Raw genomic sequence first — 60948 nt, forward strand, 5'->3', positions numbered from 1 at the left:
AAAGGTATACAAGTGATATTAAGGCACTAGACTAATTTCTTTGCCTGCTTTTAATATATTATAATCTATTTTTTTTTATTATTTTATTTCTATATTATTTTCTTTTAGAAAAGTTAATTTAAAATTTTTAAAATTTAATTATGATCAAATATTTTTCTAATTCTTTATAATAAACTCTAAAATTTGTATATATATTATTTTTAAAAATCTAAAAACTTTATTCCAATAATTACTAAATATTTCTAATTAAAATTTTGAAAATAGATTTTATTTTCTCTAAAATAATAATATCAAATTACATTTATTTTAAAAAACTTTAAAAAATTATGTAGCCACAAAATAAATTTAAATAAACTAAAACTTTTAAATATAAAATAAATCACTAAAAAAGACATGATTTTCTTTTTCATGCTTCTTCTACCTTCTAATTAGCATGCATAAGTTTATGGTAAGTAACAAATAAACTAAGCAACTATCTTAGAGATTGGCCTTAATAACCAATTAATATACAATTCAAGAAAGAAAAAATTATATAAATAGTAGACTAATAAGGATAATTGCTTCCAAGCCTTAATAAGTCTTTTATTAATTTATTAATTTTCAAAGATTTAATAATTTAAAAAATATTTTAAATATTAATCATATGAATTTATATTTATTTTCTTAATTATATTAAAACATAATTTTTAATAAATCCACTACTTAAAATACATTGGTTTTGTTTTTAAATTTCTACCATAAATTTAAAGATATTTGTAGTTAAAAGTATTTGATGCTTAAATTTTTTTTTTGTAGCTTACTATTAATTTAAAATTTCAAAAAAATATATTAATTTTTTTTTATAAAGATAGATATTAGAAAAATTAAATTATTCTATTATTATAAAAAAATTTATAGAAAAATAATTCTAAGTTGTATTTATTATTTTAGTTGAGAAAGAAATTTGGAACTTGCTTAAAGTATTGGTTCTAAAAGATAATAAAAACCTATACATTTGCATTTGCTATCAAAGGCTGAATGCCACTACAACAAAAAAATAAATAAATAAATAAATAAAATCTACTATTTATTAAAGAAATATTAGATATAGTAGAAAGATATAAGATGTTGATTTTTTCAAATGGCTAATTAGAATATTATCAAATCAGCAAAAGACCAAAAAAAGACAAACTTTATAATAAACTAGGATATTTTTGTATGAAAAGTGATGACATTTGGACTGACCAATATTTTATCATGTAAATTAGTAGGGCATTAAAAAAGTCCTTAAGAAATATATTAGTAATTTTTTGAAGTTTTTTATTTTTAAAAATAAATTTATGCTTATAAATTATTTTTTTAACTACTTATTTTAGTTTTGATTGTGATTCCTTAAATATTGAAACTTTAGGAATCAACTTCAATTTATGAAGCTATTCTTTAAAAGGTTTTTAGAACACATTCTTAGATCATGTTATGACTAAAAAATAAAATGCATGATTCTTCAAATATCAACATTATTTAAGATATATTTAGATTCTAAAAAAATATTAATATTATAATTTTTAAGAGCCGTAATTAATTTAATCACATGCACATTAATTTATATGCTCATATAATAGAACAAATCACGAAAATCATTTGTAAGATAGAAAAATTTAAATAGAGATATAAGTATGAAGTTACTTGATTGAAGATCAAATAAATTTAAAATAAAATATTGATTTTCATTACACTATATTAGAATTTAAAATTATAATATATATATTGATTAAATATTTATTAAAAAATATTAATTCCAAATTTATGAAAATATAATTAAATAATTTTATAAGTCTTATGATTTTTAGATTCAATATTAAAAAATCATATGATTATTGAATTTCTTTTTTAAAAATAAATATTAATTATTATATTAGAAATTCATTTTTATATAGATCATAAAATAATAACATATATGATAAAGAAACCTTAAGTCTTAAATTATATTATTACATGATATTTATTATTTCAAAAATAAAATTTTATAGTGGTTTATGAATTTGAACATATACATGTTATAGATGATGAATTGTTCAAATTACCAAATAGAGATCTGACTATTAGAATATCATTTTTACAAAGATGACTTTAAATAACACATCATATCTTTTAAGCTTAATTACATAATTTTAGTTATTTTTTTAAAATAAAGATAGCACAACTTCTAATTATATTTAGCTGATTTTTCTAATCCATAACAATTTTCTAATATCAAATTAACTTTCTAACACTTCTAACCTTTCTTAAATAGCAAAAAATGATTCTTAACAAACTATGTATTGTATTCTAGAGAGGCACACAAAAACCATGAAAGATGGCCCATTAAGTCCTTAAGTAAAATTAAACAAAGATAGAATCTTTGTTTTTAAGCAAAAAAATACTATTTGGCAATACATCTTTGACATAAAGGATTCTATACTATACTTTAACGTCAAGTTTTGTTGGCACTTCATATTACAAATACATATAATATTTTTTGGAGAATCTCTACAATCAAGGTTAATAAGCTCCACGACAAATGCAAGCATATTATAAAGTATGATAATATTGAACAATACATAAGTTTTTTATAGCCATAGGCATAGCCTTCTTAGAAAACTCTACTCAACAATGTAGATATTGAGTCCAAAAGTTAAGGTCATCTAAGTCTGCAACTAAATCTTTTGTATCATATACTGAGCTTTATAGGATTGACTCTCATTGTGAGTTCTCAATTATACTCCAAAATTCAAATTTTTACTATTTTCCTATTTTATGATAATTGAGCATGTTAGATTAAGATTTATATAAGTAAAATTTATTTTTATAGAATTTTTAGGATTGCAATATTTGATGGTATAAATTATAGCCTAATTCCTTGAGTTAGGTTAATTAGAACCAAAGTGATAAGAGTTCGAAAATTAGAATAGCAACTTAGTTATTTTTAATAATTTAGAGGTTGTTAGTCACTACTATGAAGGTTGATTAAAAGCCTATGATTTCACCTATAATCATTTCACATGATTTAGAATGAGTTAGAATTATAATTTTCTAAAAGATTTAGTAAAGTTTAGAAATGACAATTTTGAAATTTCTTCCAATTCAACAAATTTAAGCAACATAGTAGTTCTTGTAATTAATAGAAGCCTTGTTAATGCAATAGTGGCACTAGATTCACCCTATAGAGTGAAGAAAACAAGATCGGCACCCTCTCCTTCAAAATACAAGTGGAGCGATGAAATTCTCATTTTGAAGGATTTTACAAGAATTGCCAAGATCCTTGTAGGTACAAATTTGCATAAAAATTACAATTGAACATGGATTGAGACATATGAGTAGTCGATTTTAACATAAAAGGTGTTTTGAACACAATGGTGAAATTAGATTTACAAAAAGGTGTTTTTTTGACCACTTACAAGAGCCATCAGCCTTAGTAACGAAATTGGCTCTTGGATGAATGAAGGCTATAGATCTACATAAGGCATCTTAGAAATCAAGGATAAAGATGTGACTGCCCTTCCACAACCCACCACTCAATTTTATAAGAGTGGCTTGGTTCTCTAAGCCCTCTTTCTCTCCTCTTTTGATGAAGGACAAAGCCGTGCTGAGTTTTGGTCCTAAATCCTAATCTTAATTTTTTTTTTGATTTTTAATCTCATTATGAACTTGTGGTTGCATATGCATAGATCTTGAGTAGTGAATGATGGTCATTGAATTTTAAGACATAGATCATTGTGGTAGATAGCTCCTTCAGCCTCCAAAAATACTCCAAGGATTTAAGAGCCTCAGATTTCCCTCAATTAGTCATTTAATTTTTTGAATTTTGATGTGAATTTTTTTTTTGATTGTAGCTTTTGGTATTAGCTTTCAAATAAGATAAGAAAATCTTGATTTGGAGTAAGGGAGAAATTTTGGTAGAATTTTGAGTGCATAGGGGTCGACTGCCTTAGCAATTTAGATCACTCATCTTTGTAAAGATATTTTTCAATACTTCCTAATTGGATTATTGTGAAATTTTGGGAGTAAGTATATCTTCAAGATGAGATTTTAATGTCATAAATTTCACTAAATTCAAGAAAAACTGAGCTTCTAATGGCATAAATTTTATTAAATTTGAAGACAAATTGAATTTTTGGTTAATTTTCAAGTGAAAGGAGGTTGCCTGCCATGGCAGTCTTAGTAACTCAACTTTGAAGGAGTATTTATCGTGGCTTAAGTATTGAATTGAATTTAAATTTAATGAAGTAGAAGCCTCTTCAAGTTAACTTTTCAACAAATCAAAAATCATTCAATTTGGAGTTCACTACAAATTTTGGCAAATTTCGGAATAGAAAGGAGTTGCTGCCCTCAATTCTTAGGAGTTATAAAGGTACCTTTGCTTTTATCTCTCTTTAGTCCCACTTTTACTTTTATTTTTACAATAATTCGTAATTTTCATATTTCAACTTCTAGATTTTAATTTTTTAATTTTTTAACTTTTAATCTTCTTTTTTCTTTTACTTTTAACTTTTATTTTTAACTTTTAACTTTTAAATTTAAATTTAAAATTTTTTACTTTTTACTTTTATTTTTAATTCAACCTTCAAGATTTTTTTACTTTTATTATAGATTAATGGTACTAATTTGATTAAGTACTTTCACCATCTTTTAATTAATAATGATAATTTATAAGTTTTAATTAATAATTATTTATTTATTTTAATTAATTATATATTTTTAATCACATAAAAATTAATAATTAAAGATTATATAAATAATCTTGAACAATCCGTTGAGATTTAAGTGGGGATCATGTATATAATCTTGAAGATCTTAGTAATCTCATTAAATCTTTTTTTTTAATTTATATTGCTAATCATTGCTTGGAAGGCTTAAAGTTAATTAAATTTTTAATACTAAGATTTAAATCAACTTAGCAATTACACAATTGGGAGTTCTTCTACTTCTTAAACTTGTTGTATAGCATCAGTTTAATTGAGTGGTGAAATTTGGACTGACACTCATCCATAAACCAACTAATAAGGATTATAAGATGCTAAAGATGTTTATCTATTAAAGTTGTAACACATTGCAATCCATAGCAACATCAAGTCTCATTTACAATAGTTGACATGAAGTAACTTATATTTTTATAAACCATATTTAACAATCGAAACAATCCATTTAACCATGTCATTTGCATCAAGATGATTTCTAAAGGTGGTGTAATGATCTATCAAAGCTTTAGTATACAAAGCTTCAAAAGTCCTAGAAAACTACTTCCTTTGATCCATTAAGACTTCAACACACCCTCCAAAATGTGCCAACATATAATCAAAAAAAGCTAAAACTATCAATTTTGAAGAATTTTGTGGCAAAGAGATAAGTTTAATCTACTTGCTAAAATGTTCTACCATCATTGATATATATTTTATTCTAAATGAGGTAACAAAAGGTAATCTAATAAAGTCCAAAAATCAACACCAAGTCAAATCTATGATAGATAAAGGCCTCATTTAGGATGATAAAGTGTTAAAACTTGACATGACTTGATCACATGCTGCACATTGAGAAACATATGTAGCAACATGTTAACACATATGAAACTACGAATATTGATTGTATAATATTGAATATATCCTATGCACCTTGAAATGTCTAAGTTCATCATATATTTGTTGTATAAAAGAAGTTCTTTGATATGGCCTTAGAACTATGTACTTAGCTCTATTATATTATATATAAAATAATAAATTATTTTTTCAAAGAATCTTATTAATTGATCATTAATCTTATTTCTTTTTATAGCAAAGATAGCTAAAAAAAATGTTCTTTGTTGAAGCTTATTCAAGATTGTAAGGTTCTTCCACACATTGCTAATTACTTATGTTCTATTGGATTCCTTATTTAAGCTTTGATTAGGCATCACAATTACAAAATATGACATCAAAGTTAAGTATGTAGCTACATATCATCTAAAAATTTCTTTTTTATTGCAATTTCCATACCATTGAGCTCTGAATAAGTCTTCCTTTAAAAGACTTGGATTATAAAAAAATCCTTCTGCATCTAAATTGGTAATGCTTATTCAATGCACTATCTCAAAGTTATATTTTTGAAGCAACAAAGTCCATTTAGCAAGCTTGTGAATAAGTTTTTCTGATTCCATGAGATACTTGAAGGATTGATGGTCAATCACTAATATAATCACTAATATAAATTGTTATCCATACAAATACCATCCAAAGTAAGCAATGGCCCAAATTCTTATCAAAGCTTCTCCTTTATAAGATTAATAGTTAGATTTTATATTTTTATTGTATCTAAAAATAAATACAATGATATATTTCTTTTTATATTATTCTTCTATATCAAGATTACTCCCAATTCTAATACATTTTAATTTTAGTATAATTTCAAAGATCTAATAGCATTTAGATATCAAAATACTATTATTGAATCCAAATTTTGCTTCAAAGTGACAACTACATGCAACTCCTTATGATTTTAAGTCCATAGATAATCTTTATACATGAGAATAATTAAAGGCTTGACAATCAAGCTAAAGTTCTTGACAAACCTTTGATAGTAATATGCCAAATCAAAAAAACTTAAAGTTTTGAAACATTGATTGATATTTGGGATTTATTTGCAAAGCATCTATCTTTTTGTTGCATGCCAAGACTTCTTTGAATAATCATGTGGCCTAAGTATAAAAATTATTTATAGAAGAATTTATACTTTTTATGATACAAATCTATTTTTCAGTATTACAATTTTTTTTTTCTTTTAGTCTTTAAAAGACTATTTCAATGCCTATTTCAAAGATCTTTATGTTTTAGTACCAACAACATGTGGTTCTAACTTCAATAGCCAATCATCAAACTTTATAGTCTTATTTTTTTACTAATAAAGCACCATTGCATGCCAAGACGGCATTTAACTATTAATTTATAAAAAAAATAATTTCTATGCTTTTAAGATCCTCACTTGTAGCTAAATGGGAGATTTTATTATTAAAATCCATATGTAAGTTTTCAATGTTAATAGGACATAGAATATCTTATAAAAAAAAATCCTTTAGAGGATCTCTTGATCATTTCATTTTTTTGAATCTTTCATCAAAGCAACAAAGACACATTGAGCTTATAATTCTTTAATTGCATATCTTTTTAAGTAATAAAAGTAACTTAGATTCCTCAATCCTAATGAGTTTGGACTCCATTATCCTTGATTATTATTCTTTGACCTAGAAGCAAAAAAATTGTTATTATAATCTTCACCAAAGTTTAATGGGCTTAGAAATTAGCATCTCAAACCATACTAAGTTTATATGCCTAAAATGCAAGTAATCTTGGATATATTATAAAAATAAGAAATGCACTACAAGATGCCTCTACTTTATTGATTAAGATGAAAAAGAGCTCATTAATTTTAATTATAATTAAAAAAAACTTAACTATCATCCAAGATATCATCAATATTATTTCTAAGATGTTATTTGACTTTAGAAAGCATTATTGTAAGTACAAAAGACAAAGCCAAGTTAGTCCAAATTCAACAAGGACAATGAACATAAGTTCCAAAATCATAACATCTACAAAGATTGAAAGAACAAGGAGAGGATAAATATATTAATTAGATTTTTAAATATTTATTTGAATAATATCAAATAATAGCATATTTTCAAAAATATACCCAAGTATTGTGGTTTGATGTGTAAACCATCATTGTATAAATCACATTAAATTTGTAAATAAACTAGATTGACAATCATTTAAACCTTGACTTATTCTAATATATGAATGACCTTGATAAGACTATCTAGAAATTAATAAATCTATATAGCTAATCTCCTAAAATATTTATAGATAATAAGAATTTATATGAATGTACTGAATATTATTAAGCTTAACCTCCAATATTACCAACAAATCAATATCAATACCTACAAAGAATTTTACAAGGATAATACCTTCATATGAAAGATGGCAATAAATAGGGTGAGGAAAGGTATGTGACAATAAATGATTTAGTATTTTTAAAAAACCTAATGAAGATATAATCTTTTAGCATTGATAAGATAATTTGATACATATTTTTTATAAAAGTATCCAAGTAAAATTATATTATTTTTATAAAATTCAAGTAAGATATAAATAATATCTTCTATGAACTTTTAAAGATTGTAAACTATGTAGTTCTATAAAATTGGACATAAAATACTAATTCCTCTTCAAATAGAATCAATCCATAAGGCAAGTCTATTACCAATGCATTACAACCAAATAGGATTTTAGCTAACATAATCATAGCAGTTGCTACAAATATGATAGAAATAAATTTATTTCTTCCATCATATGAAGAGAATTTCAATCTAATTCACTTTTTTTAGTCTCTTTATTTAAATCTATACTTTAAAAATGAAATATTTTTTAATCAAATAAATTATCATTATTGATAGCACTAGTTATTACATACTTTAGAAACAAGTGTGAGTAAAGTGGTCTAAGTTTACTATAAAAAATAAATTACAATGATTACAAGATAGCCAATAGCTTATTCTATGTTTCCTATTGAAGTGATAATTATTAAAAGAAAAGGATTTGAATTTGGAGTACTAATATCTAATTTTTAGATAAGTTTTTTATTCAAAAAGTAATTTTGGTACAAAAATCTATCATAATTTATAAAAGTGTGGAATGAATAGTATTACCATTAATACGTCTAAAAAAATATATTATTATTATTAACTAATTACATAATTATTGGATGTAATTTTTGGCATTTTTGAGTAAGTCTAGTTGTAGTGTCTAATAAATATGTTATCATTATAGCCAATAGGACTTCAAATAAAGGATCCATATTTATTTCTTTTAAATTATATTTATTAAATATGAAAATGGTTTTATCTACAAGCTTTGCTTTTAACTTAATAAAATCTTCTTTTGTTGAAATCTCCATGATTGCTTGAACTACCTTTAAAAATGACATATGTACCTTATCTTACAACATCTTACTGGCCGGCTAGAAAATCCTTGTTGATTTAAATTCTAAAGCAAATACATCAACATTTATGAAAACATGCATATTTAATATTTTTTAAACCAAAGTATATATCGTGACTTTGATATTAGTTTTTCTATCTTATATTGAAGTTGAAATAAAAGACCTTATTACAAAATTAATAACTATAAGATTGAATGATAATGGGAATTGAATATGACCATTAAGATCGTTGTAATTCTTTCATGGCTATATAAGATTTTTAGTGGCTCACTTGTAGGGTCATATTTTTTGCCATTATTTGAACATGTTTGATAACCACAACTAGTATTTATCTTAATAAATCAAATATGTAAATATTTGGAATAGAAAAATTTATTCTTGGCCTAAAATTAACATAAAATCAAGTAAATTTTCCTAATAAAGTCATATTATTGAATTTCATTTTTTACTTTGGAAATTTTAAATTCTAAATTTTTTTTCTTTATTCAAAGCAAGCTGCTTGTTTGGATATAAAATGAAGTAATTATCTTCACTATGGTTGAATTTATCACAATAAATATATTTTAATTACTTCTTTTTACATTTATATCTTATCTTAGCCATTTTTGTTTTTTAATTAGGATTCTCTATATATTAGGCCTTTTTCTTTTTAAGATATTTAAAATTATTTTTGGTACAACTAGATTTATCATACTTTCCAACTTAAATGTTAGTATATATTATACTAACAAAGGACCATGTCACACTTCTCAACTTCAGTTAATACTTGTATCAACATTGATTTGTTATCATAATTGAGGATAATTCTTGATTTGACTAATTCTAGTATATGTTTGTCAATCTTAGATAAGAAAATCTTTATAAGTTGGATCTCAACAAATACATCCTCTAATTCTATTACAAATCAAGTTAAACAAGTATACATAGTATATAGAATATCTTCTTTTTCATGTCAAATGTCTTAAATATGTTATATTTGATTATGCCTAAAATCTCCATAATCACTCTTAAAATATTTAATAAATACTTTAAATGGTTCGAAAGATGGTGGCTTTTTCATTATAAATAAAGTTACCTTCATAGCTTAAATCATTTATAATAAGATCAGTAGAATATTGCATGAAGTCACTTCTATTATTTTTTCTATGGTATCTTTTAAAGTTGTCTCAACTTCTAATTTTGATGGATCTTTTTTCTTCATCATAGGAATTCAATTAATAATTTTACCTTCTTAAAGACCTGAAATAAGTTCTATTCACGCCTTCCAATAATACTCTATTTTTTATAATTGAAGAAAGTACTCCTCATTCTATCTCCCATATATTTGGAGTGTCACATCTTTTAAATATTGTAGTAATAGCTTAAAGACATACTATTCATTAAAATTAAAAGACCTTTGTTATTTTTTTATCATCTGTATTTAAAATCTAAGCTTCTAATATGACAAGAAAATACCTTCAATTCATCTCAAGAATCAATTTCTTGCCATGTTGCAAGGATTGTCTTCTATCTTGTAAAATATTTCTACATTCAAGACTCAAAGCCTCTTGGCGGTATCCAATATTAAAATAGGCTAAAAGCCTTGTTACTATCCACTACTTATTTAAAGTTTTGGATGTAGTTATTATTCAAGTAATCTAGTGAATAAAATTTATAATATTAGCTCCTAATATGTACCATAAAAAGACTAATTATAACTATTTAAAGCCTTAAGGACCTACTATACTTGCAATCACTACCAATCTTTGTAATTCACTAGTAATCACCTTGTTAATACTATAAAAATAAGAAGCCAATTAATGAAAGAAGTTTTTTAGCCATCAAATTGATGTTATTTTTATAATATGGCTATTAATATAGACTAATATAATACAAAATAGAGAAATACCAAAAAACCTCCAATATAAATACTTGCAATTATGAGTAGGTATCAAAGACAAAACCAAAAATCCATAATAGAACTTCATCTAAAACAATACAAAAGTAAAAATCACAAGTGAATCAAGTAGCTAGCATTTGTTTGTGATTGAAGATCATAAATTATAAATAAATCAAAGTAGTCAATACTTTTTTGCATTTGATGGTTGTAAATCATAAAATCAATGATAATAAAAGAAGATTATAATAAAAATAATTAAAAAATAAAAAAAATTGAAATTCACTTGAAAAATACATAGCATTAAATAAATGCCACTCAAGTATCTTAAACAATCTCCAATTCAAAAATCTAAAAGATCATTGGCTTCTTTGGAAAAATTTCACATAAAAATAATTCAAAAATTGTCAAACTTAGATTCTATATACTTTCAAAGTAAACTTCCAAATTTTGATACTTAAAAATTATAAATAATTTATTTTTTTGTATGTGTAAATGTGTATGTGGAAAAGCTCTTATAATCACATTTTCTTATGATTATGCTTGCTTCTATTATCATATAAATTCTATAACCATTCAATTATCTATCACAACTTTGGATCCTAACACCACACTAAACTCTCATCAGTATACATTGCAAGTTTTCTTAAGGTTCTACAAATTTTGGTGCTACTAAATATTGCTTGACATCAACTAATGCCACTAATTTTTATATTCTATTAATCTTTTGTACTTTATTTTCCACAAAAAAATCTTTTATAAAGCTTGGCAATAATAGCAATTAGAGAAGAGGCAAACAAAGGTATTACTATCTTTTTTAATATTTTAATTTTTCTACAACTTTAATTCACCTTCTAAATAAATATCTTAGCAAACTACTCCCTAGTTCAATCAGATCCATATAACATAATAAATATTGATGTACTTCTAATTCACATCAATTACAATGGTCACAATCTTATAATCAATATATGCAAATCAACCTATTATTGTCTCAAATTGTCCATGGAATCTTGTAATCTCAACTACTATGTCAATTTAGTGCTAAAGTTGTCATTTTTATATGTTTGTTTTTACATTGTAATCCATCTACTCTACCACTTTCATTACAATGACATTATAATGTGGTGAAAGCAACAATGACTTATGTCAATGCCAAGTTATTATAAAAGTTGGCAAGCTCACATCTATTGTACGAGCATATCACATTGCAATCATATCACAATTAGTAACATAGCACCATTCAACTTCCAATGTTGTAATCCAACATCAAAAAAGTACCACAATTTGGCACTGCAATCCTTAAAAGCTACAAAAATAACTAACTGCAACATATGTAGCTATTGTATTTCAATGTAATATTGTCTAATACCTAGTACTGTTGTTGAAATATAAAAGATAATATAATATCTCAAATAATACTATTATAATTTAATTATAATACCAAATTCCAATACTAATACAAAAATAATACATCATAAGAGAGATTTTTTTTTTTTTATTTATATTTAAATTACTTTGTTTTAATTTGCTATAGTACAAGTTAAAGAAAAAAATATTCTTGCTAAGTAAAAGATGAAAAATCTAAACACCACTAAATCAAGATGACTCTCACATCACAAATGGTAGAATTCAAGAATACAAGTATATATAAAAAAATCCTAAAAACTTTATTAAAAGGCTGATTACCATAGTTTAGCAAAATCTTATGAAAAATACTTATTGTCTTTTAAAACCACTTATAAGTTTTAATTTGATAAAAATTCCAAGTTAAAGACAAGATCTCAAAGAAGATATGTAAATAAGTAAGAAATGAATTAAAAAAAAAATGACAAATTAAAAATAAGAAATTAAATATATTTAATAAGAAACTAAAATAGCTATTTTTGAAAGCTAAAAAACTAGATATTCTTGAAATTAGACTAGAATCAAGAAAAGAATTGACAAAAGTGAAAAATGTTTCATTTTTGTCTTTATATATACTATCTATCTAAGAACTACATGGCAATATTTTGTAAGATTTTTAATTTGTATTGACTTAGCTAGACATATGTCTTATCTTGCAAAGTAAATTTTTTATATATACATCATATCATTAGCTTATACTCAAGCTTTCAATATATGTTTCATATATCTAACTTGTTAGCCAAATTTTTAACCTACTAATCATTAGTAGACATGTTTAAAGGTGAAACCATGTCTATAAAGCTTCTAAAAAGCTACTCCACAAAACTTTGGATAGTATTATAATAATAAAAAAAAATATTATTATAAATAATCTTATATAAGATTATTTATAATAATACAAACTTATTATAAGACATTGTCAAATTAACTTATTTTTTTCTTGCTTCTATTTATTTATATTACTTAGGTAATTATAAATATATCTCTAATATTATTCTCTTTTCCTTCTAGAGATGAATTCTACAAGGATCACTAATCACATATTCAAGAAGTCCAAAATGTGACAAAATATATTTATCACATATTATGATTATTATTTCTTTTGAAGGTAATTGATAGGTCCTCTTAGCCACCAATAATGTCTCATTTTAGGGTGGAAAGACCACTCCCTTATTTAATCATTATTAAAGCATTTATAACTTCCTTCAAGCAAAATATCTATAATACCATCAAGAATTATTCCTACTTCTAATAAAATCATCAAACATTGAAAGTCTCTTCTAAGATTGTGATATCAAATGCAATGTATTTTTCCATCAATTTGAAGAAAAACATGTTATTCTTGAAAGCCTTCATTTTAATTACATCATCTTGAAGACTATGATAATCAAAATGTCTTGTTTGATAAGTTAGCAAATAATGGCTCTTCAATTGAATCTATGGACTATTGATGCTCCATCTTCTTTATACCACAAATATACAAAAACTAAAAATAAAGATAGAAAAATAGATGCAAGCTTTTCTAAATTGTACTTCTTTTATATCAAAAATTTATTCTCTTTCATCTTCATTTTCATAGATGTCATCAATAAAAAGTATCAACCTTCATTATTGAATGTGTAAGATTCTTTGATGGCTCCCATGTATATTTACTATTATCATATTTGAACCAATAGACAAGTTATTCTAATCTATTTTGACGCCACCTTGAATTTAAGACTTCTTCTACCTCAAATTCTTTATTATTATCCACTTCTATAGAAAGAAGTGTCATTTATCTTTTTCTCTAGATATTCATTATTTTATATGGCTCAAGAAGAAATATATGAAATGTATGATGGATCTTTATAGACTTTGATAGATGTAATCAATAGGCAACAAGATTGATTTGTTCACAAATAAGAAATGGTTTTAGCTTAGAATAATCTAACTTGTTATAAAGGTGGTTAGACTTGATATTGCAATAAAGTAATCATACTTCATTGCTAATATCAAATTGAGGCTCTTCCTTACAATAGGCATCTACATTGGTCTTTTTTCATTCTTAAACTTCTTTTAATTATGCCTTTATTGTTGTATAGAGCTTAGATAAATAATTTTCTAAATCTTTTGCTACAAGATTATCAACTTTTGATAAGTAAAACGTATCAAGTTGTGAATAATAACTATAATTAACAATGAAAAAAATTGCATAAAAAAATGTATCATATTATTATAGGAAAATTTTGTCAATGGAAAAAAATATATATATATCTAATCAACTTATTGATAGATAATAGTACATCTTAAATATTGTTCAAAAACTTAATTTACATCCTCTATTTGTCTATCAATTCAAAGATGAAAAATCAAAGAAAATTTTATATCTATTTTTAGAATCTTAAAAAATATTTTTTAAAATCTTCATACAAATTGAATCTTCCTATTTAATATAATATTTTTGGATAATCCATGATAGCAATAGATTTTGTCAACAAAAAGCTTAGCCATTTTTTCATTTGTGATAGATTTTATATATGATACAAAATGTACTAGCTTGTTAAAATAATCTATTATGATAAATATAAAAACTTATGAACTTGAAATTAGAAGATTCATTATAAAATCCATAGAAACAAAAGTCTATGCTTATTTTGAAATAAGTAATGGCTAAAAAAATTGATAAGGCCAATAATGAGGAATATTTTATCTTAAACTAATTTAACATGATTGTACAAAGTCTTGGACTACCTTTCATATTTGAAGCCACCAAAAATCTTTAGATATGAACTCCAAAGTCTTATTGTATCCAAAATATCGAACTATTGAAAAGTTGTGATGAAATTGACGAACATGTAATCATGTTTTAACTTTTAGAATATATAATTATTCCTTAAAATATAATAGATTTTTCTTAAATTCAAACTTAGAAATATTATGAAACTTTAGAAAAAAAATCTCAATACTATGAATAAGAAAATAAGAAGACATACTTGATTAAACTTGCTTGAGAAAAGTTGAATCAATAGTCAATGTTGATTTTATTGCTTGAAGATGAAAATACTTTGGTATTAAATAAATAATTTATTTTTGATCAAAAGCTACATTTCTTTCTTTTTGTATACAATAAAAATATCTAAAAAAGTCATCTAATAGACCTTATTATTTTTCAAGATGATAAGTAATCTTGAAATCAAATCATAATAAAGACATGCTCCAACGGGCTTGGCAACAATTCAAAATACGTATTAATATAAAGTACTCAAAGTTCTTGTGATTGTATACATAATGATTGGACTTAAAGCGCCTTCTAGATAATGAAGTTATTTTTAAAATAAATCCATAATTACAAGAAGGTCTTCATTGTAAATCTTGTAGTTAATCTTGGCTGCTAAAAATTTCTTAGAATAAAAAGCTATCAAGTAGAATTTATTATTTGCTTTCATTTTTGATAAAATACATCTATAACAAAGTTTGATGCATTTGTTTCTATAAATAATGCATTGAAAAAATTGACACAATACAAGATTGGTACAAAAATAAATAATGTCTTCAATGCTTTAAAAGATGCTTTAACTTCTTTGCTCTATTTAAATTCATCTTTATATTTTAGGTGTATAAAAAGAACTGCAACTTGAAAAGAATTCTTCATGAAGATTAAATAATAATTGGCAAATTTCAAAAATATTACATATTTTTTATTATTTTTGGACCTTCTTAAAAACCATTATAATATCATCATTTGAAATGATGTATCCTAAGAAGTCAACTTGAGTAATGTGAAATACACACTTTCCCATCTTGGTGTATAATCTTATATCACTTAGTTTTTGTAATATACAAAAAATATGAAGTTTATGTTTTTCAATGTGCTTAGAGTAGATTAAAATATTGTCTATATAATAAATAATAAAGTTATCAAAAAATTCACAAAAAACATCATTTATTAGATGTTGAAAAATAATAAGTGCATTTGTGAGTCCAAATGATATGACATTATATTTAAAATATCCATACCTAATTCAAAATATACTTTTTTATTCATCTCATTTTTTAATATATACCAAGTTGTATGTTCTTTGTAAATCTATTTAATGTATAGATCTTTGCTTGATTTAATTTTTTACAAAGTCTTAAAATTAAAAATAAAAGGTATCTATTCTTAATGGTAAACTTATTAAGTCCTTAATAGTCTATACATATCTGCAGAGATCCATCATTTTTCTTTACAAATAAGATAAGAGCTATTGATAGAGATTTTAAATAGTGTATGAAGTTTTTAACCATTTTTTTATCAAGGTACTTCTTTAATTCAGCCAACTCATTTTACATTAAGTTTTAGATTGGTCCAAATGATGGTTGAGCTCTTTCTTACAAATCAATTCAACAATCATAGGATAGATGCTTTAGAAGAATATTTGCATTTTTTTTTCAAAAATATCCTAGAAATTTTGATATTATCTAAGAATATTACTTGATATCTTTTCACCATTAAAAATGGGCATGGCATATATATCAAAAGATGATCTTTCTTTTGTTGTATGCATAAAAATTCTTATATCTATTAGTTGGAGTTTGGATGTATTAAAATTATATATTTTTACTTGACTAATGGAATTTTGGATTAAACTACAAGAAAAGTTAAGATTATAAAAAATCCAATCTATTTTAAGATTATATTTTTTTAATCATGATAATACTAAAATAATTAGATTGAAGGGAGATCTTATTATGTTAAATATTACTATACTATTATGATCTTTAATTGCTACATCTAAAGAAATAGTCCCATGGATAATATCTCTAAAAGATAACAAAAGACCATCTATAACTTCTACATATATAGATTTAATTTTCTTGACTAAAAATATTTCTTATTTTTTAACAAAGTCTTTTTCTATAAAATAAGTTGAGGCTCTTCAATTTAATAAGATAAAGAATTTATAATTTTTAAGTCTTAAATATACATCTATTATAAAATAAGGTGATGGATTTGAAAAGAAAATAGGACCTCTATTAGATGTTGTATATGATTTCAGCCACAAGGTCTCTATTGTAGCTAAAAAACTTGTTTATTTAACTCAATGTCTTTTCTAGCAACCATGCTTTCTATTTTGTGATTGTATTGTTTTTTTGGAAAATGTTGAGTAGTCTACTTAGTTTCTCCACAATATAGGCACAAATCTTCTTGACAATATTGAATCAAATTTAAAATGTATCTTATCAATTTGCATTGGTTTCAACCTCAATGAATGAGTTTCTAAAAACTTAGGAATTGTCGTCATTAATTGACTTGTTATTTTTTAGCCAAATCTTTATTCTTGATGCCTTTCAAATAATCAATTATTTCATGCAATGGCTTAAGTAATAAATTATTCTAAAAAATCTACTTTTGGCAATATCAATAACAAATCTTTGGCATTTTCTTTTAATCCATATCAAAATTGATTGTTAAAGGCTTTGTCATTTTAGTCCACATTACAAGTAAGGTTTTAGAATTTGACAACATTTAGTAGTTAATTGTGATTCTTGTATAAACATAAGAGCTTGATTTTTATTACTCTTTTTTGATTATTTTTTCTAAATATGGTTGTAAATACTTCTAAGAATGAATTCAAATCATAAAAGAGCTATGAATCCTTTTCCATCAAAGGTGCAAATCAAGAGAGAGCAATTCTAGATAGAAGTGCATCTATAAATCCAACTTGAGTAAATCCATCAAGATATTGAAAAGGATGTAATCTTAGATAGACCGTGACTTATTGCAAAAATCCTCAAAATTTTGATCTTATTTCATTAAACTTCTCAAGCATACTAATCTTTATCTCTCTTGTGCTTGTAGAAGCAAGACTTCTTAAATTTGGTTGTGAGGTCAATCTACTTACTTCTCTCAACTCCACAACTTCTTGGCATAGACTCTAGACTTTTTTTATATGCATAGGAATAGTGCTTCTATAGTTGGCATTAGTAATGTGTGAAATTTCCACTCTGAGAGTATTGATAAGTTCTTGAAGATCTGTGATAGTTACAAATCTATTTTCATTTTTGCCAAGTATAGCATCCATAATTTTTTCTTTCATTTTAAACAACTTCATAAATCCACAAATCATATTAGACGAGGATAATCCGCAACCTCTAATATTAAATGAGAATTTCTATAAAGAGGGATAATCCACTCTTTTTAAGAAAAAAATCAGTATTAGAAAAGTAAATGTTAATTTAAGGTGGGTATTCTGCAACCTTTGAAACACAATAAAAGAAGTTAAGTAATCCACTTACTTCTAAAAACAAGGCAAGAACAATGAGTTAAGACTCTTGTCAATCTATTAAAGACAAGAACTCAAAGAAGATATGTAAATAAGTAAGAAATGAATCAAAGAGAGATGACAAATTAAAAATAAGAAACTAAATATAGTTAATAAGAAACTAGAATGGCTATTGTCAAAGACTAGAAAACTAGAGACTCTTGAAATTAGACTAGAAGTAAGAAGAGAGTTGACAAGAGTGAAGAAAGCTTCATTCTTGCCTCTATATATACTATCTATTGAAGAGTTATGCGACAATCTTCTATAGGACCTCTAACAAGTGTCTAATTTGTAACTTAAGTCTTAACTTGCAAAATAAGTTTCATATATGACAAGCTACTAATATGTATTACATGTGGCTAATTTGTTGGCTAAGTTTTTAACCTACCAATCACTATTAGATATATTCAAAGATGAAATCGCAACTATGAAGTTTTTAGAAAGCTTTTTCACAAGATATTATTCAATTAACCTATTTTTATCCTACTTCTATCTATTTATATTATCTAAGTAACTATAGATATATCCATGAAGGTTTATCCACCTAAGTCTTCAAATCCTTGGTTATATTAACAAATTTTATTAATAAAAAAAACTAAGTGGATAAAAAAATATTAAATTAAATTAAATTACACATATTTAATAAGCTTTGGCATCCAATGTCACATCATGTGACAACAAGATAAAAAGAAAGAAAGATGAGAGAAAATTTTGGCATTAAGAAAAAACCATGTTAGATTTAATAAAGAAGAAAATTCAATGAATAGCAATTGAATTTGCCACTCTTAACAATGAAGTTGGATTCTTCAAACTTGTAAAGAATTGACAATCTATTACAATTGTAAGATAGTCTAATAATGTTTGTAATTATATAAAGAGCATTTGAAGACACTATTAGTACTAAAAAAAATTGCATGTGGACTTTGTTCTTTAATTTTGGAAGGCTAACTAACTTTTGGGATTAAAAAATGTCTTATTAGAATTCTTACAACTATCATCTTTACAAGCAAAGTTGATTATATAAATGACCAAATTTATTTGTAACATATAAGATTGAGGTAGTAATAAGAAACAAAAATACTAATTCCAATAACACTTTAGATTTCTTATTTTTTTATATTTTTAATAGCTAAAATTGTAGCCAAGATAATTAGTAAGGTGATTCATGATTTCTTTTTTTAATTGGTTTTTAATTCATGAGATTCTTTGCAATTAAATTAACTAAAATAAAAATAATATTATTAATAGTATTGTCTTAATCTTTGGATTTTTTTATTCAACTATTAAATGTTTTTATCTTTATCATAAAATTTTAATACACCAATAACTAAAATATACAAATAATACAAGAAGAAGATTTGGGCGGTTCTTTACAAAGACTTTGCTTCAAAAAGAAAAGGAAAAGAAATATATATATATATATATATATATATATTGCTATACTATGGCCTTATATAAAAGTATTAGCTGTCTATAGAGTTTAATTTTTTTATTTAGTGTGTAAACTTTTCTTTCAGTTATCTTGTCTTGGAATTCTTTGTTTACAATGCCTCTACTAAAGCTTCTAGTTGATTGTTCAATTAATAATCAAACAATTAAGTTAGAATGAAACTAATTAATTAATTAATGAAGTAATTAAAATCATCAAAATCAATATTAGTACCAATAATATTACAATTATATCTATTGTTTCGTATTATATTCAAAAAAATCACTCAAATAATATTAACAATATTATTCTAGTCATTTTTTAAAATAAAATCTAATACAAATAATTATAAAAAAATGATTTAAAAATTAAAAATTTTCAAATTTAACTTTTTTAGAAGTAAAGATAGTATAAAAACTTTTAAAAATATACATAAGATATTAGTATAAAATAGCATAAATATCAAATAAAATACTACATGTTTTTTTAAAATAAAATCGATGGTTTTAATATATTTCATTAAAAAAATTAAACTATTAAATTTTATTATGCATCAAAAGTTATAAAGAATGCATTGAAACTTGATACTAACTACTAGTTTACAGAAAATAAAATTGACTAGATGATAAAATGGAATTAAAATTAGATGTCTAGAAAGAATATATTTTTATACTCAAAAGTAAAATAAATTTATTCTTTATTCGTTATCACTCAAAAACTAAAAATTCATTTAAATAAATTAAAAGTCTATTTAGAAATCCAATAATAAAATGGTATACATGTAGGTATACCATTATATTTTTAATAACTTAAATTCAAATATCATTTTGAGAAAACATTTTACCCACTTAATATTGTTATATTAATTTTAATAAATAATAGACTTCTTTTTGTAGATTTTTTATAGCATAAATTTCATTCGATCCAGTCCCTAGCACATACAGAAGAGCCAATGAAAAAGTGGGACGTTTTTAGTTCATTTGTTCATCTTTGTGGGCGTTACAGCATATTCACTGGGCATTCGTATAACGAAGGCCACTAGGATGGCAGTCAAGACTGTGATTTATAAACTGGGTGCTGAATGTTCAATGTGCGATGTAGATGTGTTGCATGTAAACAACCAAGTGCGACAACAGATTGAAACTTTCAGATGTGGAACGCTCACATCTTGGTACTTTGAGAAAACGATCAATGTCGGATCGATAGGTGCATGAGATGAGGCAGAGGCATGAACTTTTAAATCAGAACTCGGTCATTTTTTTCCCGCAAGCCCCGCTGGCTAAATCTCAGTGTGCAGGAGCACAATCTTTGAAAAATTGTCATTTGCGTCACTACTAGATGAACAGATACTGTACAGCTGCCTTCCACTACTGTTCTCCAGGAGTCGAGCAAAACTATCTTGCACAACTAGAACTGCAAAGCAGATGTCTCCTAATCTCAACGCCTACATATAATATTTCTTTAGAATGTTTGATCAAGGACTAAGATGGCTTTACAGTTCAAAAACTGGAAAACATCTTAATAGAAAGTGTATGACCCTAGTAGCTCATGGTAACCTACTCACATTTGATGGCACGATAGATGTTGCGAACGAACAATAGTGAGGCTCTGTATCCAACCGAACCCAGCATCAAGAAGAATCCATAGCAAACGCAGCCCATGTAGCCGTAGAAGAAAGATGCTTGCATTAACCCAACCATGCCTGAACGAATATGATAGTAGTAGAAGCAGTATCCGTAGATGAACATTCCAGTCGACCCTCCACAGAATACAGATCTGGGTCCACCAGTGAAACAACAATTTAGTTCTACGAAGGATCAAAAAGCGAAAGCCTTCAGTAAGGATAGGATGAAAAGCCGGATAACAAACTAGACCGTTTCATGGCAACCACTTTCACAAGTTCCCTATCCTAGGACACCAACGAGGGCTTATTGGGATGTTGACAATGTGATTCAAACCATATCCAAAATCCAACTTCAGTTTACATAGAGATGAAGAATTCAAATGCATGGTAGTTTAAGGAATACCTCCACCACCACTCGTGGTCCTCAACAGCAAGTTGGAAGTATGTCAGTGCAATGGTGATAAAAGCCGTTACGATGATGAGGATGATGAACACAATGAATAGAATGCTGTAGATGGTATAAATTTTGTGACCCCAAACGCTGGCAAAAATGTAATAGAGCTCGATGTAGATTGCACTGAACGGCAGGAAACCTGCCATGCACATCTGCACCCAAACAGAAGAACCAATGAACTTAAACGTCCCACTTGTTCATTATTTGGTTTTCCACTTCGTCGTGTAGTATGTGGCATTCTGTCACATCAGATCTTGGGTATGTGTGAATGACACAACTAGTAAATATCCTGGGAATAAAATATGGCATCATTTTTAAACCGAACTTTCAATACCTAATTTTCAGAGTAGCTATATTCTCAAAGCTACCTTCAAGATTTACATATAATGAATAAAGCATGAATAGAACATACACGTGGTGCGATCTTTATATTTTCATAAGTTTGGAGGATAATGTCCCAACCAATCAACTGACACCGTCGCATACCTGTGGAACAGTTCTGCGGTACCACGGCAGAGCAGGAATCTCACGAGGATATTTGTTGGTCCGACATGGAGCATAGAATTCTGCCTTATTGTTCTTTCCTGCTATACCTCCAAGAACCTGCAGAAGGATGTCTCGAACAGTAAATTCCAACTCAATTCAAGCCCTCACGAGAAACAAAGAAATTTTAAAAGAACTGAAGTGCACTTACAGTCAAGGGAAAGGTCACGACGATCCAAATAATGGCAATAACAACAATGGTTCCAAAAGGCAGCGCCTGCGTTGATTGATAACCAATTGCAACAGTGTTGTTGATGCAAAACACCAGGAAGAGAGGACCGGAGAAAAGCGACCCCGTCAACAGCAGATTTCTCACCTGGAACACATAGCAACCAACAGAAAAGAAACCCATGAGAATGCCACCCAGGTAAACACTTTCATCTGGTTACAAATTAGATGACTGCAGGTCGGAGAGAAGGGGAGAAGTGAGAAATCAAAGCCTTCGCGAATCGATTGTACGCGGAGGAAAAAAGAAAAAGAAAGACAACTCCGAGAACCAGAAGGTTGCCGAAAAGTGTGTAACAAGGTTCTTTAGATGAAAAGAAGCGGACGATGTTGCACAATGAGGACTAGCAGAAGAGGTTCCCAACAGGTTTACAGACAAGTTATAACGTAACGTACCCAATTTTCGCCACCCATTTGACGGTAGAGATGTGCTGACACGTAACCAGAAACTCCAGCGGTCAGGGCGTAGATGACAAGGCAGGCAGTGTTGAGAGCGCCGCGGTTGTACGGATAGAAAACACCCACAAGTGACAAGCCAAAAATGAAGAATACAAGAACCAGAAGTTGTGTTCCGCTTCCAATGACAGCAGAAAATAAACTGCATCCAATACATATGCGGCTTGTAAGAAAAGGTTGCAATGCAACGATAGTGTGTTCCGATGCAACAGAATTTACTGACGTTCAATTAAAACCCAAATTAAAAATTAAGCAAAAAGCTAGTGGCTTGTGACTGATTCTAGATAATGCGCAAAGACAGAGATGCAGACACGAAAAATTGTTCAATGACTCACGACATTCAATGACAATTGTTGTCTGAACCTGTGAGGGAAAACAACGAATTGCACCCACAGATTATTCCTTCATTGACAAGAAGCGCGTTAAACCACTTACTTGGGAAACGGAGGGAATCTGAACACATCACCATGAATATACTTCCAGCCTGTTTCTTCGTGCTCTTCTTCGTCCTCATTTGTGTACCTGTTTTAGCAAAACAAACCATGAAATCAGACTACTCTAGTCCGCACATCTTTACTCTCTTACGTTGCAGATATAAACAAATGTTGGTTGCCCTAATAACGATGCTAGGATCATAAAAAATGTCAGAAGCACCAGAGCTGATCCTAGGTCCCCTTCTCGACACATAGATGTGCTTCCAAGGACTTTGAACGCATTGATTTTCAGATCAATTATATCGTAATGTGGAAGCGACAAACCATACAAAATTGAAAGGTTATTAGTTTCTACACAAAAAGCACTAACTTGAAATTAATGAAATAGCAAGCCTTAGTATGACATTCATGTTTAATTTAACATTGCTTATCCAGGCCAGTTTCATAATCTTCATTTAAAAAGATGAATTAAGGCAACAACAACAAGAACACAGATTGAGAAATAAGGAATACCACACACACACACAACTCATGAAAGTCTGGAATTCAAATCTAGAGGTAAAGTAAAAAATAGTTCTGAGCATGGAGAAGAAGCTTTTCTTACTTGATAAAGTCGTTCTTGAGCACTCGCATAAGAATCGTGGTAAGAAAACCTGTCAGTAGAAGTACAGTAACGCAAGAATTGATGATGGAGAACCAATGAATTTCCAAATGTTTGGGCAGAAATGAGTGCTTTCGGTACTTCTCCAAGCGCTTCTCAAAGGGCTTGGCTGTTGGACTCCACTGAGTAGAATATGTAAATTTAACCTCGGTGTCCTTCTCTTCTGAGATGTCAACTGCCTTCTTCGGATCAGTGCGAACGCTTATTTCGATCACACGATCATCATTGTACATCACTTCGAAGAGAATGTGGGTAAACAGCATGTGGCGAGGCTCTTTGTTCTCCACCTCTAGCATCTTCCCAACGAATCCCTGTAATGGAAGATCATCGAAGAACATCTGTACATTCCAACCATGCGGAAAATGAATTTTCGATTAGTTAATCCACCAAGCTAATAGAGGAGCTGAATGGTAATATATACCATTCAGAGGTAATGGACGACAGGTTTACTATGTCAGAGGATTCAGAGAAAGAGAGATTATTGGAAACCAAACCGAACTGGAAGAACATTTCTTGGAGGTAACTTGAACAACTCTTGCAATATGAATAATGCAGGGCACAAAAAATTGAGGAATCAATAATCTGTCCTGCGTACTATGCACACTGACCCTGATTGAACAGTCCTAACCATGATTTCATGGATTTATCTTCACAAAAAAGAAGGCGATATAACAGAATTCTGCGAAGAGAACAATAATTATAATTACAGACCTGAAAGTAGTAGTCTTGCTCTACAGCTTTCTTAAATTTAACGATGTCGGCAGGTGAGAGCTTAACGGTGCACAGATCCTCAACGGACTTGTCAACTTTAAAAGTGAAATTGTAACGGCTGTTCACCATACGGTCTCCTTCCAAGACTTCTCCCAAACCCTCAGATTTATGAACAAAGTGATCAGGCTTACAGAATGGCAAATCATAGTACTGGTACGTCTCGCTGAAAAAACAACATAGAGCAATCAGTCAAAATCACACTTCTCAATCAGATCAATATCAGATTAAACATTCCTTGTGCTCTATCACGAAACCACGTATGCTTTCTAACCGAGATTTTCACAGTATCTCCATCAAAACGAGAATCCGTCATTCTAGAATATCTTGCACTGTCGCTTCTGGATCCGAGGAAGAGATGCCCCAAATTGAAGGAATAGTCACATCTTTACCAAGAACCCGATCCGTACACGATCTCGCAGAATCAAGAAAACGGCATCACTGCACGGCATACAGAACTATTCCGTACGCTAACCGATTTCAACACATTCTCCGGAGAGAGAACATATCTACACTTATCCTCGAGACATTCTAAACTCGATCTAAGACGTCACTACGCGTGGGAGTTTATTATCGACAATGTAGTTCACTGTCTGCTTCGACTTCGTGAAGGTGATGCTCAAAATCAGAGTGAAATCCACATACTCACTCCAATGTAGCCCCGCTCAGGGACTGTGGACGAGCACCACAGTACTCCTCTCGCCGTAAAAGACTTCCTGGACGCAACAAAAGATAACTCTGACTTGTTCTTGATAATCCATCTACTACTATTCTCGCTACAAACAGCAAGTATCTATCGAGGGCATAGAATAGCTAACACGCACAACCTGATGCACTGCTTGAGAGTCAGAAGCCCCGCCAAAGTGTACAGATCCCCAACCTCGAAAGTACCTCATACCCACGCCCGCAAAATCTTTGCACAACACCCCCGCAACAAATAATCGCCAAATCCAATCCTCTCGTTCAAACAAGAAAGTACAAGCCCAACGGGACCCAACTCGGAGACCTGATACAAATAATATAAAGACGGCATCAGCGAGAGTAGTGCATGCACCTCGGGTTATGAAACGGGCCAACCTTGTTGGCGAAAAGTGGTACATTATCGTTCTCCTTGTAGCGATGATCCTTAGCACTCAAAAGCACCCTGCCCTCCACCCCGGAAGCAATGCAGCACGTCGCCACGACCAGAAACCATTGCCACATCAATCCTCCTCCCTCGCCCATCACTCCCCTTCTCTCCCCACCTCTTCAAAAAAATAAAAGAAAGGAAGAAACTCCCCCAATAAACAAAAACAAACACACACACGCACACACACACACTACAAAAAATAATTGACAAAACCTAAATCTAGATCTGACTCTCCTCAAAACCACGTCGTCAATTTCCGAGCTCCAACTCCTCACCAGCACAACCACTGAAGCTAAACCTAAACGATCAGGACACAGGAAACACAGCCTGCCCTGCAAAGTAGTCAAAGTGCAAGCAGAGGAGCTTCACCCATGAGCTCCTCCCCGCTCTCTCTCTCTCTGTCTCGCCTTGCACTGATTCTTCTTGCAACACCACCAAGCATTCGCAATGAGACGAAGACGACGACGAAGAAGGGGAAGGGGAGCTTCAGCCTCAGTTTCACTGCGGTAGCGATGCTACGGGTGATAGCCGGTTTCATGCACCGGGAGACGGTCACCATGACCGGGGCGTAAGATGTGCACGGCGATGGGTGATGGTGGGTCGTGTTCACACCACCGACGTTGCCAATACGGATTGATTTTGATGCGTTCCTCGTGTTGTCAATGTGAACGCCCTCTCAATAATGCTTTATTCTTTCAGATTAGGGTTATTCGTATGGTAGTCGTGCATAAATGTGGGTAAAATATAAAATCAGTGATTCTAAAAATGTCATGAACCGACTAAAGCTTTAATTTATTTCAAATTGTTTTTGTTTTTTTGGTTCATTTACATGGTTTGTGATTTACTTTAAAAAGAATAAAACTTCAGTTCAACAGATCAGAAGAAGACTCCTCCTTGCTTCTTGTTTTCAGATAAAAGAAAATGAAAATATATTTACATGATTTGAAATTTATAGAATTGAACTTTTGTTATGCTGATTGTATTCTAGTGTCTTTTCTTTCTGTTTTTTTTCCTATTGCTTTTTTCCCTTTTATTAGCATTTTGCAAACAGTAAAAAAGTGAAGTTTACTATATTTTAACCTACATTCTTGTCATTTGCAATAAAAAAAATTCAACACAAAAATTTGTATCACTCCCTCGATAATAATAATATGAAAATACAGAAAATTAAATAGTTATAATATTCATAGATCCACATTTAAGTAGAGTGGTAGAAACCGTGGAAGTCTAAAAAAATCATATGATTTTAAAAATCGAATATAATACTGAAGCCTGGATATGACATGTGATAACAAAATCAGATTTCTTATTATTTATTTTTGAACACATATATATCTATATATATATATATATATAGATATTTTGTAATCTAATAGATTTTTCATGTAAATGTTTTCTAATTGTCTTTGAATATGTGCAAACTTTGTTATAACATGATAATTACCTTAATATTATAATTAAAACAAAGGAAATTTTATTTAAATAAATGTCATACTTATTTTTCTTGAATTTTTTTAGAAATACTACAATGAAACATATTTATTTTAGATTTATAATGCACATGTTTAAAAATATTTCATTTGATGATTTGGTTAAGAAAAAAACGTTTTACTATGATTATTTGAAAATTGATAAATAAAAATAAAATGTATTTAAAATGACAATATAAATCAAAGACAATGTAATGTTTATCTTAAATATATGTGAATAAATCCGTTAAAATAACTCAAACATTCAAGTAGAAAATATATGTTACAAAATTTCTCAAATTTGTTTTATTATTCTATCAAATTTACCTGTTGTAGAGGTTATGAGTATATATATATATATATATATATATAGAAATAAAAATTAATTTATAATCCCCTTCTTTTGTTTGACAATCTCAACTCTTCTAATTGATTCTGGAAGTTATTAAATGTATCTTTACAATTTTAAACTTAAATTACTAAATAAAACATTTTACAATTTTACTGTCATCATTATATATATATATATATATATATGTATATTTAAATTAATTTTTAATAATAAAATAATTATTATTTTGCACCAATTCAACTTTAGTTCTCATATAAAATAGATGTTGCTTCCATTTGTACAAATCTAATCTTTTTGTTATAATTGATCTAATCTAAATGACATCTAAAGTACACTGACTGGTTGCCTTTTACATACTTTAATATTAAAACATAGCATTGTAGATGACTTAATATTACTTTATGCATTAATTCTTAATTTACCATGATCTTAAGTGTATATTATCTCATCTGAAATCTCTTTAAACTTATTTATTGAAAGTCTCATCCACTTGATATTAAAATCAAATGTGTGCACATGGTTTGCATGTTTTCAAATTTTATATATAAATACATTTTAGTTATAGAAACAAATAAAAATAAATGAATGAATGAAAATGTCAATATATTTGTACCTTATTCTTGGTGGTTTTATGAACTTGTACAACAATGTCTACAACTTGCATATAAAGTGATTTTGTTTTCTGCACAAAATCTTCTGATTGGTTCTTACAAATGACAAGCTTCAACCCATTAATTGAAAAAGCTGTATAACAAAAATTTGCCGTATTTTCAAGCCTGGAATTGACATAGGAGGTGGAGCTTCAACAGCACTGGGTGGCATGGAGTCCACAATTGGTGCACATGTCGTCTCGCCCAAACCAATTATGTTAAAGTCAAGGTAAGTAATGAGGAACGAGAAAAAAAAACTAAACAGTGACGGCCAGCAGTGGAGACACAATGGGCGATGTTACCGGCCACTGTAAAAACCAACAATTAGGATTAGTTAAGCACTACTAAGTTTACTATTTCAATATTGAAAATAACAACAATTAATATAAATATTATTTAGACTACAATGGATTGACCCTTAATTTAGAGTACCCATGTGTCAAATTTTGATCTTTTGAAATAAATGTTCTGTGAACCTGTGGATGGTGTACAGTGTGGATTGTCAGTGGCCAAAGCTTGGATGGTTGTGGAGATTGAATAGGGGATTGAATTGTGTTCTGCGTGGAAGTTCAGTTCGATCGAGGGTGGATTGTAACCAACATTGTGCACGCAGGGTATTGTGCTGGAGAAAGAGATGGTGGTCGCATCGGATTCTGCCGCGACTCGGCAGGTCAAACATGTCTTGTTTGACATGGACGGCCTGCTTTTGGGTGCGTCTGTGCCTCAGCGTGAAATTTCGAAAGACTATTGCTGGGAAATGTTGATTGCGTGTGTGTATGTGTGTGTGGAGATATCCTGGTGCAATTCTTTTTGGAGTGGTTTGAATCTTCTATAGTTTGCAAATTCTGCTTGTGTGTGAGAGTCTTGGTGGGTGTACTCTCTTGTACGTCAGAGTGCGCTCTGTCCAGAATCCTGGAATTAGGGTTTTATGCTTAGGGTTCAAGGATGCAACCGGAAATGTTGAGAATGCTCCTGTTGATTGCGTTGCGGCTATTGGAAATTCTGACAATGCGTCTGATGCTGAGCGCCTGATGATCTCTATTAATCACTACCTTTACATTTAGGAAGGTGGGAAATTAGTCCAAGGCAGATGATCACTAATCCGTCATGAATATCTTGTTTCTTTTGACCTTGTACGTTTAATCGCCACACTGTTGTGGAGCATTATTAATGATATTTCAGTGTTTGTATCTTCCAAACACGAAATTTCCCTTTGATCTAGTATTGGATTGCAATATAAGCTGCTCCATGTGCATTGACGGAGCTGTGGGTCATCATCTGACTATAGTAATGCACTCTTTTTGCTAACACGATCTCATTGCGGATGGATAAGTCATGCATTACTCGTTCCAAAGACTTTGCAATGCCACTTAGTTTCACAAGTCCCACTTATTTCATGTAGGAATACTATCTCATCAGTTTTCTAATCGTTTTATTTATGCTGATCTAGATACCGAAAAGTTCTACACAATCGTCCAGGAGAAGATATTGGCTGAGTACGGGAAGGCGTTTGACTGGTCTCTGAAAGCAAAAATGATGGGAAAGAAAGCACTGGAGGCTGGGCAGATTTTTATCCAGGACTCTGGTTTGACGGGAATCCTCACGGCCGAGGAATTTATTAAACGGCGGGAAACTATGCTCCATGCCATGTTCCCCGAGAGCGACCTAATGCCTGGTGTGCCCTTATCTCTAACACTGTTTGTTTGGTAGATCGATTCCTCCAATTTCACCTTACAATTCCACTTATTCGGGGTTTTTTTCCCATGCCCATCCTCAGGTGCCGAGCGACTCATCCGGCATTTACACGCCAACAACATTCCAATGGCAATTGCAACCAGGTGTGTTCTCCCTCGGTGTTTATTTTGTAAATGGACTCCACTGTCCGCAAAAGCTCCAGTTGAGCTAAGACATTTGCTGAGCTGACACACGTTTGCACTGTTGGATCAAAGCACCCTAGTTAAATACTGTTATGCAGGGTACCTGATATGAAGTCCATTAGCAGAAGTGGTCCTTTAAAATACCCACCCGAAAATGTTCTATTTCTTGCTGTTTTGCAGTTCATTTTCAGATTAAAAACCTTGAAGGATCTCAAGGGTAATAGTGGCGGGTTTTACGCTTAACATTTTGCTGGTCTCTCGCAGCTCACACCGCCGCCACTTTGAGTTGAAGTCAACAAAACACGGTTCACTCCTTTCCCTCATGCACCATGTTGTTACTGGTGACGATCCTGCTGTTATTCATGGGAAGCCAGCACCAGACATATTCCTAGTTGCTGCGAACCGATTTGAGGTCTGTATGGGTTTAACTGATTTTTAAAACACCATCCACCACATACACATGGATGGTAGAGCATGTCAAGTTTTGGGATATTTAGTGCGAGATGTTTTCAGTCGTGGCTTATCTCATATGGATGTTCTAAAATGATGGAAATTTTGTTGCAGGATCCCGATTTGAAGGTGGGAAACGTACTCGTCTTTGAGGATGCTCCATCAGGAGTAGCTGCGGCTCATGCAGCTGGAATGTGAGTTTGTTCGCTGCTTTCCCAAATGCAATTTTGTTTTTGGCATTTCTAGGTGTACATTCAAACTCGCATGAACCGTTATATCAGGTGGGCCTGGTTTACTAGGTGCTGGTTACGTGTTCATATATGACTGAATGCACGAAAGAAAATTAAAAAAACGGTTGTATTAAAACCTTTAACTAGTTAAATCATAGCATTGTATCCTTAGATTAGTGTTTCTGGCATCCCTCTGCATTACATCGTCAAAGAGTGTTTCTGAAGCAGTTGAGCTCTATGATTGCAGGCCCGTTGTCATGGTCCCTGACCCTAATTTAGACAAAGCCCTGTGTCAGGAGGCAGACCAGGTGTTGGGATCCCTTGATGAGTTTGATTATGCTCAATGGGGTCTCCCATCCATTCCAAGCGAGCAATGACCATGTAGGGTTACATGTCTGGACGATTCTTTGGAATTTTACATAAGCAGTTGGCAGTTGTCTCGCGATTTTTTCAACATGGTTGATAACCTACAGCACAAATTATATGCGGTAGCGAATTTACAGGAAATGATGTGTCTTTTTTTTGTTGAACTTTATATTTCTGAATCTACCCCTTGTTCTAACATTATAGTTCACCTGTGAGATTGAATGGCATTAGAAATGATGAAGTTTTCCTCTAGTGTTACGTTTTTGCGATGAACGCCGCTTGTACCAAACTCATCCAATCTACGTTTAGTAGCCATGTGTTGAAAAGTATTCTTCCAATAAGTACTACAGTAAACCTGAATGTAATAAACGCAGTGGTTGTTACTACTGCCAGCCATCACACCTTGAGACATCATGACTAGTGTTCGCTCACATCGAGTCATTATTTAGAATCCGGCGCAATTACATTGTTGAAGTAATTACAATTTGATACTAAACACATCACTTGAAACAATCAAAAAGAGTATTTCGGCAGAACGTTTATGACATACATAGATTTCAGGACAGCTTGAAGAATAACAAACCCAGAAACATAGGAGATGAAACCACAGGAACAAAGCAAATTCAGTTCATATCACAGTTGCAATTCATCTACACGCAGAAGCAGTCATTCTAGGGCCATCAAACATGTTGCCGAAAGCGCACATCCATAACACCCTAAAGGCGGTTGCACATGGTATGCTAAGAAATGCTACAAAATGATAGCGTTCAGGTACTTCAATTGAAGTAGAAACCACGTTGTATTTGATAAACAATTCAATCAGTAAACTTTGTATCATGAAAGCGCAATCATTTACAATAATGCCAAATTATGATTGCTCTACTACATTGAAATGCGTCGCGATTCTCGTCACATGGTGGTCTCCTTGACAGGATGCACTAAAGATCCCTCATATTTCATGCCGGGCGCAAAACCTGCTGCGCTATTGTGCCTTGACTTTTGGTTCTGCCACCACATAGTGATAGGCTACCAGTAATACAAATATCGTAACCCCCAAAAAGTTGGCGAAGAAGCCCAAATCCGTATCATCAATCATCTGCTCCACACCGCAACATCAATGTTGCTGTAAGGCCAAGATAGCAAAAAAAACTCTAAATGCAAATAGTTGGCTGGAATAATTGTAGCCGGCCATTGCAATACAAGCCAATGGTTACTTGTAAAGTTAGATTTTAACTGCCAAACATGGTACCCTAGCGCCACACTTGAAAGAAAGAAAGAAAGAAAAAAAAAAAAAAAAAAAAAAAAAAGAAGAGGAAAAAGAAACAATCAGGAAAAAGTCTACATCTCATCTTTTGTGGACAGCGCAAGGTTATTACAAATACGAAGAAATTGAACTTAGGATTCAGAAAGCAATGCAATAACCAAGACGACGACAACTAGGATTGAACCGTCAGAGAAACACATGGGAACTGAAAATGAAGACAATATAAAACAAGGAAAATAGAGAAAGACGAAATGCCGCAAGATTTCAAATTCATGTCGAGATCAGGTAATCGGAATCCACATCAATCGAAGGACATTCTACGGCGCACTTGAGAAGGTTTAAAAAATGGAAAAGACAACCATTTCCAGTCAGATCGGAGCTCACCTATACGCAAGCCCTAATCCAGACCTCTCTGGGACTAAAATATTACTCACTACCAGAGTCACGGTACACTCCCAAGGCCCACTCTCTTTTTTTTAAAAAAAGAAGAACAAAACGCTCGTCTAAGCATCGCTATCCAAAAGCTCTCCTACCATCGACAATTCTCCGCGCAATCCTGCAACGAAACCCTAAGCGAAACTGGAGCAAACAAGAGTACAACACCCTACACGGGAATCATACAAAAGTTTCCAAATGAATGCGGAAAAAGAAGAAACATAATATTACAAAATTGACATCGCACTCGCATCGCAACAGGGAAGAAATGAAACCTTGAGAGATCGAGGAGGAGCGGTGTCGGTAGCGATGAAGGGGAGCTGCTCTCTCTCGTTGCGAAGACAACGCCGCGACAAACACGAAACTCTTCCTCTCGGCAAGGCCCACTTAACGCTGCAAAGCCCAGAATGGATGAATGATTTATTCTAATCCATCCACCCGTCCATGGTCAAGCACATTCATCCATTAATTCATTCATTCGTTTGGACAGAAGGTGAGGGTATGTCTTGTACTGGCTCACAACCATCGATCATGAAGTGAGGTTCAAACTCTTTAATTAACTTTATATCTTTTGTATCATTCTTATGCTTTATATTTGACTAGTTGAACCCGTTGTCACGGATTTATGACACAAATTTCCAGACAGTTTAGTTTGTCTATATCAAGATCTTAGCTTCTTAAGTATTTCACCTTGCACATTAGTAGGAAATTTTGCATTCAAGTTCTTCAAAACTAATTCTACATTAATATAACAACAAAGTCTAGAAACAAAAAAAAAATTGGTAGATTGGTAGATTGATAGATTGAGGAAATATAAGTGAAAATAGAGAAATTGTATTTAAAATATTTAGGCAAATGAGCAATCAAGTCATGGTGTAGCAAATGCAAGCTTCACAATGGACAAATCACAAATAAATCAATTAAGCAACACACAACTAATCATTTTAATATTATAATAAGCAAGTTTATAATGGTGACTTTATAGTAATTCAAAATATGAGTTAAATATAAGTTAAAAATATAATATGTGGCTGAAAATTAAATAAATTATCATATATATATAGTTCTTTGTAAAAATGCATATTGATTTTGATTTTATTAATAAAGTTTAATCCTTTGATATTATTACAGAATACAGTTGAAAACATTTACTTGATTTTTTCCTTAAATTTTAAGTCAAACACCTATTGTAATTAAAATAATTTATCTTGAAATTAAAAATTAAAAAATTAGCACTGATTCATTTTATAAGAACTATTCAAATTATATATTTTTTTTCTTATAATACATCTGTAAGTATTTAAAAAAAATTATAGCATATAATAATAATAAAACTAATCTTATAATAAAAATACAATAAAAAAAGAAAAAAGAATTAAAATTCAACATGGTTCAAAAACACATTCATACAATCAATAATTCTTATATATCTTTCGATTTATTGTGTTAAAGAAATAATTAAAAACTTGATATTGTGATTGACACAAATTTTTAATAAACTATGGAATAATTTATATATAATTTTGTTTTGCACAAATATCATTGATATAGATAATTTATTCATTAACTGCAACAACAACAATTGCAGAGCATTATATCTTCATAATAGAAACTGAAGACACCACTTGTAATTCATATAATTTAGAAATGGTTCAAAAAAATGGTAGCCAAAGCAACTATGTGTCAGTTTAGCAAGCACAACATTGTCAAGGTAAGCATCAAAGGCTTTGAATCCTATCAACAACAAATAACATGACAAAGAACGACTTTGCATGAATATGGTAGAATCATACAACTCTTGATATGAATCCTTTAAATGAAGGATCAGTAGATCACCACCTTCACCACTTTAAAGATCAATGCAACATGTTTATAGTGGCCAAATTAGGAACTGCACCTACCACCACATTTAAACAATTCATAACTTGAATCTACCCAACTTTGAAAAAGAAGAAGAAGTATAGCTCTTTTGATCATCAATGTGCCTAATCCTTGCACTACTTTTTAGATTGATGTAATGAACATAGATATTAGTAGTCAAATTCTTCTCACAAAAAACTTGTAGTGAAGGAGCTTCACCATCACTCATTTTATTCATAGAAGGGAGTTCTAACCTCAATTTACTTAAATCAATCATGCTATAAATCTTGCTAAGCCTTCCATGATGTATTTACCTTTCAACACTTCTTAGAATAGATCTTAGATTAGAAAAGATTTGATGTAAAAATTATTGACATATATTATCTGTATAGTCTTCTTCTTTGGATATGAAAAAAATTTACAAATCTAAACACTCAACAACATTTACTAATATGAGACTTTCATACAAAGCTTTAGCTTTGAGATTTCAAAGATAACAATGAAATTTTGAATCAAAAAAAATCTCATGTAAAATGCCATATTCCATCATAGATCAAGGAGATATAAAATTGCACTTTTTGATCATATCCAATTACTTCTCCATCATAAAAAACATCATCAAACTTCTTTCTTGTCTTAGCTCTAATGAATTGGATACCTTCTTTTTGCAAAACAGATCTTCTAAGAACATGTGATACAACTCTTGTTTTCCTTTGAGATTGGCTTTATTTTGATTCACTTTGATTTTTTTCTGAAGCAACCTTACATGTTAATTTACTTTCTGATGAGCTATCACCACTTTCTTTTCTATCACCTTTAGTCTTAGATGTATGAGTCTTTAATGATATAACTTTCTTTGGTCTTTGTTTATTCTTCAAAGTAGGTTGCTTAGTAGCATTCTTCTCCTTCAATGAATGAGATTCAAAAGCTTGCTACTTGTCACCTTCCAATTTTTTGAATGTGGCCTTCTTAGGCAACTTCAGGGATTTTGATGTTTTTGTTTTCTTCTCTAATTTTTCCTTAGCTGGTTTCTTTTTAGTGGCAAAATTTCTTCCTTTAGTTTTTTTGATAGAACTAAACTAAAGATAAGAAGTTGGGTAACAATATTTTGACATACTTAGTAGGATTGAGAATAAGCATATAATCACAATTAAGAAGAGAGGGCATTCAAAGGAAAATCACATTAAGAAAGATAATAGTCTCACTTCTTGGAGTCATTACTGGTTCTGGAAGTAGCTCTCTTGCTGGCATTTGTGACTTTTACTACCTCTGCTTCACTAGTGCCATTGCCACACAGAAAAAACAAACAGAAGAAAATGTGAAATCATTTAGTAACAATGAACCCATGAACATAGAACAACAATGAGAAACTATAAAATTAATCATGCATAGTGGACGTTGTCATTGTCCTGCTTAAGTCCATTCTTGCCACTCCGAAGCTATCACTAGCAATCCAGGACAACATAAAATGCCCTATGAACTCCCTATGGTCAATGGTAAAATGTCATATGAACTCTTAGCAACATCATGTTTTTTGATAAAAACAAAGAAGGGTTCATGCAGTGAATGAAAGCCACATTTTGTCTTCATGGAACATGAACTTTTTTCATAAAAACAAAGACCAAATGAATGCATAAAGGCACTCACGTTGCAATGCAAAGCTCTAAAAAACGACTTATAAAACTGCATGTGAACTTTGTAAAATGACTTGTGAACTCTAAAGAAGGTGAATTTTTTTGATAAAAACAAAGATTCATCCATGTAACCATCAAGAACCACTACTTGTCTCCTTGAGAATTCTTAATATATAGATTCTATTATATGAGAATTTTAAACATGATTTATTGATACTATTTTGTATAAATCATTATTGTTATTAATCAAGTTGTATTTGTTTGTATTTGTTTGTATTTTTTTTTTTTTTTTTTTTAAGTAGATTCATTATGGTGGATGATTTTATCACTTCAATAATTGAGATTGATTACATGGCTATGTTGAAATGATCCATGTGGTTCAATTAGAAACTTGACTTTGCAATATAGATTCTAATATAAAGGCATAATTCTTTTGAATTTCATGCATGTAATAATAATAATAATAATAATAATAATAACAATGATAACATTTAATGTTTAATTTCATTTCAAAAAATGTTTGTTATTTATCATTTATTGTATACTATTTACTTAATGTTATGTTGCATATTATATCTATATTTTTTGATTCTTTTTTTGAACAATAAAAAGGATCTACAAAGATTTAACAATTAATCAATTTTATTTAGTATTACACAAACTACATCAATTTAAGATTCAAATAAAAACGTATTTTTGTTTGATATCTGAGGATTTATTAAAATTCCTTTAAGTTGTGAAATATGTAATATATAATTATATATATATTTAAAATGTATAATTAAATATTTAGTATATAAAAAATATATGTCTAATTATACGTATTCTAAAATGAATCTATAAAAAATAAGATAAAATTATCCACAAATGTATGCCTTGTTTTAAAATAGTAAACACATGGAATGTTTTGAATACCAAGAATCATTATTTATGTATGTATAAAGTTACAAGAAGTAATATTAAAAATTGCACATACACAAATGCATATAATAGTACACTTGATGAAACTTATCTTAATAATTGGAGTTGAAAAACAGTAACAAAAGTAACTAGTCATAAAGGTTATCTTTACTTTACGAATGATTAACAACTGACAAAAATCCATTTACATTAATTATTAAGTTAAAATAAAATAAATATTCTTTGACTAAGTTGTACTAGTGGTATACATTGTGTTGCAACACATGAATGAATTATTTCACCAAAATTGCCTTACATCATAAGAATACGAATAAAAAGGGCAAAAAAAACAAAAGAAACAAAGGAGAGAAATGGAGGGTGGTGTTATGCATCATAATAGTTGTTGGATTTTAAAAATATATGTAGAAATAGCAACCAATTTGATCACATCTCATCTCCATTTTATCGTGGAAGGGTGATCGATAGAACTGTCAATTTTCGATTTATAGAAGGTGACAAACGCCAAAGCGCATTGTTTTATTTTGTTTTACGTTAATTTTCAGATGTGTTTTTACCTTAGTTGCAGCACTGCGGCAAAGACGAGCACTCCCAGAAAATTCAACGACTCTGAATTGCTAGGCAAGGGTCCCTATGTGTTAAATTAAAACACTTGACAAGTCTGCCTCTGTATACACCCATGACAAGAATCAACATGGGCAATCACCCAATGCCATTGCAACAACAACAACATCAACATCAAACTCTTACGACTGTCGAAGAGAATTAAAAAAGGTGAAAGAATTTCCAAGGGTCGAAAGATCTGCAGCATTGCAATAAACCATCCGCCACAGCTCCAATGGACATATTATGGTGAGACAAACCAAAGTAGTTTACAAACTACGTCCTAAGATAGCTACATAGGAGGAAGCGGCCGCCGACATGTTGGACATTCCATTTTGATGTCCATCCACCTTTGTAAGCACCCGGTATGAAAAAAATGGTCGCACGGAGTTACCTGAAAATGATCAAACCACCTCATAGTTAGCAGATGATTTTTACTTCAGAAATGTTCACACCATAAACGAAAGACCACATAATACTCCGTTGCATGCATACAGGTGGGAAAATAGTAATCCGTGTCACTACACAAACCCTTCTAATTGCATTTTGTGACCACAATGAACATCAGTGGACTTAAACTTCTTATAATACCCATGATGGAACTTTGATTGGTATGATGAACACACACACCATGCAGTCATTACACCGCTGTGAAACATCAACAGCAGCCATGCAAATCACGCAGTCAATAGGAGTACACTCCTCTCCCCTTTCTATATGTTCATTAGCACGAATCACTCTGCGGAAGTAGCTGTATTTCTCAGGCAGCAGCTGCACACAATCATCCAATAATAACTGGTGTGAAGTTCAAAAAAACATAAGATAATTATACTCAATTGAGGATTTGTTAGAGCTAGAGCATCGTACAGTGTACAGTGTAACTGTCCATACCTGACGTGGAATGAAACACCGGGCTCCACAGAAATGTTGCAGAAGAAGTATGGCTGCTTGGGCGCCCAAGAATGTGGTTAGACCAAGACACCATCCTAGGTTAGGTTCGATACGCATGAAGTTGTTCGGACAGGCGAAGGCATACAGGGGGATTGCTAAGCGTGTCAAGGTGATACCCACAATGTAGTGTGGGTGGAGTGGTTTCCGCGAATCACGCACCACATTGGCCACAATTTGAGGGATCCAAAAAGAGTAAAACAAGAAAAGGATGTAGCGAAGCATGCTATGCAGCTCATATATAATCAGTATGCCGCTCAGCAGAAATCCATCTGCACCAGCAATATTTACCATTAGTGCAATGCCCAGTGGAAACATCCGCGAGAAAGTGGAATCTTTGACATCAACCACAACTCTTTTTTTTCCTGATGTAAAAAAAGGTAGATCCTCAACTAGATGGTAAAATTTTCAAGAATATCACGAGTGCAAATAGAAGGAAATGGAAGCTTACAGAAACGGGAATAGAGAACTGAAAGCTCACGACGCATAGTTTCCCACCCTTCTCCAGAACTGACAGGCCTTCGCGACTTCCAAATAGCAAGCAAGTACCGCATCTCAAATATTGAGAATACAACAAACTTGAAAAATGCAGCAGTCGCAAATGTATTGAACAGCGACTCTGTTGACGAGTCAAACAAATTGTACAGTGTCAGCTTATCATTTCCACCCAGATCAGGCTTTGCTTATAATTTGCAAGGGATGAGCACCAGATACCTCCAAGTAAATAGCTCAGAGACATTCATGTTACAGTTTTGTTTTTGAAAAATTTTAAAGAGAAAAAGTCTCCATGACTACAAGGTGTCACCTTCTTGATTGATCTCTTCTCTGCGCTTCCACGCTGTTATAGTATATGAGCCCCGACCTACAGGCAGGTGCTGTTTAAGCCAAAGTGCCTAAAAGTGATGCTCAAAACCACTATCATCTACTTTCCCACTTATATGAACTCTACACCTGGCGAGACCTGATCATTCCGCACTGACATTTGAACAAGTAAATCCAAAAGAAATGGAAGTCACGTGCAACGAGCCTGGAGCCCAGCTCTGACATTGCCCATCCAGACTTATGATACTAACTTGCATTAGTGGAATGGGACCAGGATTCATACCTACAAGAATGCCTGCCGTAAGGTGCAAGAGGCAAAGATACGCATCCATGATAGCTTGTTGTCCTATCATCATCAATGATACCTTTGCAGCACCCTGAACCATCCACACAACAAGCAATTCAGATTCTGCAATCACTCAACATCAGGAAATCAACGTCAGTTATTCTATATCAGTTAAATCATGGAAGGCTCACGTATCAACAGACACGAATCCTATACAAGATACGAATCACAATGTTCGAACTAAAATACAAGCTCTCCAAGGCAACGAGAGGTACAGATTGAGTGTTGCTGTGCTCCATTTGACGTATCAAGAAAAGAACCTGCAGAAACGATATCTGGAAGAGTAGGGTTAAGGGGAGCTATCAATACTTAGCCTCATACACGGTAGTAGTGACGGACCGACAAAACTAGAAAATGACAATCAAACTCCTCACAGTTGATGGAAGGAAAATCTAACGGGCATGACTTGTGATACGAAGGCAGCCAAGACGCTTAGGTCATCTTTTCAGTATGACAATGAAACAAGCATACAACGACCTCATCTACTAGACAACCTTATGAATATTTAGATGAATTGGATACGAAAGTGACCATCAACGTGTAGTTGACGGCTTTGTTGTAATACAATTCCACGTTCACTGACGTGGCATTCACGACAAGCGGAGAGAAACATTCGCCTTGGTCTTCATGCATACTGGGACCTTCTACTAACCCTCGCATTTCACAAAATTGACGTTCATGTTCCCCTTCTGCAAAAGCTCCACCATTAGTATAGATTGATCTACAAAAACGTCCACCTTGCAGATAACATCGTTGTATTACGAATCCAAGAGTCTCTCAACCCACTACGTAACCTTCGCACTTGCATCTAGCTAGCAGTTGAGAAGTTTTAATGTGTTCTCAAACCTCTCTAGAACCGAAACCAGAAATATAACCAATTAAGTTTCATGTAGTATCTACAACGAAAGGGTGAAAATGTATACTTCATTGTTCCACATGATGAAAAGTAGTAGCCAATTAATAAACATACTTGAGTAATCACATTGTAGTATGTGAATTCAAATTTATCAGATTCGCTGGGTTGAAAGAACTGACTTGCAAACTCGCGTTTATAATCTGGCACTCTGGGAGATACTTGAGTGACGAGTTGAATCTTGCACATCTTTCCCATCTCCATAATACGTGCTGCATTGAGTGGCAAAAAAATTGATCCAATGAAAACATAGAAGAGACTGTCAAATCATACAGCAACACCTCTTTTGATTGTTGAATATAATTATCAGGTTTAACCATGATAAATTTGTGATCACAAAATTGATTCACAATCCTCAACCAGGCAACATCCAAGTGAATGGAAAGGGCAATAAGACACGTACAAGTCTTTCTTTTGCTTCGATGGTAATTACGAGGAGTGTCTTGTGCCACCTGCGATGAAAACATGCCGAGCTGCGACTCATCAACAAAGCCACAACACCCACGCGAATGCCTCTAGCACTGTCAGTACCTGACCCTCCTTCTAAAAAGATCACGCTCACCCTTCAGCCTAAGAATCAAATAACCTATGATGAATCTTCACCCCAAAGAAAAAATCTACAAACGATTACAGTACAACACAAAAGGCTTAACTTTCTGAGTACACAAAATCGATATGATGAACAGTACTACAAATGGAATGCGGATGATCTGCTCACCAAGTGGTAGGGACTGGATCGAATGAAAACTTCACCTCGATTCATCTCACTGTCCACCGCACTGTGTAACAACACATTAAGATAATAAGATGTCGCCACGGCCAAGAGGAGATCAGCGTTCTGAAAAAATTAGCAGACACTTGCACAAGCTCTTGCACCTCTTTCGGCTGCCAAAGCTAAATAACGCGCGCGCATGCTTTTAATATTGCAAATAACCCACGTACATTAAACATACTTTCAAGTATTCAGCCATTCATAACCAGAAAACAAACCTGCTCAAGACCATCCGAAGTTGGCGGAAGGGCCACACATAAACCCCTTCCATTTTCATTTGCAAATCACCATCGCTTATATACACACCATCGCGTAGCACTACTTCTCCCTGGTGAACCGTGAAAGTTACTCAAAAAACTTAGAAAAAGTAACCACGATATTACAACTAAAGATGTTCAAACTTATGTAAAGGAGAATTATCAATAACTATAACAAACCTGTTATGTTTTGTCATTGAAATTGGATGGGATGGGATGGGATGGGATGGGATGGGATGAACTGAACTTGTTTACCTGTACATAGTGTACACCCCTTATATCAGTTAGTGAGCTTGTAAGTTCAAAAACTATATTTCCACTAGATTTCTGGAACACGGGAAACTTGGATGAAAAGTTGCCGTTGCGATGTGACCATGTTCCTGCGAAAGCACGAGCATACCATACTTCAAACATGAAATGCATGTACGAATTGATCGGAAACTGTACTCATATGAACAATAGCACACTAGGATACTCACAACAGATTGACTCACATGCATCGATCCAACCGACATTCAAAATAAACATTCAAATTAAGTGCTTAGCGTAAAAAGGCAGCATTTGTAACAAATATAGAATGCAGGCCGTCTCGACAAAATACACATTATCAGTTCAACCATTTACCTTTGTAAGTCCCTGAGATGTTCAACATCGAGTATGGACCCAACTGTCCTCCACTGCCTTCTGTAAATAGACGCTGCACTTACAAACAAGGGGAACCCAAACAACGAATAGAAGTAAAAACACGCGCCCGATAGGATCATTAGGAAAAACCAATCATTTGATGTGTGCACATAATCCTGCGTTCGAAAACAGATTTCTAATGCTTTCAGACGCGGTATATGGAGAAAACAAGTATAGTGCCACTAAATTGACATTCTTGACAAGTGATGATAAAAGCCTTCACATACAGACGAAATTCATACCTCGTGCCATGGCGATTCTTCAAAGCCAAGCACCTTTTCCTTCAAAGGTCGATAACCAGTGGCCACTCCCAGCAACACGCATACAATGATTACCCACAGAGTGATGGCGATGGCACATGCCCTATTCACACCACAGTTCCGCCCAATGTCATCCCACTGCACCCCCCGCCTCTGGGCCGAAAAGGCCCCCACCCGCTCGGTGTCTACCAGTTCTGACAAAATCTTAAAGAGCATATCTCCGGCACTAGGCTTGCTTGCTCTCCGTCTATGTATTGTCACGTCATCAACCGCTACCCCCTGGAAAAGTCTCATAGAGCTTCCTCTCTCTAAACCCCATCACCAAGCTCCTCTCCCGATTGTAGATTTCTTCATATACAGCAGCTGTGCTCACTCTTACTCAAGCGGTGACCACCTCAGCGATGACCTAATTCACGAAATCAGAAAATTTAAAACTATGAACACGGACTTAATGCGCAGTTTGAATGTGAAGAGTTGAGAGTAAAACAAATATCAACAGAAAGAGCAATATTTTCATCATAGGACATGCAATCGTATCACTTTCAAGGAACAAAATGAGGAAATTTCTTGTATGAATCCAAAACCCTCAACTGATTTAATCTACTGCAATTCAGCAAGCTCGATACATAAGTAGGAGGTATTCCAATGCTGCAAATTCGATAAGTAATTTAAGGGATATTCTCCTAAACCACGTATATCTTTAAAGGTAGTACTATTAAGAAGCTGATGCAAGCAATGCGCAGTGCCAATGAACTTTTCGATTCCAGAGTGCAATATTTTGGTACAGGCCATGACCTAATGCAAAATGCTCACTTCGCAGGTTTACTGAGGGACAATTCTCACGCAACACTCTCTAACCCATGGTCCACATAAATTCTTAAGAAAATAAAATTTAAGAAATAAACACCCTGTGCCGAATAATTAAATGTAAACTTTTAAAATGTGTAAACGATTATACTAAAGGAAAAGAAAAAAGAAAACATGAAGCGACGAAAGAAGAAAAAAAAAAAAAAAAAAAAGGGGGAAGAAAGAAAAAGGGTGACAACCAGCACACGCAGCGAATTGCCGAAACAACAAATTTAATCTCTTCATCACCCCTGATTTCCTCAGCGCTACCAAGTAGCATCGAGAACCGACAATGAACAGAAAAAGCAATTGTGGATTTCAGCACGACCAGGAAATCAATTCACCAAACATAGCCCTTCTACCATGCCCGTCACAAAGCCCTAAATGCCCAGAACACACCGCTTGACCAACCCACATCGAGGCCTGTAATACAAACATCCAATTCCTGAGGGCTGCATAGCTGACACGCCCGAAGTTCTGGCGGCATTCCAAGTCCAAAACGAGAACAGAATGTGTTGCACACAACTCTCGTCCACGCAATCTCTTAACAAAAAAAAAAAAAAAAAAAAAAAAAAACGGAACCGACACGACCCAGTATGCAAAGGGCCGCGAAAGGGGTGCTGGAACCAAGCAAGCAACGAACGAACAAACGAACAATCGGACGAGCAAGGGAATTGGACCAAGTGCGCGTGAAAGCTAGAATGGGACAAAGCCCTCACCAGGAGTATACGACACAGGGACGACGATTGTGGGAGTGCGAGAGTGAGGGTGCGAAGGGGCACTGATTGACAAGGGGATTGAAACAAAGCGCCACATGGAAACAGATGAAGCATCACAGCAGCATAGAAGCATCGATGCAGAGCAGTAGAAGCAGCGAAATTGACGCAACGACGACAACGACGACGAGAGAGCTAGAATACGCAGCAGAGCCCAGGAAGCGGTGTCCACCTCTCGGGGAAAACCACCTATCACCGAATCCACTTCTGCTTGTGACCGGGCACAGCCTGGCCCCTCCCGCCCTGACGGATTACGCGCGGAACATGTGTGGGTGGCTTCACGCTGCTTTGTCCAGTCCTACGTGGCATGCATTCCTATGCAACATATCTCCCTCTGTCTCTTAGTATTTTTAGTAATATGGCGTGTCAAATAAAATACAAGCGGATTTTATTGGGTTTGTGTAGGAAGTGGAATTGCTCCTAGAGTATTGATTTTCACTAGAATAAGATTTAATGACTTTGTTAGTGTCCAAGAAATATAATATTTATATGAATTTCTTAGTGTATACAAACTCATAAAAATCATATACAAATGCTACATCCGGTTGTATCTTTTTTTTTATTATTTATTTAAAGATATTTTGAATTCTAAAAAAATTAAAAAATGATCGGATAATATCTTTGTTTGATTTTCAAACAAAATTTCATGGCTTTAAGGATTTAGCAACCACTATTTTGTGCATCACAAATCAGTATTTGAGCCAAAGACTATTCAACATTTTTTGAACTTTTAAACTTCAAAAAAAACGTGGAATAATAAAATTATTTATAGAAATCGTTTACAAAAGATTTATATAATATTGATAATGCGTAATTTATTGAAATAAATATTTATAAAAATATTGTTATTTTTTAAAATATCATTGTAGAAGCTATTTGAACATAATTGAATCTTATAATATCTTTAAACAATTTATTTGATTATGATATATTTATATACATAAAGAATCATGATAAAAACATGTGACACAATGAACAATAGTTTTAAACATCATATGGTCTTTATATAGCTTTTAAAGGTTATTTTTGATAATTTGTGTCTAAAATTAAAATTGAAGTTTTTATCAATCTTATTAAAATATTTTTTAAGTTCAAGCCTTAGTTTAAGATTAAATTTATTTATTTTTCACAGAAATTTATATTATAATTATTTTTTAGATAAAATTTAAATAATTTTTAAATTTCTACTTTACTTATTTGATAGTATTTTTTAATTTTTAATTTTTTAATTTTTTTAATTATGTTCTTGATAATTCTTAATAAATATTTTTTTAATTTTGATTGATAATAATACTTGTGATATTTTACAAAATTTGTGAAATTATTTAAATATGAATTTTATTTTATTTTTTGAAAAATAACTCAAAAAAATTAACATATGAAAAATATAATAATAGAATAAAAATAATATTAGATATAGTAATAGCTAAAATGCAATATCAAAATTGCTTTAAAATCTATACTAGCAAGATGAAGTATTGGTTAACTTTTTTCTTAATCATTAATGCAAACTAAATTAGATAGTAGTTTTTAAAAGATGTTAAAGAAACTTTGTAATTGTCATGAATATATATATATTTATTTCAATAATTATTTAGATAATATGAATAGATAGAAATAGTTGAAAAAGATTAATTTGATAATATCTTGTAAAAAAGCTATATAGACATGGCTTTGACTTCATATGTGTTTGTAGTTGATTGGTAAGTTAGAAACTTGGTCAAAAAGTTAGCCGCATGTCGCATATGTTGTTAGCTTGTATTACAAGCTAACCATGTGGCATACATATAAAAAACTTTCTTGTAAGTTTGATACATGTCATACAAGTTAAACTTGTGTTAGAGGTCCTATACAACAATGCCATGTAGCTCTTAGTTAGATAGAATATATATATATATATATGAGAATAATACATTCCTCACTCTTGTTAATTCTTTTCTTGCTTCTAGTCTAATTTCAAGAGTTTCTAGAATTCTAGACTCTACCAATAGCAATTCTAATTTTTTCTTAAATATACATACTTTCTTCTTTCTATTTTGTCATCTTTCTTTGATACATATCTTACTTGTTTATGTATCTTCTTAAAGTTCTTATCCTTGACAATAGTAGTATAGAAGTCAAATTTTTATTATAAAGATATTAATATTTTTTTTTTAATATTTATTATAATCATAGAAGAAGCAAGTTAAAAATTGCAAAGGTACTTAAGATATTGGTTCAATATATATTTGGAATAAAAAAAAATAATAAATTTATATTTATTTTAATTATTATTTTATAAGACACAAAAAAATCAAAAAAATATTATCAAAAACATACATATCTATTATTATAATTATTTAGATTATATAAATAGGTAGAAATAAATAAAAATAATTTAATTTAAAAATATCTTATAGAAAAGCTTTCTAAAAGCTTCATATACACAATTTCACCTTTTTACATGTCTATAGGTAATTGATAGGTTGAATACTTGGCTAACAAGTTGGCTATGTGTTGTACGTATTGATAGCTTGTAGTACAAGCTAATCATTAAGTATACATATAGAAAACTTGCCTTGCAAATTAAAATATGTGTCTTGTAAATTAAACATGTGTCAATGGTTTTATGGAATATTTCTACATATCTTCTAAAAAGATAGTATATATGGAGGCAAGAATAAAGCCTTCTTCACTTTTACAAATGCCTTTCTTATTCTTTGTCTTGTTTTAAAAAATTCTAGTTCTCTTGTCTTTGAAAATAGTCATTTTAGTTTAATATTATATCATCTTTGAGTGATTATCTAGTCTTTTCAAGTAACAAAATAATGTATTTTTTTTTGGTTCTTTGAGATTCATGTTCTTAACAGTTTGACAATAGTGATAACATTGTTTTTGTTTTGTTTTAAAAGTTAGTGAATTACCCCACTTCTATTGTTGTGTTTTGAAGATTGCAGACTATCCACCTTTAAACTAACTTTTGGTTTTTTAACATTGATTTTTTTCTAAAAGAAAGTTTACTATTTTTCTTTATAGAAATTTTCATTTGATATTGGGAATTATAAATTATCCTTTTCTAATTTGACTTATAGATTTATTAGAATTGTCTTTAGAAAACAAATCATGAATGCTACTCTCGGTAGAAGTGAGAATATATTTGCAAGTATTGTAGATCTTCATAAGCTTGTCACTATTCTTACGATAGAAATTTTATATATTTCTAATATTATTTTATAACATGTGTCCTTACTTAAAAATGCATTGAACACCTAATTGTCGAAGATAAGTGAAAAAACAATAACAATTCTATCGAGTTTAATACAATCTTAAACAAATTTTAAATAATTTTTGATAATCCTAATTATATTTTAATCAATTCAAATAAATTTAAAAGAAGAGAAAAAAAATATTAAAAAGTAATAAATTAATCTTAAAGAAAAATAAGAAGAAAATCTTAAAAAATATAAAAATAAACCTTCAAAGAAATAATAATAATCTTAAAGAAATATTAGAAATAAAAACTTTTAAAAAAATAAAAAAAAATCTAAAAAAATAATTAAAATAAAAATATTAAATAAATCCTAAATAAATCTTAAATCCAATTTTAATTAAAATCTTAATTAAATCCTATTGAACCTTAACCAAATCTTAGGTAAATTTCTAATTGAAATCTTAATTAAAATTATAATTGAAAATATAATAAATTTTAATTAAATCCTAAATCAAACCTTAATAAAATCCTAAATTCTAAAATAATTCTAATGAAATCTTAATAAAATCTTAATAAAATTTCAGAAAAATCTTAATTAAATTCTTAGTAAAATTTTAATTAAACCTATATAAAATCCTAAACTATAGTCAAATCCTAGATCCTAAATCAATCCTAATCAATTCATAATAAAATCATAAATCTTAAACAAAATTCTTAACAATCCTATAGAAAATTAAATATTTAATGATTAATTTTTAAATTTTTGATTTTGACTCAAACTTTATATACCTTAAAATAACTAAATTAACAAAAAGAATTAAAGATTTGAAGAAGATTGCACATACCAATAATAAGAAAAACTTCTCAAACCTCTAAGTTATTAGCCATCCTTCTTTTTTGAATTGAACATTGATCTTTCAATATAGATTTCTCCTTACTAAATCGTTTAATTGCTCTACAATTTGTATTGTGTGTAAATATTTCAGTCTAAATTACTCTTATTAATTTTTGCTTCAATCAAACTAGCACATATTCCGAGATCACAAAATTCTTCACTTATCCTAAATCTCAATTATCAGAGACTATAATCCATAAAAATCCTTATACACTTCAATTTGACTGCTAAATTGATTTCAAATTTCTCAAAGATATTTGTAAAAAGTACAATAATAAACTTTCTAATTTTTACCTATATACATATTATAAACTCACAAAATCTTGAAATTTGTTAACTTGTTTTTATTTCTCAAAGTCCAAATCCATTGAATACATTACTAACTTTGAAAATCTCTCAAAATCTCAATACTCATTCAAACAATATAAAATCAATCCTTATAAATTTCTTCTTAAATCTGCTCTCAAATCCTACTCTTTGATTTACAAAAGAATCCTAGGATTGTCGTAGGTACATGGTTTTGTGCCTTGGAATCTAATTTTGATCTAGATTAATAATTACTTCTCTTTGGATATCAATTTTTGATATTTTGAAATAAGTTTTGCTTTGAAATATTATTATTTCTTTTCAAAACATGCCTATATCAATTTATTATCTTATTTTCTTGGATATGATTCATTTAGGCCTCTACAAAATTAATAGAAGTCTCTTCTACAAAATATAACATTAAGACTAAACTTTTTATTATTATTTTTAATTTTTTATTAATTTTTTTATTACATCTTTCTACTAGATTCATTTATAATAACATCTATATTTTATTTTCTACTATATAACTATGTTACCACACAAGAATGTCAATAATAGAAGTAGTATTTTGATGCATATAGAAGAAATTAGTAATAAAGTTCAAAGTCTATGTCAACAAGTTATGTAATTCAAAAAAGCAAGTAGATCAAGTTCACAACTAAATTTAAGAAATATTACTATGATTAGTATAAAAGAAGAAAGAATAAGTATTCTAAAGAAATTTCATAGAACAAGATCTAAATTTTAAGGATTTTTACAATAATTAAAGTTCTATCTAAGGTTGTATCTTTCCCAATATCCTAATGGATTTATTCAAATTGGATTTATAGGTGTATTTTTCTTTAAAAGTGCTCTTTCTTAGTTTATACCTTTAATAGAAAAAAATATAACTTCTTTATAATCTAAATTCATTCTTAGAAGTGTTTATAGTTATATTTGAAAAAATTAATTGGCAAAGAGTAATAGAGACCAAGGTCTTATCTTAACAATACAGATGATATTCAACCACTATATATGTTGTTAAATTCAAAAACCTTACTTGCAATATAGATTGGAATAATAAAGCCTTTATTAATAATTAATTATACATATTAAAAGAAAATATCAAAGATTTATTGTTGACAATTCCAAGACATATTCATTAAAGCAATTTATTGCTTAAGCCATTGTATGTGATAATCAATTCTATGAAGATACCAAAAATAAAGATTTGATTTAAGATGTACAAGTCAAGTCATGGCAATAGCTTTTAATTTCATAGAAGTTTATTCATCAAAATCCAAATCTATGCAAATTGATATGATATATTTCAAAAAGATTATTGAATAAGAAAAGACTTGATGCAATTAAGAAAATTTATACTCATATTATAGAGAATCTATGTACATTGCTCAACATTCTCTACAAAGCAACGCAACCACAAAATAAAAAGCATGTTTGCCAAATAAGATGATATGTTTGAAAACTATTTTTTTCAGCTATAATAGAGACTATGTGATTAGAATCTTGTGTGACACCTAGTAAAGGTCCTATTTTTTCTTCAAATCTATCATCTTGCTTTAAAATTTAAAAAAAAATATAATAAAAAAATCATAAAGTCTTTGCCATATTAGATTTAGAAGTTATATCTTCTTTCATAAAAAAATAATTTATTCCAAAATAAGAAATATTTTTACTTTAAAAAATCAAACTTATGCATGTAGAAATAGTAGATGGTTGTATATTATCTTTTGTAAATGGTACATATAAAATTATTCATTTAGATGTAATAATTAATGGTTATAATTGCTTAATAATATTTATTGTAATTAAATCTTCCTCTAATTTAGTTATTTTAGGATTATTGTGACTAAGAAAGTATAATCTTCAAATAGATTGAATTTCTTATATTTTTAAATTTTTTGATAGTTTAAATCAAAATTTTATTAATCAAGTAGATATCCATAAGTCCAATATAATCAAATCTTTATTGGTAGGTGGAAGAAATTTCATATAAGCTGCAAGAAAAAGGTTATCTTTTATTATATATGTCATACATATTTCTAATGGAAGAAAGATTACAATTAGCATCTCAAGTCAATATTAAGATTATCAAGATGTTTTTGAAAAAATAAATGTAGATATTCTTTTAGAGCATCATTCATATGATTATATAATTGAATTTCAAGGACAAGCACAATTGCCATTTGGAAAAATCTATAGAATATTATAAAAAAAAAATTAGATGCATTCAAAGAATGCATCAACAAAAACTTGGCTAAAAACTTTATATATCATTTAAAATCTTAGGAGGTGCTCCTATCTTATATGTGAAGAAGAAAGATAAATCATTACAAATGTGTATGGAATATCAAAGGTTCAACAAGATCACCATTAAAAATAGATTTCTTTTACTTTTGATTATAAGATTTCTTGATTAATTCAATCATGCTAAGATTTATAAAAAAAAATAGATCTACAATGAACATACAACCTTATATGCATCAATAAAAGAAATGAATAAAAGACTGCATTTCAAATCAAGTATGAAAATTTTGAATATAAAGTCATATCTTTTAGATTCACAAACATACCAATTTCTTTTCAACATCTAATGCATGATATTTTTTGACAATTTCTTAATAATTTTTTTGTTTATTATTTAGAAAACATTCCAATCTACTCTAAGGATACAAAAGAATATAAACTTTATGTTTTGTTGTGTATTATAAAAACTCAAAGATGCAAGAGTATATGCTAGGATAAAAAAGTGTGTATTTCACACTACTTAAGTTGACTTTTTAGAATACATCATTTCAAATAATGATTTTAAAATGGATTCTAAGAATGTCCATACTTTCATAGATTAAAAAGTTCCAAAAATAATATTTTTGAGGTCTATTAATTATTATTGGATCTTCAAAAAAACTTTTCTCAAGTTGTAGCTCCTCTTATATATCTTATATATTAAGACAAATTTAAGTGAAGTAAAGAAATTGAAGCATATTTTAATGTTTTAAAGCTAGCTTTTATTTTTAGATCAATCTTATATTATGTCAATTTCTTTAAGGTATTCTTCATAAAAATAGATGCATTAAACTTTGATTTAACAATAGTATTATCAAAAATAGGAATAGATGACAAATTCCATCTAATAGATTTCTATTTTAGAAAAATTTAATAAATTAATATTAATTATAAGATCTATTATAAGGAGCTTCTTAAAACCATGGATTTATTTTTAAAATGGCATTATTATCTAGAAGGTGATTCCAATTTAGTCATTGTGTAAATAAATCACAAGAACCATAAGTATTTTATGTCAACATGTATTTTGAATTATTACCAAGCATGTTGGAGTATTATTTTATTAAGATTTAATTTTAAGATTACCTTTGGATTAATAAAGCAATAAATTCTATTAAATGTCTTTTCTAGACATTCTTATCTTGCATCAATAAAAAGAAATACATCTTTTGACTAACAAAAAATAATTTTTTTGATGCTAGAGAATTTTCATATTTAAGCAAAAAAATCAATATTAATTGTTGATTCAAATTTTTTTAAGTAAATTCAATTGAGTATGTCTTTTGATTTTCTTGTTCATGATATTAAAAATAATTCTTCTAATTCTTGTGATACTTTCAAGTTTTAATTTAAAAATAATCTATTATATTTTAAGAAACATTTATATATTCTAAAAAGTAAAGCACAATTAGGTATTCTTCAAGCTCATCATAATTTCCAAGCAATATGATATTTTGGATACAACAAGACTTTTGAGCTAATATCTAGAGATTTTAAATGGCTTCAAATGTAGAAAGCACTTCAAGACTTTGTACAATCATGTATTGTTTGTTCAAGATCAAAAAAATTTCATTATCAATCTTATAGACTTCTTCAGCCATTACCTATTCTAGAGCAATCATGGTCATTTCTTTTTATGGATTTTATCATGGATCTTTTAGTCTCAGGTTTTTATGACTTTACATTTGTAATAATAGATTGATTCATTAAGTTGATACATTTTATACTATGTATAAAATCTATTATAGGTGAAAAAATAGCTAAGGTTTTTTTAATAACATATATTTTTATCATGGATTATCAATAGATATTATATCAATTAGACAGATTCAATTTGTATTAAGATTTTAGAATTTATTTTTAACATTTTAAAGATAGACATAAAACTATCTTCAGCTTTCCATCCTCAAATTGATGGACAAACATAGTACATAAATTAAGTTTTGGAATAATATTTGAAGTGTATTATCAATTACCAACAAGATAATTGAATAATTTTTTTGGCATTGGTAAAGTTTACTTACAATAACATAATATATTTTTCTATGTGACAAACACCTTTCTCTACCAATTATGTTTATCATCAATGACTAAAATTTATTAAAATATCTTATTCATTGGCCTAGATATGATATTTCTGAATGCAAATGGGAGTCAACCAAGAATCTTATAAATACAATAAAGAATATTGATGTTTTTCATTGACAACATCCATTTAAACAAAAATGAAGTAAATTAAATCTTTTTTTATAAAGAAATATATTTTATGAAAGATTGAATTCTATCTTCTATCTTTATTTATAATTTTTGTGTAATTGTGGCATTAAAAAGATCAAGAATTAGCAATCAAAAAATTCAATTCAAGAGCTATTATTTTTTGATTTACCAAATGAAACATTATAATTGTCACAACCTTCAAGTCAATACAATAGAGATGAAGATCCTCAAAAACAACATGTTCTCTCTTAAATAAATATCAAAATATAATGTGCTTGATACTATGACTTTGGAAGAGACTCTTAATGCTTGATAGTATTATTGGAAGTAGGAACCCTCTTCTTCTTCTGTCCAACAATGTTATAAATGTTCTCTTTCAAAGGAGTTACAAAGGCATCTACAATATTCAAATAATATGGTGGTCTTTTTGTCCTAGTATTAGACAGTATCAATAGCTAAGAGAATCTATCAACCACCTTCAAAGAGAACAAAAATTAGAATATGTGGCAAATACAATTTGCCACATCTTGTTGTTCTTTATGGAACTGGTCCTTAGAAAGAAGAATAATATCATAAACATATATATTTTTCTAAATAAAAATTATTAGATATAAAATAAATATAGGAAGATTTATTATTATTTTGTAGCAAAGCTTCTTAGAAGCTTCATAGAAGCGTATTTCACTTTATACATATTTGTAATTAATTGATAGATTAAAAACTTGACCAACAAGTTAGCAATGTGTTGTACATATTAATAACTTATAAAACAAGCTAACCAAATGGTGCACATATAGGAAATTTGTCTTGTAAGTTAGACATGTATCTCGCAAGTTGGACATATATTGGAAGTCTTATAGAATGTTGTTATATAGCTCTTAATTAGATAATATATATAGAAGTAAGAGTGAAGCATTTTTCACTCTTCCCAACGCCTTTCCAATCTTTAGTCTTATTTCAATACTTTCTAGTCTTCTTGTCTTTAGCAATAGCTATTGTAGTTTAATATTATATCACCTTTGAATAATTTCCTAATCTTTTCGAGTGACACAAGAGTGTATTGATCTTTTAATACTTTGAAATTCATGTTCTTGACATTATGTTTAACATTACTTAAAATGTTGTTGTATTACATGAAGTCTTGCTTGAAAATGCATTGGATATCTAATTATAGAAAGTACAAAGAAAATTGCAACAACAAGATCTTAACAACTCTAATAGAATTGTAAAAAAAATCCCATTAAATTTTAATAATTTTAATAAAGCATTAATCAAATATAAAAAAAAATCTTAAAGAAATTACAAAAGAAACATAGAGAAATCCTAAAAAAATATTAGATAAACCTTAAATAAATCTTAAATAAATCTCAAGCAAATCCTATTTTAATCCTAATTGAAATCCTAATGGACTTTAACTAAATTCTAGGTCAAATTCTAACTAAATCTTAAAATCTAAACTAAATCCTAAACAAATCTTAAACTCTAAACCAAAACCTAATCAACTCAAACTAATCCTAAGGTAGATTAGAATCCCAATATCTATTAATGAAATTATTGATTTTGTGTAAAAATTTACACACCTCTCAACTTATTAGTTAAAAGCAAGTACAATAAATTTGAAGATAATCACAATTACCAAATAGAAGAAAATTCCTAAAATCCACTCTGGTATTAGCCGACTTCTTACTTCAATGTAAATGTTGAACTTCTAGTGCTAATATCTCTTTTTTAAACTATTGAATTCCTCTAAAAATTCACTTAAACTACTAGAAATCAAGTCTAGTCTCCATACAAAAAAAATTCACTTCAATCCAATTAACAAATCACTAAAGATCTTAAAAATACGTATTGACCTTTAAATTCTAATTTTTGAGATCTCAACCCACAAAAACCTTAACAAACTTTGATCCAATTGTTCAATTAACTTCAAAATTTGCACACAAATTCATAACTAGCAGACCAACATTCTATCTAAAATTTATCCATATACATATGACAAAACTCAAGAAATCTTCAAATATATAAACATAATTTTATTTCTCAAAATCTAAACCAATCGAGAACATCATCAACTTTGAAAATCCTCCCAAAACTAAGTATTAACTTGATTGGTATAAAACCAATGTTCAAAAATCTCTTTGCAAGTCTGCTCTCAAATCCCACTCTCTGATCTACCAAAGAACTCTAAAGTCACTATAGGTGCATGGTTTTGTGCCTCAGGGTCTAATTTTGATCCAAGTTGACAATCGATCCTCTTTAGGTATCAATTCTTGGCTTCTTGAGGTAAATTTTACTAAAATCTAATCTTATCTTCCTCCTATACATGCCCATATGATTTTATTTTCCAATCTACTTTGTTTTGCCTTATTTATGGCCCTACTAAGTAACTAGAAGCCTATTTCGTAAAATAACAATAATAATACCCTTTAGTTTTACTAACTTTTTGACTATTACCTATTTTTTAAGATAATTTTCTATAATATTTTAAAATAAAATCTTCTATAATGTAATGTTTTACTCTTTCTTTCATTAGCCATGTTACATCATGACAACATGTTAAAATAAGATCTATTTTTTTTTCAAACCAATGAGTCATACAATTTTAAAGTCATTTTATATATTCAAAATAAACATAATTGTATTTGATTTTTTGATACATTTAAATATCATTTAAAATAGAAAGAATATTGGCTTCAAACCTAAGTCTTAATAAGATGTTAAAAATAATAATAGAAACAAAATACATCTAATTAAAATTGATTGATAGAATATTATTTATTCTTATAATTTACAACCACAATCTAAAACCAAAACCAGAAATCCATGAAATTAGTGAAGATTTTGAAGATTTTGATTGTAGTCTTGCATTGCGATTCAATGAGTGAATGATGTAATCATCAAATCATGCATCCACACATTTTTATCCATCGCACATACTGTTGTGTAAATAAATTCCAGGCTTATCCTTCTGCTTCAGCGACTTAAAAGTGCAAGATTTGTACCAACACCATGAGGGCTGGGATCCATTTCCGAGGAGAGATACTTGCCCCCAGACGGGGGTCAGATCCTGAAGCCCAAGTAAAGAATCTGACCCTCCACAGGGGTCTCTCGATTGAGCATCACGATCGAGACTTGAATCAGAGCGAGAGTTTTACAAGACTCTTCTTCTGCCAAGAGGATTGAGTGTCTCCAAGATTTTGCATTACGCGCAGTTGTGCATGATGTTTCGGAAATTGATTCCTGGCATTGAGCAATGTGTTTGGGAGAAGCTATGGTTGTTGGTTTTAACAGGCACCGAGACTGCCTTAGCAGAGGCATTCCATCCAAAGCATTCACTACGAGTGAAGGTTACCAATTACAGCAGCTGGCGGTGAGAATTGAAGCAATCTACCGATTTTACTAAATTGATTTTGAAATGTATCAAAAGTAAAAATAAAAATCTCGATGGATTGATATTTAAAAGTTGCATCGAAATTTGGAACTATGATCATCTTCCGAGCCATGTCAGTACGCATAAAAATAAAGAATAAAAACAAAAAAAGATAATTCTAAAGGCAAATCTGAAAATCCGCACGAAATCGACAAGTCTGAAACAGAATCGATGGTGTGAAAGGAAAATCATCCGCAATGCATGATGCAAAATGATCTTAGTCACAACGCATTTTTTTTATTATTATTATTAAGATTTTCTAATTTCAGAGTGCATTGCGGCAAAACGCCTTCGCAACAATGGATCGAGTATCTGTCTACATGCAACCCTATGTTGCTGGCAGGGACCTTCTGGAACTTACGCCAGAAAGAAACCCCAAAGAATGATAGTGAATCGAAGAGTAAAACAATTACTCTGACTATGTACAAAACTTCCATGTCATTTGCAAAAAATTCCTCGAGCATAGCCGATGAGTTGGAGAACAGAACACAATTGTTCGTGCTCATCGCACATTTCTTTGCCGTTGCCGTTGCCGTTGCCGTGAAAGTACTCGGGCAAAGAATAGCGACTCATCTCTGATACGGCGGGCTACAACAAAACCGTAAGATCTACTCTTACATGCACAGAAAGGTCTCCGCCCATTCGGAAATGAGAATTAGAAGAAAAACCATAGCCCTCGCCCCGAAGTAGACCAATTTCACCAGATCACCACAGAAAGAACATCTTATAACCCTCTGTGACGCTTCGCGGCAGAGACGGCTTGCTTCTTGACAAAAGGAGCAATCTCCTCCCAACTACCGCAAGGCAACTCGGGGAGATTTTCCATTGAATCGGGGAAATTCAATGGTATCTTCTTGCCAGTGTAAAAGATTCCAACATCGTAGGCCCGCGCTGCCTCCTCCGCCGTTTTGTACGTCCCCAACCAAATCTTCCGCTTCTGCGCCGTGGGCCTAATTTCCGTCACCCACTTATTAAGCTCAGGCCGATGTCGCACACCCCTATACGCCACCTCCTCCTCCCTCCCTGAGACGCCTCTGTAATGAACCTCGTCACACGGTACTCTACAACTCTTGCCATCCGTGCCCGCCGAGGTGCTCGACGCCGACACGGACGCCGACACCGACGTCGACTCCTGTTCCTGCTCTTGCTTCTCCTCCATGTACGGCACATTCAAATCAATATCTCTATCCTCCATATCCTTACGTATCTTATGCACCCCTATCGACTTCTTCATCTCCGTCGACTCTAGCCTCTCCAACTTCACTCCCCCGAGGCACCATGCTGCCGGAGCCATCCCAGGCATCACAATCTCAAGTATGACAAAACCTCCTTAACACAGTACCTCCTCTCGCTCTCGCTCTCTTCTTTCTCACTGAAATCCCTTCCCTCTCTTCTCAGCTAATATAACTCGCCTTGCTTCACCTCACTTCACCTCACAACACCTTGCCTTGCCTTACGATGCACACCACCGAATGCTATGTGAATGCCGAATTGAGAGCGGTAGCTGTATCGGTGTAAGTAAGAAGGCAGGGCACATCGGCAGATGATATAGGAGGACGAGGAGTTGAGAACCCTACCACTGCTCTGCTGTGCTGCGGTAGCGATCCACGCCCTCTTCCTCCCTGACTGGGCCGGGCAGGGCGAGGGGGGGGGGATCAGGGAGTGGCGGTGGCGCTGGACTAGTTTGACCATTCTGGGAGTACCCAGGTGCCGTCCAATACAAGCCCACGGCATGGAAGTTGTGCCAGCCGACTCACCGTCCCTCCTCCACGTCAGTTCCCCCTCCCCTCCCCTCCCTCGCTGAGCTGTCGGTTTCGGGTAACTTCCGAGGCTACCGCAACGCGAACTCACCGCCTTCGAATGAATGTCTACCAACTCACAAATTGGATGAATGAGTACCAGGAAGGAAGAAACTCACTCTTGGGTGGAGAGACGGATGGATGAAGAATATCAGACGGCGTTGCCTCGGGCTTCTGGAAGACACTTCTCTGACTCTCTGTCTCGTCCGGACGATGAGGGGGGGGGGGGGCGGGGTGGGGTGGGGGAAGTGCGGTGGCGGTGATGCGTCCATCCACCTCCCGCGCCTCTTCCACCGCCACTTCTGCCACCTCAAAGTCGTCTTCCAGCCGCCCCAAACCACCCCAAGCCATAGTCAAGGCCCCACCACCCCTCCCCCAATGGAATGTGCCAATGTTGCCATGCATTGTCGTTTTGGGGGGTTTTGTGGTAATCAAAGTAATTGGTTCTAGTTGGGGGTGATTCATGGACAATATTAGAGTTTGTGTTATGTGGTTTTGGTTTTTAGGGTTATTCGTAATGTTGGTTGGGAGGATGTGAGGTGTTGCTTAGGTAACCATGAGGTGGGCAATGCGGAAATGTTGGTTTTGTTAGAGACTTTGATGTCTCTACTTCTTTTTTTAGTTTTTTTAGTTATAGTTTTCTTTTCTTTTCTGTGTCAATTTTCTTTCTCGCACCATATTCTTTTTACTCACTTTCTCTCATTTTTGTTCTTTCTCATTTGTTTATTTATTTCTTATACCAAAATACTTTAATTAAACATTCATTGTTTTGTTGTTGCTCTTAAGATGTTTTGTAATATTTTAAAACAATCATATTAGTAATGTTGTGATTTGATGATATGGTGCAGCTCTTTGAAGCTTAACAATAAAAAAATAAAAAAAAGGTGTAAATCTCAATTAAAGAAAGTAAATTGTTATGTTTTGATACCAACTTAATGTAACCACCTAATGTATGTTTTAAAGATATACACCTTCTTCACTGTTAAAAAATTGAATTATGACAACATCACATATATATGTATATGTATTTGCCTTATTAGATTTTGATTCTCCGGTTGTTAGTGATTTAAAGTTAGAATATAATTTAAATTGATTTTGATGCAATTTAAATGATTATTTTTAGATATATATTAATGCATGCTACTTGCCAATTGAACTTTATTAATTATGTTTTAGTTCAACCCATGTTCTGACATACATGAGTATGTATGTGAATATAAAAATATTCCAGATAATTATATTGTATATATATATATATATATATATATACACTAAATTTTTCTAAGATGTACCAAGATATACACACAGTTCTAGTTCTAGTAGCATGTGTTTCCTTGTGTGGGCAAATATATGCAATGAAGAGTTACCAATATTTGCATATATTTTTTCGTGAGCATTTACCTTCTCTTTTCTACTACTAATTATTTATTTTTCTATTTTTCTATTTATAATTATGATAATTAAAATTTCGTCTTTCATCTATTAAATATGTTCTTAATTTCTATACATGTTTGATAACCTTTTGCCCTAATTAGACAACTTAAATCTATATTTTGAAAAATGTATTTATTATGCTAAAATATTGTTTGAGTAAAATTTAAAAACTTTTTGGTGCTATTCAAATCTTCAATATGTTGTAATATATGATTTTGAATATATAATTAAATAAGGAACTGCTAGGTGGAGACCCCCAATTTAGTGCATCAACATATTTATGCCTCACATACAAAAAATAAAAATTTTGTTTACACTATTAAGTTTTAGAATAAATTTACAATAAAATATTTGTATCTCATAGCTCATGGCACTTCT

At 30.6% G+C, this 60948-nt stretch overlaps 4 protein-coding genes and 1 long non-coding RNA gene across 13 annotated transcripts; 2 read left to right on the top strand and 3 right to left on the bottom strand.

Moving 5' to 3' along the window:
* Window positions 1-21215: 21215 nt before the first annotated feature.
* LOC112274489 (transmembrane 9 superfamily member 2) lies at window positions 21216-26738 on the bottom strand. The gene is made up of 9 exons (XM_024504047.3): window positions 26204-26738; window positions 25093-25315; window positions 24325-24719; window positions 23722-23808; window positions 23227-23428; window positions 22757-22921; window positions 22549-22665; window positions 22012-22214; window positions 21216-21760 (listed from the first exon to the last, which is right to left on the bottom strand). The coding sequence occupies exons 1-9, from the start codon at window positions 26371-26373 to the stop codon at window positions 21541-21543; spliced, it is 1782 nt and encodes a 593-aa protein (XP_024359815.1). The 5' UTR covers window positions 26374-26738; the 3' UTR covers window positions 21216-21540.
* Window positions 26739-29323: 2585 nt separating this feature from the next.
* Window positions 29324-31870, top strand: LOC112274581 ((DL)-glycerol-3-phosphatase 1, mitochondrial). The gene is made up of 6 exons (XM_024504250.3): window positions 29324-29459; window positions 30200-30424; window positions 30527-30587; window positions 30891-31038; window positions 31191-31270; window positions 31554-31870. The coding sequence occupies exons 1-6, from the start codon at window positions 29384-29386 to the stop codon at window positions 31681-31683; spliced, it is 720 nt and encodes a 239-aa protein (XP_024360018.1). The 5' UTR covers window positions 29324-29383; the 3' UTR covers window positions 31684-31870.
* Window positions 31871-32433: 563 nt separating this feature from the next.
* Window positions 32434-33719, bottom strand: LOC112274582 (dolichyl-diphosphooligosaccharide--protein glycosyltransferase subunit 4B). Its single transcript, XM_024504251.3, has 2 exons — window positions 33647-33719; window positions 32434-32768 (listed from the first exon to the last, which is right to left on the bottom strand). Exon 2 carries the CDS (start codon window positions 32766-32768, stop codon window positions 32655-32657), a length of 114 nt encoding a protein of 37 aa, XP_024360019.1. The 5' UTR covers window positions 33647-33719; the 3' UTR covers window positions 32434-32654.
* Window positions 33720-38517: 4798 nt separating this feature from the next.
* On the bottom strand, window positions 38518-45204 carry LOC112274415 (transmembrane E3 ubiquitin-protein ligase FLY2). 9 transcript variants are annotated; one of them, XM_024503901.3, is made up of 16 exons: window positions 44954-45197; window positions 43371-43794; window positions 43069-43141; window positions 42700-42824; window positions 42406-42515; window positions 42134-42194; window positions 41819-41867; window positions 41538-41627; window positions 41025-41191; window positions 40718-40777; window positions 40440-40533; window positions 40140-40196; window positions 39786-39953; window positions 39278-39606; window positions 39017-39157; window positions 38518-38780 (listed from the first exon to the last, which is right to left on the bottom strand). In XM_024503901.3, exons 2-16 carry the CDS (start codon window positions 43680-43682, stop codon window positions 38679-38681), a joined length of 1938 nt encoding a protein of 645 aa, XP_024359669.1. In that variant the 5' UTR covers window positions 43683-43794; window positions 44954-45197; the 3' UTR covers window positions 38518-38678. The 9 variants fall into 9 exon arrangements, with proteins under 9 accessions (XP_024359669.1, XP_024359666.1, XP_073385941.1 ...); XM_024503898.3 differs by having other exon boundaries at window positions 41819-41888; XM_073529840.2 differs by lacking the exon at window positions 44954-45197 and adding an exon at window positions 44650-44771 and having other exon boundaries at window positions 41819-41888.
* Window positions 43794-44424, top strand: LOC141044686 (uncharacterized). Its single transcript, XR_012216337.2, has 2 exons — window positions 43794-44025; window positions 44209-44424. It is a non-coding gene; the product is annotated as an uncharacterized LOC141044686 (long non-coding RNA).
* Window positions 45205-60948: the final 15744 nt, after the last annotated feature.

This window comes from Physcomitrium patens, chromosome 21 (genome assembly GCF_059467195.1).
Source record: "Physcomitrium patens ecotype Gransden chromosome 21, ASM5946719v1, whole genome shotgun sequence".
Taxonomy (NCBI): domain Eukaryota; kingdom Viridiplantae; phylum Streptophyta; class Bryopsida; order Funariales; family Funariaceae; genus Physcomitrium; species Physcomitrium patens.

Bases quoted from the DNA above. Each gene is read 5' to 3' on its own strand.
- LOC112274489 (XM_024504047.3), bottom strand. From the start codon at position 26,373: ATGGGCGAGGGAGGAGGATTGATGTGGCAATGGTTTCTGGTCGTGGCG. The intron at 22,922-23,226 runs GTACGTTACGTT...TATGTGTTCCAG, and splicing joins AAATGGGTGGCGAAAATTGG to GTGAGAAATCTGCTGTTGAC. The intron at 21,761-22,011 runs GTATTCCTTAAA...TGGTGGACCCAG, and splicing joins GACCACGAGTGGTGGTGGAG to ATCTGTATTCTGTGGAGGGT.
- LOC112274581 (XM_024504250.3), top strand. From the start codon at position 29,384: ATGGTGGTCGCATCGGATTCTGCCGCGACTCGGCAGGTCAAACATGTC. The intron at 30,425-30,526 runs GTGTGCCCTTAT...GCCCATCCTCAG, and splicing joins CGAGAGCGACCTAATGCCTG to GTGCCGAGCGACTCATCCGG. The intron at 31,039-31,190 runs GTCTGTATGGGT...ATTTTGTTGCAG, and splicing joins TTGCTGCGAACCGATTTGAG to GATCCCGATTTGAAGGTGGG.
- LOC112274582 (XM_024504251.3), bottom strand. From the start codon at position 32,768: ATGATTGATGATACGGATTTGGGCTTCTTCGCCAACTTTTTGGGGGTT.
- LOC112274415 (XM_024503898.3), bottom strand. From the start codon at position 43,682: ATGAGACTTTTCCAGGGGGTAGCGGTTGATGACGTGACAATACATAGA. The intron at 41,628-41,818 runs GTACGTGTCTTA...CACTCAATGCAG, and splicing joins TCGAAGCAAAAGAAAGACTT to CACGTATTATGGAGATGGGA. The intron at 41,192-41,537 runs GTCAGTTCTTTC...GAGCTTTTGCAG, and splicing joins TTATAAACGCGAGTTTGCAA to AAGGGGAACATGAACGTCAA.